Source organism: Quercus suber, unplaced genomic scaffold, assembly GCF_002906115.3.
Source record: "Quercus suber isolate HL8 unplaced genomic scaffold, Cork oak 2.0 scaffold_325, whole genome shotgun sequence".
In the NCBI taxonomy this organism is placed as follows: domain Eukaryota; kingdom Viridiplantae; phylum Streptophyta; class Magnoliopsida; order Fagales; family Fagaceae; genus Quercus; species Quercus suber.
Genome location: NW_027069778.1, coordinates 128,776 through 200,864, shown reverse-complemented (window position 1 = coordinate 200,864; position 72,089 = coordinate 128,776). Strand labels below are relative to the sequence as shown.

Below are 72,089 nucleotides of genomic sequence, written 5' to 3'. Positions count from 1 at the left end.
TTCTGTCATGACACATTTGTATAGTTCTTTGTGTGAATCTTACATTTTGCATATCCAGTTAGGAGAAATGTTAATTTCTTGTGTTATGTTGAAGATATCAATTGGTAAATTTTATACTTGCATTGCTAATCCATTATTTCTTCTTGCAAACTACTTGTGTAAGAATGTGTTTGTATGTCATAGTTTACTGGATATATATGCACACTCTATCCATCTCATATAGATGCAGTAGAAGTTGCCATGTTTTTACCTCATCTGTACAACTTTATGTATGCAACTGAATTTCATGAACAGGGGAAAAGGTGAATACCAAATGGATTATGTACCAGCTCCACGGATCACCGAAGCTGACAAAAAGAATGATAAGAAGTATGAAGCAGATTTTTCTCCCCTTGTTAATACCAGATGAATTTCTTTGTTTTCAATTTCTGTTGTTGGCTTTTTATAATGATTAGGCCCGTACATTTGCAATATGTAACATCTATGAAATTTTATATAGAAGTCATTGATCTGGTGAGGATGTTACATACAGTGATTTTAATTTAAACCTAAATCTCTAATAGCTTCTGTAATTTGGTTAAAAACTTAAAAAAAAATGTAGTTTACATAATTGATATGAGTCAATATATGCGCAAGTGTGTAACCCTAGTCCCAATATTACATAATTGCTTTCACCTTTTCCTTTCCTTGAAGCAACATCATCTCTTAGTGTGATTAGCATAAGGCCTTCCGAAATAGATTCATGTCTTGATATGATTGATGGAAAGTGTTGTGATAGGCATAGTAAAAGGACTGTCATAATTTTCCTTTATATAGCCAAGTTATTTAATAAAAGCAATAATTCATAAACTTGTTTATAATGTCTGTATGTGCATGTATGCATGTTTAAAGATCAAATCACTTGAGGCATGAGGGTGGTAATGAGGGAGCCTATATCCTTCTTGCTGATTGTTAAGCTAGCGCGTTATATCCCCAGCACTGTCTTCTACTAAAATAATTTCTGGAGGCCATATGTTGTTAAAGTTATAAGAGTAGTGAAATTCAATGATGGCTAATGGAAACTTGTTTTAATATTTTCATATGGATCGCTACAGTTTGATTCGCAAATTTATGAGCTTTTTTTTTTTTTTTTTTTTTCTTTTTCACCTTAGGTCACTACAGAGAGCACTTGACAGAAGACTTTATCTTCTTCTCTATGGCAAAGCAAGTGGAGCTCCTAGTGATAAGCCTGTCTGGCATTTTCCAGAAAAAGTTTATGAAACTGAGGAGACATTGCGTAAGGTGAGAGTTGCTATTTTTTTAGCTGCCTCTTCTTCCTTCTCTGTCTCTCCCTCTTTTCTTTTCTTTTCATATTAACTCTTACTGTTTGCAGTGTGCGGAGACTGCATTGGAATCTGTGATTGGAGACCTTTCCCACACATATTTTGTTGGAAATGCTCCGATGGGTCATATGGTTATACAGCCAACAGAGAATGAGTCAAACTCTCCATCTTTTAAGGTATATTTTTTGATATTGGTTCTACTTTGCTCTGGCTTTTGCCAAAATGTATATGGCAGCATTATGGATGCAATTCATGTAACTTATTGACTACTGATAATTGTTGCATCAATTTTAATCTTAAGCCCTGGATTGTTCTCTTGATTTGACAGCGATTCTTCTTCAAGTCCCAAGTGATTGCAACCAACAAGTTCAAAATTGGGAAGTGTGAGGATTTTGCTTGGGTGACCAAGGATGAAATTTTGGAATATTTTCCTGAGCAAGCTGAATTTCTTAACAAAATGATCATCAGCTGATTCAGCAACCAAATTTAATTTCCAATCCACACAGGTGGTTTTAAAATGATATTACTGATGAAATATGTATCTGTTATGGCATCATTTTTTGCAATACAAGCTGACATAGGATTAGGTTGCAGGATGCAGTTGAGGTTTCCTAAGGCAACAAATGGTTCAGCAATTAGGATCGTTTATTGATTCAAGTCCGATGCATGAACTAAGTTGCTTCTTTCTGCTGTTTTTGTATGTGCTTTCATCTCCCCCACTACTGCAATAAGAAGATTACTCAAAAAAATTCAACTTATTGTAATTTATGCAATTTTTGTAGCCTGTCTGGGAGCCTCATTCTGCAAATCAAATGTGTATCATTTGTTGAATTGGTTTTTAATAACACAAGTTGTGTCAGATTTCCATCGCTAGATTGTCCATAATCCCTAGTGGAGTTCGAGGGTCAACTCTGATGGTAGGCTAGAATGCCTTGCAGGTGAACTAATCAGGAACGAATCTCCCCAATAGTAAATTGTGCACAGGAGCAGGCTCATTATCATGGATAAGGAATGAAAGCTTTTGGATTTTGTTTATTTTTTCTTTTTATTATTCTTTAAATTTTTGATGGAACACAAATTATGATTTGTGGCGCACTTTCATCGGCACACAAGCAAATGAATTAAGATGGAACATGCATTCCTCGGTACACCAACAATGTTGTGATATACAGGGTGGGACATGCTTTCCCTGGTACACAAACAATGCTGAGATATACTGAGTTCAGATGTATTAAATTCAAGTGCTATCCATTTTGCAATTTTGGATCCCAAACACGCTTGTTCCTTACACCAGTTCACGGTGTAGGCTTCTGTCCTGGCACATGAATACAAGATGGGTTATGGGATTGAATTGACAAAGTATTGGAGGAAGGCCAACCACCGGTCTACTCTAACCTAAAAATGAAAAAAAAGAAATAATAATAATAAATCTCTCAATGTTCAATTGACTGTTGGTTTAAGCGGCTGGGCTCTGATCCTGTGATCCATGTTTCTTCCTTTTCATGGCTCAATGGTGGTTTTACCCAAAGCAACATAGTGTGCTTTTGAGAATTGTTGAAAAAACTTTTGCCTTTTCACTTTTTTTTTAGCAAATAATTTAGCTTTTTAGTTTTTTTTTTTTTAAATAAATAATCTTTTAGCATTTTGTAACACAATTAACATAAAAGTTACCAAAAACTATATATTATGATAAACACTATGCAAATAAGTTATAAAAAAAAAAAAAAAGAAGCAATTTTCAATCGAACACTGGCCTTTTTCATGGGTGCCTACCCTTGAGAAAATGCATGGAAGAATTGTATTAGTAATGTTTAAAATTTAAAAATGAACTATCTATCAAAATAGAATACCTTGAAATAATCCTAGAAGGGCTTTAAGTGATAATTTAGTGGTAATGACATCATTTATGAATTATGATACTCTATGTATGTAGTTTGAAACCCATCACTCTAGTTCTTACTGTCTATCTAACTAAAAAAAATGAAGGCAAATGTTAACAAGCACTGTGCGGTGCTTGTTAAGATTGGACTAATGTGGATTCTACTTAATAAAAAAATTGAATAAATAGAAGAAAAATATATAAATCTAATCCTACCGTTGATATTTCTTTCTCCTTATGAAGCTGGCTCCACAACCTATAAAGCTGCTAAAACAATGACATAAAACTCCTGTGTTAACGTAACCCAAAAAAGAATAGAAAAAGAACCAGTCAAATCTAACTGCCGGATAAATCAAAAAGTAATAACTTGATTAACTTCAACTTTGATACGTCATTGGCGTGAATTTTTTATTTTTCAAACCTAGCTAGAGTTGCAAAATTTAATGCTGAAGTTTGCTGTATCAACTCCTTCGATGATTTTAGCTGTTTGCTTCAACTTATGAATCTTACTAACCTTGTCATGATCTTGTAAAAAATTCTTCAATTAACTGGAGGACCTTACCAGATTGCGTGCAATAAACTTAATAAACAATTTTAAGAGATATGGCTATATGAGTCCTCATATAGTAAAAGAGGTATCATGCTCCTTTAAAACTACAGATTAAGAGGCGCAAATCATGTTTGAAGTAAGCTTCTAAAGAATCTAAACTCTAAACACAATCAAGCTTATAGATTTTATATATGGATAAGTTAGGAGGTCCCTGCTCCTATTATTAGTAATCAATCCAGTTTTTATTTCACACACATTTTTTTTCTTCATAAAAGATACTGGAGAAAAGAGGGGATAGGATGAGTATTGAAATATGTTATTTCACAAACTAATGGCGTATTTGGAAGTTTAGAGAGGGAGGAGAGCAGAGGGGAGTAAAGGAGAATGGTTATCCTCCACTTTGTTTGGATGTTTTTAAAATTAGTAGGGAGAAATGGAATAATTAGTCCTTCCTCTTATTTGGATGTTTTAAAAATTAGGATGGAAATGATTTAAATAGACAAATTTACCCCTATTTGAAAATAGACTTGTAACATTGGTCTATGATTAATTTGTTAGATTAAATAATTATGACTATAACATGCAATATTTTTTTGATAATTTTTTTCTGATGTGAATTAAATAATAAAAATTGGTCTATGATTAGATATTTTTTTGCTGTTGCTCAAAGAAACCAACACAGAGAGAGAGAGAGAGAGAGAGAGAGAGAGAGAGAGAGAGAGAGAGAGAGAGAGAGAGAGAGAGAGAGAGAGAGAGAGAGTTTTTTTTTTTTTTTTTTCTTCTACTGTGTGAGCTCTCGATTGCTACGCATGGTGTGAAAATGGTGGCGGTGGCTTTGGATTAGTACGGGTTGGGAGCGATCGTCATCTCGATTTTTGCGCTTGTCGTTGCGATTTATAGCTTTGTCGCGGCAAAGAAAAAGGTCGCTGGAGATTCTTCTACAAACACGCGAACTGAGGCAGTGAACTGCGAATCGACGACGACGTTATCATCATCAGTGCTAGTGTCGTCAGCTCCGCTCTCGCTCACACTCTCGGTAAGGTCTGTCAAAATTTTCTATCCTATCTTTCTCGACAACCAAACAGTGCATTAAATGTTACGTTCTCTATTTTTTTGAATTTTGAATTACAAAAAAATCTGCTAAAGTTTATGGATGTGCTTCAACTTTATAGAAAATTCAACATGTTAATTATTGGTTGATGATCTTTCGTAATATGTAACTTTTCAAAAAAAAAAAAATTCATAATTTGAGACTAATGAGAGAAATAATGGGAATTTCCTTTATATAATCGGTTTGTAATTTTGTTAATTTAGAAATGGTAAATTGGAGAATTCATTTGGTCAATAATTTATCTACTCTACTCTCCCTCTAAATCTCTCCAATTTGGGGGAATTAAAAATGAGGGGTTAGAGGTAGTTGAAAGTTGAAACCCCTCCAAACCCCTTCCTTAAAAAACTTGCAAACAAAGTAATTGAATTACTCTCTCTCCCTTTACTCTACTCCCCCTCCTTTTTAAACATCCAAACAGAGCATAAGTCATTGCTGAGTTTAGAGGACAATCTACAAAATAATTTGGTTGACTTCCATTCTTCTTTTTATTTTTTAACTCTATTAACCTCGCGATGTATACTTAATCTGGCACTGAGGAAGAATTTTTTTTTTGGGGGGGTGGGGGTGTTGTTTGTGTTGGTTTGGGAGGGATTGCCATTGCAATGTAATGCAATACACGTGATCAGATCAGCCTCTTCTTTAATCAATGCAAGAGTGAGAGAAGCTATCTAGGATGATGCATTTGGGCTTTTCTATATTCAATTATTTTAACTAATCTCTCGTTTTCTACAAAAGTAATCACTAGTTGTTAGCATTGACTTTGGGCTTGTGCTTACAATCCTAATAAGAGTGTTGGATGATAAAACACATTGAAGCCTTAATATCATATGAGCACAACTAAATTTAAAAATTTAAGTTTATGAGTTTGGATTCAATTATTTCAAATTAAAATTTTAACTTTTTTGCTTTTTCCTAACATGAAAGTGTACTCAACAAAGCCTCGAAGACAATACTACTAAATTGGGAATCCTAGGCAGAGCAGGTGATGGAGGAATCATCCGAGACCATAATGGAGTGTGGGTCTTTGGGCCTTGCAAAATGGTCCAAAAAATTTGTTGTTCACTAAACCTGCCAGCAGTGGAAATTGAGGTTGATGCTGAAGTAGTGGTGAAATGGATATCGGGTAGAATGTGAAATAACTATGCTCACTCTACCCTCATTTTGTATTGCAGGCAACTGATGAGACAGATTTCAAGCGTGAAGATTAAACATAAGACAATACTACTAAATTGGGAATCCTAGGCAGAGCAGGTGATGGAGGAATCATCCGAGACCATAATGGAGTGTGGGTCTTTGGGCCTTGCAAAATGGTCCAAAAAATTTGTTGTTCACTAAACCTGCCAGCAGTGGAAATTGAGGTTGATGCTGAAGTAGTGGTGAAATGGATATCGGGTAGAATGTGAAATAACTATGCTCACTCTACCCTCATTTTGTATTGCAGGCAACTGATGAGACAGATTTCAAGCGTGAAGATTAAACACTCTTTATTAGAACTGAGCAAGGGACCTGGCCCACCCAAAAACCCAACCCGACCCTACCCAATAGGTTTTGGGCGGGTCTAAGAATATTCGAGTAGGGTTTGGGGTGTTAATTTCAAGTAATTTTTGGGTTTGGGTTAGTGTTGGGTCAAAGTTGGGTCATATAAATTATTTTCCATGTGTCAGTAGCACCATTGAAGCATATTCTATTATTCTTATGAGCTTTGTCTATTTTTGGCACATTGTGATGAGTTGCATTCACAAAAATAAATGAAAGTTACACGGGGATATGAAGATTTTTTCTGTGTAAGAGTATAAAATAAAGATCATAACATTTGATATGGATACGCATTTCAGATTTTTATTGATGATTATTACCGGGAATCTTTTCAATCAAAAGAAAACACTTTTTCTTGCAAGTAATGCATGATTCGGGTCATTTATTCAAATGTAAAGTAATGATTTTTTTTTTTTTTTTTTAAAAGATTGAAATGAAGTAATGATGTGGGTTAAGAAACACGATACGGTATGTGATATTGTGATCTTAAAATAGGCAAAGGCAACAACATCAAAATGCAATATGGCTCGTTTAATTTTGGCTTGGTGGCAAGGAATGCCTCAAGATTTTTATTACCTAACAAAATGAACTCCTTGAACTAATCATGCTTTTTTTTTTTTGGGGGGAGAATCAATCATGCTCTTTGTTAGGTAACGAGTCTAATGACCCATGCATGCAGTTTGAGGGATCGGAATTTCAGCCCCCATCTTCATCAACCATTCCATATTTATGGAGAGAAAGTGGTGTTTGGCGCCGGCCCAAAGCCATTGGCACCTTGGTATCTGTTTTGTAAATAGTTTTAATTTTTTACTTTTTCCTTTTTGAAAACTTTTTTTTAACACAACTATTTTTTTTTTAAAAGGAGTTAATTTTTTTTTTTTTTTTTTTATGCGTTTGAGATGGGATGATAGGCAGCTTTTAGCCCTTTTATTTTTCCCTACTATTAGTAGGTAAGTAATAGAGGAGAGTATAAGAAAAAAATGTAATATAATGGTGAATTTGTAAAAATTCACTTCCAATAAAAAGTTATTAAGTAAGGTTATAGTTTTAAGTTACAACTAATTTTATAGCTAAATTTTGTCCATATAAAATTGCTTAGCTTATTGAAGAGTGTGACGTATATGGCTTAGACTTACACTCTTTCAATATTCATGCCTTTTTATTTCCTGAGATAATTGCCTATGTCATTCACAAGTCATCTTAGGGTAAATTTCTATAAGATAGATTTTCATATGTTATGTATTCAAATGTCATCCTAAAATAGACTCATTTATGTCATACATTCACATGTCATCCTATGATAGATTCACATGCCAACATATACAATAACTCTTTTTCAAAACCCAAATGTCAAATTCTTTATTATTTAAATGGTGAAATTTATGGTTAATTTCAAAACAATGTATTTTCCTTTGGGATAGGCATCATAGGATGCCTAACATTTTCCTCAAGCGTAACTGAGCTGGGGGTGGGGTGTGTTTGTGTTGTTTTGGGAGGGATTGCCATTGCAATGTAATGCAATACACGTGATCAGATCAGCCTCTTCTTTAATCAATGCAAGAGTGAGAGAAGCTATCTAGGATGATGCATTTGGGTTTTTCTATTTTCAATTATTTTAACTAATCTCTCGTTTTCTGCAAAAGTAACCACTAGTTGTTAGCATTAACTTTGGGCTTGTGCTTACAATCCTAATAAGAGCGTTGGATGATATAACACATTGAAGCCTTAATATCATATGAGCACAACTAAATTTAAAAATTTAAGTTTATGAGTTTGGATTCAATTATTTCAAATTAAAATTTTAACTTTTTTACTTTTTCCTAACATGAAAGTGTACTCAACAAAGCCTCGAAGACAATACTACTAAATTGGGAATCCTAGGCAGAGCAGGTGATGGAGGAATCATCCGAGACCATAATGGAGTGTGGGTCTTTGGGCCTTGCAAAATGGTCCAAAAAATTTGTTGTTCACTAAACCTGCCAGCAGTGGAAATTGAGGTTCATGCTGAAGTAGTGGTGAAATGGATATCGGGTAGAATGTGTAATAACTATGCTCACCCTACCCTCATTTTGTATTGCAGGCAACTAATGAGACAGATCTCAATTGTGAAGATTAAACACTGTTTACTAGGACTGAGCAAGGGACCTGGCCCACCCAAAAACCCGACCCTTGGGCGGGTCTAAGAATATTCGAGTAGGGTTTCGGGTGTTAATTTCAAGTTATTTTTGGGTTTGGGTTAGTGTCAGGTCAAAGTTGGGTCATATAAATTATTTTCCATGTGTCAGTAGCACCATTGAAGCATATTCTATTATTCTTATGAGCTTTGTCTATTTTTGGCACGTTGTGATGAGTTGCATTCACAAAAATAAATGAAAGTTACACGGGAATATGAAGATTTTTTCTGTGTAAGAGTATAAAATAAAGATCATAACATTTGATATGGATACGCATTTTAGATTTTTATTGATGATTATTACCAGGAATCTTTTCAGCCAAAAGAAAACACTTTTTCTTGCAAGTAATGCATGATTCGGGTCATTTATTCAAATGTAAAGTAATGATTTTTTTTTTTTTTCAAGATTGAAATGAAGTAATGATGTGGGTTAAGAAACACGATACAGTATGTGATGTTGTGATCTTAAAATAGGCAAAGGCAACAACATCAAAATGCAATATGGCTCGTTTAATTTTAGCTTGGTGGCAAGGAATGCCTCAAGATTTTTATTACCTAACAAAATGAACTCCTTGAACTAATCATGCTTTTTTTTTTTTTTTTTTTGGGAGAATCAATCATGCTCTTTGTTAGGTAACGAGTCTAATGACCCATGCAGTTTGAGGGGTCGGAATTTCAGCCCCCATCTTCATCAACCATTCCATATTTATGGAGAGAAAGTGGTGTTTAGCGCCGGCCCAAAGCCATTGGCACCTTGGTATCTGTTTTGTAAATAGTTTTAATTTTTTACTTTTTCCTTTTTGAAAACTTTTTTTTAACACAACTATTTTTTTTTTAAAAGGAGTTAATTTTTTTTTTTTTTATGCGTTTGAGATGGGATGATAGGCAGCTTTTAGCCCTTTTATTTTTCCCTACTATTAGTAGGTAAGTAATAGAGGAGAGTATAAGAAAAAAATGTAATCTAATGGTGAATTTGTAAAAATTCACTTCCAATAAAAAGTTATTAAGTAAGGTTATAATTTTAGGTTACAACTAATTTTGTAGCTAAATTTTGTCCATATAAAATTTCTTAGCTTATTGAAGAGTGTGACGTATATGGCTTAGACTTACACTCTTTCAATATTCATGCCTTTTTATTTCTTGAGATAATTGCCTATGTCATTCACAAGTCATCTTAGGGTAAATTTCTATAAGATAGATTTTCATATGTTATGTATTCAAATGTCATCCTAAAATAGATTTATTTATGTCATACATTCACATGTCATCCTATGATAGATTCACATGCCAACATATACAATAACTCTTTTTCAAAACCCAAATGTCAAATTCTTTATTATTTAAATGGTGAAATTTATGGTTAATTTCAAAACAATGTATTTTCCTTTGGGATAGGCATCATAGGATGCCTAACATTTTCCTCAAGCGTAACTGAGCTTCTAAATCCATTTCTTATGATTCAAGACATTTTTTTTTCTTTCTATTTTAGCTTAGGGGCCTTTAGCTTTTATTAGTTAATTTATAAATTATATAAAGTCAATTAGTAAACAGTGTTTACTAAGAGGCAAACCAGCGTGCAGACAGACTACTTAAGAATGGAGCAAACCAATCGCAGAATTTTATTGTTTTTGCCAATCCGCCTAGGGATATCATTTTATTGATGTATTCTATACGATTAAGTGGATTTGTATTATGAGAGGCTTTGTCTTAACTCTTTTATTTTAATTTAATGCAATGCAATCATTTTCTACCCAAAAAAAAAGAAAAATGAAAAGAAAAGAAAGCAGACAATAGTCACAATACTACTAGCTAAGGGTTTCTCCAAAAAAAAAAAAAAACTACAAGATTAGGGTCAACTATAATTATCTCGTGAGTCAAAACCTGCCGTCCATGGCTCCTTACCTCAGTTTTTTGTTTTGTAATACGTACGTAAGATGCAGCCGTGATATATTACATGCAGACAATAAAAAAATGATTGACGAAGAACGAAAAATATTTTACTTTAATTTGGCATACGGAAATTTTTTTTATAATATGATTGATAAACTAACATTTTTTTTTTTTGGGTGACATGATAAGCTAACTTAGTTTGATTAATGTATGCATGTAAATAACATAACTTATCAAACTCACCAAAAAAATAGGAGAAGAAAATACTTTTCAAAGTTGAAGTGAGGAAAGCATTAGTAATGTATCCAAGAAAATTGAAAAAGGTGAGAGTTGGTACATGATTTAACAGGATGGGCTTGGCTAAAATTTCTACGTAAAGATTTTTCAATTCTTTTTCCAAGGCATATTCCGTTCGATCAGCACGCAATAGCTCCTTGGTATATTCTTTCTTACCTACTATGAATGTTGAAAATAGTGCTCTCTTTTTTGGCTGAAAAAATGATACTCTTGAAAATGAGACAGATAGTGGACGAATCGAAAGCCATATCGATCGATCATCCAATATTTGCTTTTGCTTTTGCTTTTGTGTTTGTGTTTGTGTGGAACATAAGCTAAACACGTTCTAAACACAGCCAAATGAGTCAAAATTCTAGTGCACATTTGATCCACGTGTCATTTATGTTCATAATGGATGGTGTTAGCTATTGTGGAATTTACAAATTGTGAGAGGGATGTTTCGAGAAATTTTCTTATGTCCTTTACTCTCGGGGACCCACCATTGAGAAAATGGTGGAATTGTATTACTAATACTTTAGACTTTATACATGAGCCGTCCATATTGATATTGGTTAGGGAGCAATAAGATGTGAAAAACACGTTCAGAGTAGCCTTTATTGCTTAAAATCAATGCCTTAAATGTGTACATAGAATGTGGATCACATGTGCTCTCTAAGGTGCGTTCAATCATAACTTAACATCACTTTCATCAAAATTAACTATTATCCTAGGAAAAATTATTAAGTATTCTCGGAGTACTATAAATGTGTAATTTTTCTTCTCACATGAATAGTGAGTCCCCCCATAAATTTAATTAGTGGGACTTACTATTCATGTAAGATGAGGAAATACGTATTTATGATACTTCAGAATTACACAGTAATTTCCTATTAATCTAGACAAGTCAATCTCAATGTCTATCTTCTCAAAAAGAAAATCTCAATGTCAAGGAAAGTTAGAGTAAAGAGTCTATCCCTCACCAAACCACATGGGATTAACCGTTTATCGTTGAACCACTTGGCCATAGCATAGCAGTATCACCATATTATTGGATTCACCATGTCCAATGTAATGCATTTACAATTAAAGCAAATTCTCTTGAAGCAAGGATTTATTGTAAATTAAGTTGCAGCAACTCCTGCAAAATGCACACATNATCAAAGCCATATCGATCGACCATCCAATATTTGCTTTTGTGTTGTGTTTGTGTGGAACATAAGCTAAACACGTTCTAAACACAGCCAAATGAGTCAAAATTCTAGTGCACATTTGATCCACGTGTCATTTATGTTCATAATGGATGGTGTTAGCTATTTGGAATTTACTGAGGGATGTTTCGTGAAATTTTCTTATGTCCTATTACTCTCGGGACCCACCATTGAGAAAATGGTGGAATTGTATTACTAATACTTTAGACTTTATGCATGAGTCATCCATATTGATATTGGTTAGGGAGCAATAAGATGTGAAAAACACGTTCAGAGTAGCCTTTATTGCTTAAAATCAATGCCTTAAAGTGTACATAGAACGTGGATCACATGTGCTCTCTAAGGTGTGTTCAATCATAACTTAACATCACTTTCATCAAAATTAACTATTATTTTAGGAAAAATTATTAAGTATTCTCGGAGTACTATAAATGTGTAATTTTTCTTCTCACATGAATGATGAGTCCCCCCATAAATTTAATTAGTGGGACTACCATTCATGTAAGAGGAGGAAATACGCATTTATGATACTCAGAATTACACAATAATTTCCCATTATTCTAGACAAATCAATCTCAATGTCTATCTTCTCAAAAAGAAAATCTCAATGTCAGGAAAGTTAGAGTAAAGAGTCTATCCCTCACCAAACCACATGGGATTAACCGTTTATCATGAACCACTTGGCCATAGCATAGCAGTATCACCATATTATTGGATTCACCATGTCCAATGTAATGCATTTACAATTAAAGCAAATTCTCTTGAAGCAAGGATTTATTGTAAATTAAGTTCAGCAACTCCTGCAAAATGCACACATGTCAAGTGACTATTTGGTAAAAAATTCAATCTTAAGAAGAAGTTTTCATTTAAATATAAGCCTAGACAAGTGTCTATTTAAGTCATTGACATGTGTGTATTTTTGCAGGAGTGGCTAGTTGCAACTTAGTTTACAGCAAATCTTTTTCTATTATCTTGGCTCAAGTAGTAATTTACAAAGAAGTGAACATGGATGATAATGTTGAATTGGTGTATTTAAATATTTCAAACCAAGATCTATTAAAAAAAATAATTCATCATATTTATCATCTTACCTAATTAACTTCATCTAAGTGGTAGGTTTCAGTTAGCTTAACTACTATTAAAGTCTCTTGTCGTTGAATGAGAGATTTGGATTACATCCTCGCTTATACCAAAAACCAACTGGTGTCTCAGTCTAATGCTGAAAGACAATGCATCACGATTCACGAGCGAATGTCATATATTCAAACTCTACATTTCAAAAACTTCATCTAAGTTAGTTGTATCATTATATTTATCATCTTGAAAATTTATTTCTTCGTCAAAATTTCTTCTAAACTCTACACACAATCAATCTAATGGGTTTTGGATTTAGTTAGACTAGTCGCTAACCCGTGTGATGCACGGGAAAACTTTGCATAAATGTATAATGTATCATGCATAAGATTCAATGCTGAAATTATTAAAGCATAGAGAAAATATTTGATCACACAATAGAGAAATATAAGAGAAAGATGTGGCTACACTCAAAAGACTAATCCATGGCTATATAGTTGAAAATTCAGTTATTGCAAAAAATGAACCCAAAAATTCAAATGTTAAAACTTTCAAAAGGCCAAAAAAAATTAAAGAATCTAAATATTCTGAGCCAAAAAATTATTGAAACAAAACAATATATATGTCTATGTAATTACATAGGGAAAGATTTACCTTTAAAAGAATAATTTGTCGATATAGTTATTAAAATCTATTAGACAATTTCAGATCTTGCAAAAAAAAAAAAATGTGAGAAATCGAAGAATCAGATGTTAAAATTTCCAAAAGTCCAAAAATAATAACAATAAATTAGATGATTCAAAGCCTAGAAATCATTGAATCAAACAAAAGAATATATAACTTCACAATATAGAAATATAAAAAAAGATTGGTTACCCCTAGTGAAAATAGCCATAGCAGTAGTGGAGACATTGGTATTGTGGCAGCGAGAGAACAACATCGAAGATGTGTTTGTTTTCTTGGTTTTTTAGAGACTTTTGCTTCATGTAGGATTTGAAGTCTAAGAAAAAGAACACTATTATGATAGAAATTTTTTTCTCCCAAAGCCTTATCAACAAAAATCAATGAAACCCTACTATAATATAAAAATACAGATGTGCGCACAAAAAAATCACATAATAATCTAGTATCAGCTACAAAACTTTTTTTCTTCAAATCTTTAATTCACAAATGCCAAAAAGAGGAACAAACATAAGTTAAATCATCAAACTAAGCTAGCCCAAAGCATACATACATACATACATTCAAATATACTTATCATCAATTGCAATGTAACCCTAGCCAAACAATGTGAGAAACTATACTTCTACAATAGATTAAACCCTAAAAAGAACTTCGTTTTTTCAAATACAGTAAAAATTTCAAGTGAATTGCAATAGCAATAACCCAAAATTCAGGGGGGGGGGGGGTTGTGTGTTGTGTTGGTTTGGGAGGGATTGCCATTTTAATGTAATGCAATACACGTGATCAGATCAGCCTCTTCTTTAATCAATGCAAGAGTGAGAGAAGCTATCTAGGATGATGCATTTGGGCTTTTCTATATTCAATTATTTTAACTAATCTCTCCTTTTCTCCAAAAGTAACCACTAGTTGTTAGCATTGACTTTGGGCTTGTGCTTTTTTTTTTTTTTTTGAAGAACTTTGGGCTTGTGCTTACAATCCTAATGAGAGCGTTGGATGATATAACACATTGAAGCCTTAATATCATATGAGCACAACTAAATTTAAAAATTTAAGTTTATGAGTTTGGATTCAATTATTTCATATTAAAATTTTAACTTTTTTACTTTTTCCTAACATGAAAGTGTACTCAACAAAGCCTCGAAGACAATACTACTAAATTGGGAATCCTAGGCAGAGCAGGTGATGGAGGAATCATCGGAGACCATAATGGAGTGTAGGTCTTTGGGCCTTGCAAAATGGTCCAAAAAATTTGTTGTTCACTAAACCTGCCAGCAGTGGAAATTGAGGTTGATGCTGAAGTAGTGGTGAAATGGATATCGGGTAGAATGTGAAATAACTATGCTCACTCTACCCTCATTTTGTATTGCAGGCAACTGATGAGACAGATTTCAAGCGTGAAGATTAAACACTCTTTATTAGAACTGAGCAAGGGACCTGGCCCACCCAAAAACCCGACCCGACCTTACCCGATAGGTTTTGGGTGGGTCTAAGAATATTTGAGTAGGGTTTCGGGTGTTAATTTCAAGTTATTTTTGGGTTTGGGTTGGTGTCGGGTCAAAGTTGGGTCATATAAATTATTTTCCATGTGTCAGTAGCACCATTGAAGCATATTCTATTATTCTTATGATCTTTGTCTATTTTTGGCACGTTGTGATGAGTTGCATTCACAAAAATAAATGAAAGTTACACGGGAATATGAAGATTTTTTCTGTGTAGGAGTATAAAATAAAGATCATAACATTTGATATGGATACTCATTTCAGATTTTTATTGATGATTATTACCGGGAATCTTTTCAGCCAAAAGAAAACACTTTTTCTTGCAAAGAATGATTCGGGTCATTTATTCAAATGTAAAGTAATGATTTTTTTTTTTTCAAGATTGAAATGAAGTTGATGAAGCTGAGAAGTTCACCAATGAGTCACACAATGCCTTCACGCTCGTATGTTAACCTACACAAGACAAAGGAGAAAACCTATCAAAGGGCACCGGTGTGGTGCTGGCCAAATACCCTCCGAAGGTCAAGTCAGAAAGTATTCTCACAACTCTAGAGTGCTAGAGAGGGTAAAATAATGCATACCTTGGTTGGCGAGGGTATTGGGGCTTTTATAGTAGTAGAGGGTTGACATCTCTTCCTTGGCGCGGAAGTCTTTTCCTTATAGGACTCTTCTTGTAGAATCCTAAACGTGATGGACAGATCTTCTCTTTATAGGGAAGATCTTTACCAAATATATGAGATTTCTAGAGTCCAAGTAGCCCAAGGACTCTGTTTAGGACCTTATGAGAATGGGCCAAAATATTCCCACTAAGGGGTCCAACAGGCCCATGGTCAACCAGCCCATCTTTCTTCGCTCCGTCCGTATCAGGTCCGTCCACATGAGATCCGTCCACTTAAGGCCCCGTACAAATGATGGGCTCGTCCATCCTGACGTCTGCGGACTATAGCTGGCCCGTACAATCACAATAGGCATCCTAGCGTGTATTTTCTCCCTTTCAGAAGTAATGATGTGAGTTAAGAAACACGATACAATATGTGATATTGTGATCTTAAAATAGGCAAAGGCAACAACATCAAAATGCAATATGGCTCGTTTAATTTTGGCTTGGTGGCGAGGAATGCCTCAAGGTTTTTATTACCTAACAAAATGAACTCCTTGAACTAATCATGCTTCTTTTTTTTTTTTTTTTTTTTTTTTTTTTTTTTGAAGTTTCAGAAACTTCGGTTATATATATATATATATATAATTTACCCTCTTTTTTTTTTCTTCCACAATCGATACTAGAGAAAGAAGGAGAGGGGGGAGGGGGGGATAGGCAGATGAGTAGTGAAATATGTTATTTCATGCATGGCTCAGTTTAGAAGAAAATCTACAAAATAATTAGGTTGACTTATATTATATATTCGTCGTCTTCAATTAATTCATATAATTAATCTCGTGGTGTATACTTAATTTGACCCTGAGGGAAGAAGTACTATCTAGGGGGAGTTGCAACCTAACATAATACGTACACGTGATTATCATCAACCCAAGTTTCTTTAATTAATCAATTAAAAGAGTGAGGCTGGAATGCATTTGGGCTTTCTATATTCTATTATTTTTAGTAACATCTCCTTTTCTCCATAAAAGTGCAGTAGTTGATACTTTTTTTGAGAAGGCAGTAGTTGATACTTGATAGCATTGACTTTACATTTGTGCTTATGAGACCGCTAAGATTTCTGAGTTTTGTCATAATTCACTTCTTTATTTATTTATTTTTTTCTCACTGTGAGACTTGCACTCACATGTATACTCAACAAAGAGTCTAGACAATATTATTACTTTAAAAATATTAAAGATATTATAAATTTTTATACTATATAATCTTGATAAACTGATATAACAAAAAACGTGATTATTATTATTATTATTATTATTATTATAAAAGAATTAATTAGTAGATTTTAAAAACATAATAAATGAATGTTTAAATAAATTTTTTTTTTGATTGATAATATAATGGTTTATTAGTATAATGTTACTTATGTAGTATTTACCTAGCACCACTCTATTGACTCAGGGTCGGCTTCATTCTAATTAAAAAAACAAATCAACTTATAATTAGAGTCAGCTTATCTCAAGAGACAATACCAGCCGTCCATTGCTCCTTCATGCTCTTATAACACAGCTTTTTTTATTGACGCCTTCGCGGGTGGTCTAAAAGCCAAATTCTACACGTAAGGCACGATATATGCAGACAAAAGAACAAATGATCTGACAAGGAGAAATATTTGTATTTACCATGTGGACATTTTTTTATAAGATGATTGATAAGCTACCTTTTTGTTTTTATGGGTGAAATGATAAGATAATTAGCTAGTTCCTAGTGTGACTTGTGAGACAAATGCATGCGACTAACATAACTTATCAAAAAAAAAAAAAAAAAAAAGATGACTCTATAAGACTTTTTATTTATTTATTTTATAAGTTTTAATCTATGATATTTGCTTTTGATGATTATGTTCTTCATCATCAGACAAAAACACCAATCAGTTTCTAGTATAGACAGGAATTGAATCTCAAATTTTTTATTAAACTATAAAAATTTTTACTAGTTGAGCTAACTGAAACTCATATATATTTTAAGACTTTTTAAATGTGTGGAAAAATGTACAATAAGTGTGACCAAATAAATGTGTAGTGTGTGCTCCATCTTCTCACGTAAAAATGAGCTATTGTATCAAGAAATTATATGATCTTCATGGTGGACTACATCACTTATCTACAATTTCACTAAAAACTTCTACATATTTAAATTGTTGAGTGGAAGTCACTTTCTGTTAATTTTTTTTATATCATAAATTGACTTAACAATTTTAAATAAGTGAGAGTCTTGTAGTGAAATGGTGGACAAGTAATGTATTTTTATTATAAATTAACTCAACAATTTTAAATAGGTAAGAGTCTTGTAGTAGAATAGTGGATAAGCGACGTAGTCTATCATTAGTATCGTATAATTTCTTCTAATTTCATTAATTAAATTGACTTATTTACGTGAGAGGAATAATGTGAATGTGTATTTATTGAACTATGAATTATTCTATAATTTTCTAATTTGTTTTGGTACGTAGATTGTATAAACCTGTCACTATCTTTTTTGATGAATGTATAAACCTATCACTATCAGGGTTTCTTTTCATGGAATAAGAAACAGAAAAATTATTTTCATCCAAGAAAATTAATATATTTTTAATGAATTTTTATATTTGGTAGCCACAGAAAGAAAAGTAAGAAGTTGAGTTGCTACATTTAACAGGATGCATTTGGCTAACTAAATTTCTACACTTTCTTCAGGGCATATTCGCGAATATCCCGTTCCATCAAGCACCCTCCATTGACTGCAGGCTATGGGTCCTTGGTATATGCTTTCTTACCAACTATGACCCTTGAAAAGGATGCTCTTGAACATGAAACAAAATAAATATAGTGGGCGAATCAAAAGTCATATTTATTATTTAAATATTCCATATTTGTTTAAATTTATAATATTAAATTGGTCAAACAAACAAACCCAACAAGTTATCACTTAAATAAACTTTCACTCTTTTGACTCTGAGAGCCGCCAGTAGAAGTGTTGGTTTTGTATACTAGTTAAAGTAATTATATTTAGTCAAGAAAAAAAGAGTTAATATAATAATTAAGTGATATTTTATCACATTTTAATAACTTATTTTTTGGAACAATCAATAATTTATCAAAATGATACAAGTGTGATTTCGGTATGAATTCTTCTGTAGTGTTAGGCATCTTTATTTATGTGTTAGTTGTTTTTTGAAAGTTTTAAACAAACCCATTTGGTAATCTTCAGGTTACCTAACATGCCATGTAACTCAGAATTCTCAAATTCTGCATCAATTGTGAATAACAAGAAGAAAAATAATATAGTATCTATACAAACAGAAATTGTAGTATGCATAATTAATTTCTTTATAATTTACAATACAAATCATGTTAAGAGTCACGTTGCTCAATAACATTACTTGGTCCTCTCTTTGAGGATTACGTGGTTTGAATTACTCACTTGTCAAGAAAAAAAAAATTTACAGTACAACCATGTATATATACACTATTCCGGTGAAATGATGAGATTGATCTTATTAGTACATATAACATATTACATAACATCTTTCTATAAAAACAAGTATTCAAAAGAAAAAGAAAAAACCAATCCTATCCCACCCCTTCTTTTTCCAAGCAAGAGAAGAACTCAAGCTCCACAAATACTGTATACATATAAACGCCAAATAAAGCTCAATTTGCCGAACGAAATTGATCTTCCACATAGATCATTTTTTTCATGCCTTAGGCTCTTCTGGGGTCCTTAGTAACCAAGAAAGAGGCTGATTTATGTGTCAAAGTTAAAGGGGTAACCTTCTTAACAGGGTTATTTTGAACCAAAGTTTTGGACACTTCAATATCATTGATAACGTCTCTGATGGGGTCTTGTTGGAGAGGAAGAACAGCTTTGGGAGTGGTGGTGTCTATGGCCACAGACTTTGGACGAGGGTAGAAGAAATCAGTGGGGAAGAAGTTGTATTGAAGGCCAGCCATGAAAGCTCTCAACTCTTTGTAGAAGACTAAAAAAACTGAAATCTTTATATTTATGACTTTGTCTTATTGGTCTGGCTCTTAACGTTCACAGCTATTTATAGAGAGAGGAAGAGAAGGTAGGCTTTGATTATTAAGCATGTGATATCTGTCTCTTCCATAACAACAAAAGCATGACATGGCCTTAAGGTGCCCCTTCCTAATTTGCAATTTTGCATCACATGGCCTTAAGTCCTTTTAAAGTTTTGTTATTTTAAAGAATTAATTAAAATAAGTCTAGATACACAATTTATTTCATTTTTTTATATAATTATTATCATATATTGAAATATTAAGCTGTGATCGTTGTACAATTATTATTATTATTATTATTATGAGATAAAAATTCTATTATAACCTAATTTAAATATTTATGTGTGTGAAGTTTCTTTCTGAAGACCTAAACTCCAAATCTTGTCCCTTTACCTTACAAGAATTTTGTACTTGTAGAATGACTATTATGCTAATGATGCGCCGTAATAGTGTACAATTATTTCAATTGTTATTCTATGTGAAGATAATTTAGTGTTCCACTAATCAAAATTTGTAAAAGAAATTCTGAAATTTATTATGTCTTTATCATGGTTGTAAAAATGAAAAATTAACCAAAAAAAAAAAGGGTATTCCATGGGATATTCCATTTGTTACCTTTTTTTTTTCTTTTTTATTCCATTTGACTTCCTGGTATGAAGTCATCTGGATCCCGTTCCTACCACCAAACAAAATTTGTGCCATAATTTAAATGTATGAAACTTATTACTAGAGTACTACCTACAAATATAAAGTTATAAAGAAACTAGGTAAAGAAATGACACATGGTATTATTTTTAAAAATAATTTTATATTGGATTTATATAACTTTATGTTTCCCTTCCAACTTCTTAATGAGACAACTCTTTACTTTGGTCCAAATTTAACCAGATGTGAGGGGAATTAGAATAAATTCAGTAACTTGTCATATGTGAAATATAGATGCAAAAATTTGGTAACTGAAGTGATATCAACCAAAAAAAAAAAGGTGATATTTCTTCTCTTTTTTGAAAGTGAAGGCTCGGTGTTTAAATACACTACAGAATTGGAAAGAAAATTTGATTAAGAGAATGTAGTCTATATGGTTCATGCATCTGAAAAGAAGCTAGCCGTCCTTCCTTCTTTGACCAAAACATTTAAATTTTATAACTTTGCTAAAACATAGAGTAAAAGAAAAGGCCAAAATTGGAGGTGAAATAATTAAGATTTGAGATATTTTGATTAAACCAGACAATTAGTTTAACCAAACAACCACAACATGGAATCTCCCATAAAAAGAAAATGTTTCTCTGCACATGCTAGTTGGTAACCCGTAGAGTATAGTTTTCTCTCTGTTTCCATTTTTTTTTTTTTTCATCATTTTGTTTTGTTTTTTTCTAAATATGAAATTGATAATTATGATAGTTACAATTAGGTATATATTATTATTGTGTGTTATATTTTTTTGAAAAAAATATATACACACGAAAGAAAGGAAATGAGATTTTAACACAAAGGCGGCACACCAAAAAATACTAGTTGGTTATTTCAATATATCCAATTAATATGGAAAATTCAAAATGAATAGAAATTTTATATGTTTGATTATTCCATTTAAACTTTAATTACTTTATAAGGAAACAACAATGAACGTACAATAGGTTGTGATAGGTAAAATATAAGACTGCATATTCAAAATGGGACATAAGATTTTTATTCGCAAGAAACCGAGCGCTCCCTTATCAACCTGCCAGAACCAATTCAAGGCAACTGCAAGCTGTAGGTCCAAACATTTTAGGATTCATTACAACATGTTGTTTCCACTACCAACCAGTCGTATAGCTAGGCTGCCAACACATGCAGCCATCTCCAAACCGAAACTCAAAGCTCCAATTATATGATCGATCTTTCTTAATTAATACTGTTCAAAACCCAGTCTTTACTCTTTTGCACTAATTTCCTTTGACTCTTAAGTTAGAATCTACCCGAATTTCTGTACATTAACAGCATCATATTATCATGTCCCATCTACCACCTAATTCCAAATAACAATAAAAAAAGCATCTTTGATATAACAACGATGAACCGGTGATTACGACAATAAAAGAAATATATAAATTTGAGAAAATGCAAAAATTACACATTTTGACATAAAAATAGTGTTTTCAACTCGACTCGATTAAAACTACTCAATATTATGTTTTACTCATTGAAAAATGATGATTTTCATAACATTATTTGTTCTTGTTGTTTTAGCTATATCAATACCGGCCTAAATATACAAAAATATATAGTTAGCCTTCATTTTCTTTAGTTTAGTAATTTTTATTCTTATATCTAAAAATCAATAAATTAACTAGAAAAGATAAAAGAACAAGGAATGAAAGAATATTTATTCCCCACAGTTAGCTTATCATAATAATTTATGACCAAGATCTACCCATAAAATACTCGATGTGAGAGTCACAAGCTCACACAACACACCCTTATTTTCGAGAGCCACATTTACGCTACCTAGAATACTAATAAAGCCTCATAATCAATTATATTGCCACGATTTTTCCAATAAACACTTAATGTAGAACTCAACACATGCCCACACGATATACATTCATACTATCCTATCCAATCAAAATCACATAATTAACCCGGGCAGTTACGAAGCCAAAAAATGTTCCTTGGAGTGTTGTAGTTGACCTAAATCTTATTAATATTATATATCTACAAGATACATCTCATGTATGTATTTATCCAATAGGAATGAAATCGAATTACTTTACATCTAAAATGAATAAATATTACAAAATTGTTAGATAAGTACGTTCTCAAAATAAAGTTCATTTTAAAACATATCATATTGAATTATAATATATTGCTTTGTTAAAAATGTTTTTGATGTATATTTTTACTCCTAGAAAACAATCTCTTTGTATAGTATTTAAATGGTTATAATAAATTATGTTTATTCTTCCGACTTTGACTATTTTCTAATAATATCACACAGATTTTAATTTGTTTTAATCAGAATTATTTGATTTAGGATCCTTTGAGCACACCTTTTGTACATTACTCTTGGAATATTATCATTAGAATTTATTGTACTTGTTAACCAAAGTACGTTATGTATACTTTGAAAAAAGAAATTAACATCATTATATTTTATATTTTTAAGAATTTAAATAATTTATTCCATAATTAATTTTCTTATCTTGAGATCTTTTATATGTTAAATAAAATTATATAAGCAAATATATATATATATATATATATATAGATAAAGCATTGTAGGGATAAAGGCCCAAAATCACATGTTGGGCCTTGGGCTTGATTCGAGGACTTTTATATGTTAAATAAAATTATATAAGCAAATATATATATATATATATATATATAGATAAAGCATTGTAGGGATAAAGGCCCAAAATCACATGTTGGGCCTTGGGCTTGATTCGAGGACATAGGATGGTCTGAGAAGGGAAAAATAATCCTGGGGGACTCTAATTTGAAAGTTTCACAGGTCAAGAATAAATGGAAGGTGATCCGAGGAGTAGCCCCTCCTCGGATGTGACGAACGTGACCCAAATCAGCATCCCTATGATCAAGGTAATCTTCTGGGAAGCTCCAACAATAAAGATGGACATCATACGCCTACAAAGAACGACGGGAATTTAGGAATATCTGAAAAAAAAGCTACCACCACTGCACTAAATGCACTGCAGCTACCTTTTTGGTTGCATTTATGTAGAGAGGACTCTTGAATAGAGTCACCTTGATCACCGCAACTCACAAAGAACTAGAAATGGTGTTTGATGGGACGGGTACTCAAGTAGTGAGTTGGATGATTGACAAGTGGAGGGCCAAGATCACCAGGAATGAGGTATATAATGTGAAAAATCCCTGAAAGTAGGAAGGATCAGAAAAAATAGAGAAAGAGCATTGTAGCAACTAAAACTACACTTGTAATCAGTTTCATTGATCTATACAAACATTTGCCTCCTCGAAAATACATTCACTCAATCTTACGTATTTGGTTCTTGCATGATTGTCATTCAAACACTTCCTAGCCGTTGTTAGATTTACTAGGGCCTAGTTCTTGGACCTACTCTTTATAAAGTTATTGTGCTGGGCTCATTAACCCACCATCCAATACATATTGGGCTTGGGTTGCAAACTGTGCCCATACAAGCATAAAAAATTATAGGCTATTTATTAAAGCAATTAAGCATTAAGTGACTAGAAAATCATATTATTGGTTGCCACTCATTACCCTTAAACCATGTATTTTCGTCAAGAAATTGGTTCAAAAAGCCCCCACTCAAATATTTGTACATAATTAATTAATTTTTTTTTAAATAGAAAGCAAAATCCTAGAAAAGAAAATTAATATAAGTTTATATGTATGATGTTTTAATTTTTATAAGATTTTATTTTATTAATTTTAACGAACCATCACTTCGAATCAGTTATAATCAACGTTAAAAAAGACTTGATTTAAGAAAAATCGGCTTCTGCTCAAATAAACATATAATTAATAAACTACTTTATATCTCATGCATATGCATGAGTGCAACTAAAAATAACCACACACACACATATAAAGGTCCCCTTAAGCAAGGCATTTCTAAACCCCTTCACTAATCTACAAAGTTAGATTCAACTTCTAACCACAACTTCATTTTGAACCATCACTTCAAATCATTGTAATCAACATTAAAAGAGAATTTATTTAAGAAAAATCAGTCTTCTAGACTTTAAATGATCATTACGTATCCATATTCAAAATGTTAAATGATATGTAACAAATGCCATGTCAACTTCTAGATCTAGAGTTAAAATACTATTTAAGAATCCTAGATCTATAATCGTATTTTGTATCAAAAAGGTTTAATAAGATTGCTTGATGAAATGTTTAGATCAGAGTTTCCATGGTGAATGTTGGGTTAAAATAAATTGACTCATTGCAAATTAATTAATTAATTATCCAAGTTAATTAATTAGATCAAATTTCATGCAATACTGTCGTAGCACAAACAAATCACCAAAATATCTAAATGCAGCGGAAAATAAATTTGACATAGGTGATTTGTTTACGAATGGGAAAAACCACCGAGATAAAAACCCACTGGGTGATTTCCAAGTCACCACTCCCAAGAATCTACTATTATCAATGACAAACGGTTACAAGTATAAGGGATCTTACCAAACCCTTTGGTCTATCCCAAAATACCAACCTAGAGCACTTTCTGCATATGTTCTATTTGTATAACGGCCTTTTAAAATAAGTCTTATATATGTCTAGGGTTGTGAGAAAAGAAACCCTACACATACATGTTAGCTAGGGCCAAAAATCAAATCTGGAAATTTTGACTTTGTAGATCTTGACAGATTCAGCTTCTGTTGAGATTACTGTCGAGTTTTAATGAATAACTCTTCTTCGCTCATTTCTTGGTCATATCTTCATGGCTTTAACACTTGACTTGAACAACATGTTTCTTGAAGTCTAAAACCCATCATAAATTTATCAAATTACAAGTAAAGTGCATTTTGTCAAAAGATTAGCCAATTACATAAAATATGTCCCTAACAATGAAAAAGAATGAATTTTTAATAAAAATTCAAATCTATGGTGTGTTTGGATACTGCTTATTTTCTTGAAACTGAAAAATTATTGCTGAAAGTACTGTAGATAAAGATAAAAGTTAGTTGAAATAATACAGTGAAGCCCATGAATAATAGCAAAAATAAGTTGAATAGTGAAGTAATTTTAATTTATAATTCATTCCCAAATGCACACCTAGTTATATATATGTGTGTGTGCGCGTGTGTGTTTGTGCACGCGCAAACTACATATCATGTGCTCATTTCTTTGACATTTTTCTAACAACATATTAGAAAAGGTTGTAATTAAATTGCTGAATAGTAGAGACATGATCTAAACAATTAAAAATTAAATGACATAATAGAAAGGAATAAATTTTGGAGAGATATTTTTATAATTTACACAAAAGAATTTTATACTAAATTTTATAATCTACTATATTTTTCTATATCTTTATATACATATATTGTCACTGACATATATTTTGATACGATTATGACTTAATTTGTATAGGTATTTTCTATAAATATATTTAAACTAGCAGATATATAAATATTGAAAAAATTTTTAGGGTATCCAGTGCTATTTTTCTTATAACCCTTTATCCTTCAAAGTTATGAATTTGTATCTCTAAAATATTGTGCTTTATACCGCATAACTTAAACCCATGGGCCATGGGGTGTTCCCCCCAAACTATTGAAGTAAAAAAGAAAAAGCCCATGGGGGTGTTACCCCATATCTATAGGAAAAAGACCAAGAGTATCCAAGTCCAACCACAGAAATCTGGGCAATTAAAATTGGGCCTTCTATCTGAAAAAGAAATGCGGGCCTTGCATGCTTCAAAGTTCTTTGTTATCTTTCTAAAAAAAGTGCTTCGTTATCTAAAACTCAAGCCCATGGGGTTGTTATTGGGCCTTACTTTTTTCTAATGAAATTCCTTAAGAAAAAGAAAACAAATTAATAAAAAAAGAAATCCTATTTGTAAAATTGTAGAGAAATAGGATTTTTTTTTTTTTTTTTTGGTGTTATATGTTCATCACAAAAACCTTAGAACAATGATTTTCAACCTTACGGTTTGCTTTATTTGAAAAATCAATAGCATTTTTATATTAGCTTTATTTGAGTTTAAAGTACAGGGATTAGTTTTGGAAAGTTATATATTTTTTAGGATTTAAAATAAAAATCACCGTGAGTTTCAATTTGTTCTTAGGACTATATAATTTTATCAAATAATCTCCTGCATATTAAGCTTGTTTGTATTTTCTGTTAAACCTTGATGAATTTAATTACCCGATATGTGCATGATAATAATGATATTTCAAAATTATTAATGTTTGATAGAAAGTTAGAAACTATGTGCACATCATGCAATTGAATTTGTGTCACTGTAACGAAAAATAATAATAGAAAATTTGATTTGTCACAAACCTAATGTGAAAGGGTTGATTGTTCAAATACAAAGTTTGAGAAACTTATTTCTCTATAATGATTGATCTTTATCATTTGAATAAGACATTAATTGGTTTTGGTGTAGGCGGGATTTCTTAGATCCTATTTTCTAGGGCAAAAGACTTTACTAATTCATCTATCTAGCACTCACAAGGAACAATTGGTACTCAATTTAAAGAATGTGCCTTTTTGGTATGATTTACAATTGTACATTTGATTTAGAATTTTGCAATCGGTTCAGTTGGTTAGAATTTGAAGGAAAGAAAAAGAAAGAAGAACCACTACTGTCGGCACAATGGAGATCTGGTTTTAGGGCTGCACGGTGCGTAATATATCTTTTAAAATAAAGGGTTTAAAATTGGGTTTTCAAGAAAAAACTATGGGCAATTTGGGAAATGAATGCACCTTCCAATGGTAATATTATTTTGCATTTGTTGCGTTTTGCAACTGCAGCTCCCCAACTGCCACACAATAAGGCATGTCTCCTTCATATTTGGATAGGTCACTTTTTCATAATGTGCGTTTGCAATAATTTACCAAACATATGGTTTGGGTTTTGGGCTGAAAAAAGTGTGTTTTGGCTCCTTAAAGTGGAACCAAACGGGCACTTAGTCTATGTTGTCCTAGAGCTGTTCATCTAGTTGGTTTGATTCTGCAATCAGTTCCCAAGTCCTGTTAGCTCCTGAATATTACCTTTTTGTTTTTTTAATGTTCACTTCATACAAAACTACAGATAAGTGTTTACTTTTGGATTATGATATTAAGATATGTATTTACATGTGACTGTAAGTGAGTTACTGGATGAGGTTTCTGCTTTGAAAAGAGAGGATGAGTAGATAAATTGCATAACACGTAGATATAAATGCTCATGTGCTTCCATTTCATAGTGCAAAACCAGATATTAATTTGAGGAAGTTGTTCAATCTATGGCTAATCCATTAGCCTCAGAGTTGGGAAAGAAGCGTTTACACAAGGATGAAATGGTATTGGCTATAAACTATCTGTGCTTGTTCGATTCTCTTGAGTCATTACTGCATTACAATGTTCATTATAAAACAGTTTTTGATACACTACAAAATTGCAACTCCCAAGTACAAATTTTATCATTGTATTTCTATTTATTCTTCACAATATATGCAGATTTCAATAAGACTAAAAAATCACAAAGGAAAAAAAGAGGGCATGCAGCTTACAATCTCCATTGACTCACAACTTTCATCTATGGGGTATACTTCTGTGTTCTAAATGACAGAATAAATAACAGTTCAGTGGTTCAGCTGAGAGGTTACCATCTCTATTGACTCACAACTTGCATCTATGTGTTATCCTTTGTGTCCTACATGACAGAATGATTAACTTTCAGAGATTATTACTTTGGAACATTTCCCCTCAGACTGATACTACAGGGCAATGTCCACTGATCGCCACCAAGTAGCTGCTTTTTGTGCTTACCTGCACATTATCGAAAAGAAGAATGAGACTCCACGTGAGAAATATACATTATGAATTTAAGATGTCGCTTGTGAGAGCACATCAATTAGGAATTTCTTTAGTTTATGATTGAACTAATGTATGGATGGTCTGATACTTTTTAGCATAAGTAGAAACTTCTATGCAATCTAATAGATAATTGTTTTAGATCAGAACAAGGGCATTAAGTGGCTAATGTGTCCCTATTATTATGAGTTTCTTCTCTTTAGCTTACTTTAATGAAACTTTGTGATCTACATTTTACTAATATCATACTTCTCTTTGTACACTATGGGACTTCTTGCACTGCCTTATGTAAATGAAAAGGAAAGTCGAGGCTCTTTGTATTTACCTTGACTGTATGCAGTTTTGCATGATATGAAGCTGCACCGTCTTGCCTTTCAACTTCCAATAGTTGGAGTGACTGTTTCAAATGCTTTTACAAGAAGTTCCACTTTTCTTTTCCGTTCTGGAGTCAGTTTTGCAACCACCTGTTGAAGTGCATAATCAAGCATCCATTCCTCAGCTTTCTTTTTCTGATCCATGTCTTGATGCCTTAAATGAACCTTTTCTGCTTCAGGGTCCAGCTCCAAAGGCAAATACCGTGGCTTCCGTGGATTAAATCTCCGTACTTTTTCTACTGCCTTGATGAATCTTTTAAGTAGGATCAACTTTTTCACATTGCTCCAGCTCCTTGTTATTTGCTGGTTAGATTTCTTTCCCACCTTCATTTCTGTTTTCTCTTCTTCTTGGGTACTGACACTATCAGATATGAGCCTTTTTTCTTCTGAATCTGTATTTTCAGACTCCACGAAGCTGTCTTTATCCAAAATTTTGCACTTCAAGATGAATGGTTCCCCTCCTTCACCACGTTTCTCTTCTGAGAGCTCTTTATCTTGATTTATGCCACTAGTGATTTGTTGATCATCAGTTGAGTGGTCTTGCATTTCTGGAAGAAGGATTTCATCAATTGCTTCCTCTACAAGCTTAATGGCCTCAATACGTTGGAGTTCTACCTTCTGGTCATCTGGCTTGTCATCCATTTCCATGTCTTGATTTATTTCTGAGAAATTTTGACAAGAATTGGAGAAGCTTGTTACAGGCAATGAGTTGGCATTGCTCGCTTGTTCTTCTTTACCTGCTTCATCAAGATGTGGCTTGGTTTCATCATTTTCTGCAAGAGCTGATGCCATGTGCTTATATACTAAGCCCCACAGCCCCATGTTTTTCTGTTTTTCAAATTGTGTATCATTTACTACCTCAGCGGTGGAACAATGCTTAGATTCTTCAATTGGAGAAAATCCTGGAAGGGACTGAGATTCTGGCATAGCTCCTCCTTTTTCTTCCTGGGTTGCCGTTGATTCAGAACCACTGTTGCAAGGTCCTGAACTTGAAGTAAATTCTCTGGAGACATCTCCATTCTCTTGAACTTCTTCATGACAGGTGCTCACAATGTCCTCTGGCTTCAAGGAGAATTCATCACATGAGCTGGGGACTTTGACCTCCGGTGAACAACTGTTGATGGAACCTCGCTGATCATCAGCAAGAATGAATTTGTTGTCCACCTTATCAAGATTGATGGCAACAATTTGCTTTTCCTTCCAGTCTTCTTCGGTTGCTTGAGAAGCAAGAATGTCATGTTCTGTTTTAATGCAGCAACTCTCCAAATTTGCTCCAAGCTCAGAAAATTTCACTGGAGTTTGCTGTTTGTCTGTAAGAAAATCACCGACTTGGTCAGGATAGTCTTTGAATTCTTTCTCTAGATATGATGTTTTTCTTGGCAAGTTCTCAGCAGACTCTTCATAACTTCTTTCTTGACGTGTTTCTTCTCCACTTTGAATTGAAAAACCATTACAGGATTGAATGGAATTTGCTCGAGTGCAAACTGCTGCATTGGACCTCTGGCTAGTTTCAATTTCTTGAAGTGGAAGTACTTTCTCAAAAGCTTCTACAAGCAGTGCTACTTTTTGTTTTTGAGCTGGAGCTAATTTAGAAATGACCTGTTGAAGTGCATGATCGAGCATCCATTCCTCAGTGTTTTTTCTCTTGTCTGTTGTTTGGTGCCTCAGATTAACTTTTTCTGCGTCTGGATCAGGCTTCAAAGATAGATATCGTGGTCCTCGGGGTTTGAAATTCCTCACCTTCTCCACTGCCTTGACAAATCTCTTGAGGAGGATTATCTTTTTCAAATTGCTCCAGCCCTTGAGCATTTTCTTGTCGGATTTGTTTCCCACCTCAGATGCTGTTTTCTCGTCTTTGGGAGTACTAATAGTATCGATGTTGAGCCATATTGCTTTTGTATCTTGTATCATACTGTCTTTAGCAGGCTCGCTGGAATCTGACATGCTCCGATCCCCACCCTCACCATGACTCTTTCCTAAGAGTTCCTGGTCTGAACTTGTGCTACTAGTAATTGATTGATCATCAGTTGAGTTATCTTCAAAGTCTTGGAGAAGGATATTATCGACTGCATCTTGTACCAGCTTAATGGCATCAATCTGGCTGAGCTCATTCCTTTGTTGGTATGCATCGTGACTTTCCTTAACGGTGTCTTCAGTTGTTTCAGAAAAATCCTCAGAAGAACTAGAGTTGTTCATTCCAATCAAGTTGTTGCCATCTTCCACTTGTTCTTCACTGTCCACTCCGTCTAGATGATGCTGGTTTTCAACTTTTCCATCAATCCCTATTACTGCATGCTTATATAGCAAGCGCCACATTCTGATATATTTCTGATTTTTAAACTGCATCTTGCCTTCTACATCGTTTGAACATCCTTTCTTTTCTTCACCGCCTGTAATTTCTTCCTCCATTGGCTCATGATCAATATCAGAAGAGACCACACTGTTACTTCCTATTGATTCCACAAATCTATCAAGGATTGGTCTTCTATATCCATCAGGTGGTTCAACAATTAAACAATTGCCCTTAAAATTTTCGCCAAATGATTCTGAATCACCATTGTACATGTCATCAGTGAGAATGGAATTAGCCTCTTCATCTTTTCCACCTGAAGCGCCAACTGCATTTGATGTGGCTTCTGGTTCAGCATATATATTGACAGTGAAGTCCCTGCCAGCTTTTTCTTCAATGGGAGAGATAGCTCTGCGGGATTTACGAGCTGCAGGATCTCCATTGTGGACCATTTTTTTTGTTTGAATTCCTTTCTTCATATTTCCAGACCGGCTGCCTTTAAGAAATTGACTGTCCCGTTTCATGCTCTTCTGGGTCTTCAATAAACGCCGCTTAGTAGATATGAAGCGCTTCAATGGAGGTGAATCATCATGGTGATGGCCATGAAGAGAGCAGTAAGTATATCGACAAACCTTCATGATTGAAGTTCTTTCAGATTCATGCCCTCCAGGATAAAGCTCCAAGGAGACAGGGAATTTGGAGTTCTTGAGAGTTGAAGAACAGGTAGCTTTACGCATGCTTGAGTCCGAGAATTGACATGTGTTAGAACATCTCCCCATGGAATTTTTCCTTGATTTGAAAGTACCCATTTTTGTTAACACTTTCATGGATTTCAAACTTGATGTTCTTGTTATAATTCTCACAGATTTGTTACCAGAAAAGATTGGTTTTGGATTTGGAGCTCTTGATTTTTTCCTAATTTGGCCAATGCTACTAAAACTGGATTCAGAAGTATGGGCACTTGCCTGATAGCCAGATTCCATGCTTCTTGTGGATAGACTTGACCCCTCAAAACTTGCCTTCTTAATTGATCTTGACTTCTTCAGTTTCCTCTGCAACTCTGTCCCTCCAGAGCTTTTACTCATCAAAGGCCTCCTGAACCTCAAACTAGACATTCTTGTTAAACTCTTCCCAGGCTTAAAACTTGATCTCCTTATCAACCTTGTCACTGAATTCTGCCCAGAAGAAAAACAATATATGGAATCAAACAATTTGAACACCCTTTAATTGCCAAGAACCTTGTAGCTTAATGACATTTCCTGATTCTTCCAATGAGGAGAACCCGGGTTTGAATCCCCCTCCCCCACTTATTGAAAGAAAAAGGAAAAGAATGCCCTTTACTTGAATCATTGCTTACCAAAACAAGATACAGAAATACAAATGCTTACCTGCGAAGTTTCCTTCTTTGCATCTGCACTGCTTGTGGCCTTCACAAAATTTGGAGATCCATCTGACATTTCAAATGGAGTTGACTGCCCTGAGCTTGATACATTAGCAGAGAAGACAATGGGAAGGTGATTGGATCGGGGTTTAGCCCTCCTTGTGGATGATCTTAAGCTTGGCAATCTTGAAAGCTTGACTGACCTCAATTTCTTCAGCTTCTTCTTTGGCTCTGTTCCTCCCATGTCACTACTTTCTTGATTCTGATAAAAAGATGATTCATTGGTTATTGACAACATCTCAGATTCTGCAGAACTATAATTACCATGAAAATCAGCTCCACTTTCAAGCTGGTTAGGAATCATTTCTTCTGAATTTGTAGTTGGATAGGGAAAGCAATAGAGTTTTCAATATGGTAATGTTATGGAGGCTGATTATTATTTATAATTTTTTTTACTCTATGGTTTAGAATTCATTTTTTTTTTTTTTTTTGGTTGAAGAAAAGCAAGGTGCTAGTCTGGCTGTCTGGTTAATGAAAATTATTGCAAGGAAAGTTTTTGTAATGGCTCAAAAAATCAGAGATTCTAAAGTTTGTGCTTGCCTGTGGTGACTAGTCTTCCTCTTCCTCTTCCTCTTGGAACTTCATCTTAAATTTCAGCTCTGACTTGGCAAGTCAAAAGTTTGAATATGGTTGTGAAAGAGACACGAGATTCCTTGGCTTGTACCATGAATGAGAGTTATTGACTTGGCCTTCCTGATTGACTCTTTTTGTTTTATTTTTAAAGCTTCTTCTTGGCCTTACCTCATTTTGGTGGATATTGGATGGGAGGGACTGAATTTATTGTAGAGAAATCCTTATCCCTTTCCTTGTACAACTATCATGCTTATAGAAAATTCGAACTCCAATAAATAATTAATACTCCCATCTCAGTTTGTTTGTTTTCTATTCTATTTTAGAATATCTCAAAATATTGTCATGTTTCTAAAAATAAAAGTCATCAATTTAATAATGTTACTGTTATACCCTTACTTTATTTTCAAAACTATTTGAAAAGAAAACTAACAAATTTTTTTAAAAAAAATCAATCTAATTAGGGAACCTTTTTAGTTACCTCATTAAGAATAACTCTTTTAAAAATAAAAAAAAACTGATAAATTTATTTAAGGGTAGTTTTTGAAAACTTATACATTTTTATAAGACAACCAAGATAATAAATGATATTTTCTTAAAAAGTTTGACTTTTCAAACAAAATAAACAAATTGGGACAGACAAAATATTAACTCAGAATTTTGAATGAGATACCCATGAGATTATCAGATCATTCTTGTCCACAAATATTGTCGAGAAAGAGATTAAAAAAGTCCTCACTACTCAGCTTTGTTGACCCAAAAAAGACATGTTGGCATGAATATTTTCAATTAAAAAAGGCGGTTTAATATTTTAGAATTTTAGAATTTGAAATAAATGATTGAATTACAATTTGCAAATCTTTTTTCTTATAAAAGATCCATAAATTGTGGATTTTTTTTTTCCCTCATAGATTGTTCACACTTTAACTAATTAAGCAAGCTCTAAACCAAATATAAATACATTAATGTACAATAAACAAAACCCTTTTATAAAATATGTATGACATTTAAAATGAAATGTCCATTAGAGCATTAGGGCTGTAATCTGGATCAAACGACTAAACGGTAGGTGGACTCAAGAGTCAACAGTCAAGACCATACGATCAAGATTAGACAATTCCAGCTCGAACATTTAGACCTATTTCATATATATTTTTTTTATAATCATAAACTTTTTGCCAAAGCAAAACACTTAAAAAAGAGGAGAGAAAAAAAAAATCGTTAATTTTGATGGTTGAGATTTGAGAATAATTGTTCGCACTGACCAATTCATCACAGAAGGGAAGCTCTAAAAAGTAGTCAGAAAACGCGTTGCTAAAATGCTCATCAATGAGTGTGGGACCAAAAACATTTTGCTGGCTGTGGGACCCAAAATAATTCCAAGCGTAATTGCCGGGGATCAAAGGGCCCTGGCTGGATCAATCATCTTTTTTTTTTTTTTTTTCCTTCTTCTTTTAGATTTTCAAATCTGCTTTGAACAAGTGTCTAAAGTGGGACCCAAATCCAGAGCAGTTTCTGATCTCCTTTTATATATATATATGATTGTCATAAAATAGAAAGATTTTTTAATATAAATTTAAAATTTAATAATTATGATAATTATTTATTAATAGATATTTATTTTGATTATGTTTATTTATGAAATATTAAAAATTTAATTTAATTATCATAGTAATTATTAATAAATATTTATTATAATTTATGGAACTATTTATTCTATCATTTAAAGATAATGTGATGTTGTAAGATTCTAAAAAAGAGTTTAAATATAAAATAAAATTTAAATTCAATTAAAAGTATGTGTTAGAATATAAATGCCTAAAATTGCCGCAAATAGAACTTGGATCTTTGGATCTATGGCACGTGGTTTAAGTTCTTTAAATCTACCATCCAAGTCTCTTTGCAAGGGCTCTTTTTATTTATTTATTTTAAATCCTTGTTCACGTAATTATAAAATAGATAACTGAAAGATACTATTCTTATCGTATGTTATTCAAATGTGGAGTTCTCTTGCGCTTTATTTTAGTTATATATCCCTTTTTATGATTAGTTTTGCAAGTTGTTTTCATAATTTCAGTGGAATTTGATTATGTGTAAGTGTTAGCATCATCTATCAAGAATTTTTTTTATGTAAAAAAGATTGTTCTATGCTACAATTTCGGTTCTCTTATGCTATTCGAATATGAAATTATCATGTGCTTTAGTTTTGTGATACTTACCTTTTTGTTATTAGTTTAATAGAGTTTTTGATAATTTTAATGGAATTAGTATTGTGCCTGTGCAATGCACGACTTGATTAAAAAGTTACATGTAAATATATTGAAATTATATCAATAATTAATGGGCCACTTGAAACTTTTTTTTTTTTTTGAGAGGGGGGCACTTGAAACCTTAATTGCGTTTAACCTAAAGTAACTTAATGAATCATATGGAAAAAAAAAAACACATTAACTTTATGAGATGTAATACATACACATATCAAGCCATTTTGCATAATTGTAATGTGTCTGGTGAGTAAATTTATAATCAAAATAATGGAAAAAAGTGTTAAATTTAATAAACTATCTTAGTAGTTAATGAAAGTGGGGAACACTTGTCCCAAATAGAAAATAGTTACTTACAGAACAAAGATTTCTAGGACCCAAAGCAAACGTGGTTGACTAAGCATTGTTTAGGTTGGTCTAATAGACATTTGGACCCTTCTTAGAAGAACCAAAATTGATTTTGAGATTGTCCAATACATATGCATACATTTCCTTTTAAATTGCATGGCTTAATTCTACTCGGCTCACACTTGCTCTGAACACCTCAGTCGTGCTTCTCATCTTCAACGGGCTTCAGCTTTAATGCTATGTACGGTCGTGCTTGGGATTATGCATGGCTGAGTGGCTAAGTTAGCTTAGCCACAGGAACGAAAAATTGATCCAGTGAAACTAGGCTTGAGTTGCTCTTAAAAGGGTCACTAGTATTGTGTTTGAGGAACTAGAACGACCAACCACGGCCCATGATTTGTTAAGGGCTAAGCTCAATCTACTTATGACAATAGTTATTGGGTGCCTTCAGCTACCCTATCCACCAGTTACAAGTAGACCTTGTTCAGCTGAATCTCATGGTTAAGTCCACAAGAATAGTTGTGAGGGTAGTTGCTGTCGTAACTTTAATTTTCATATCAATTGAGGTGTTAGCCTCTAAGCTCATGCGCATGTTCTCATGTTCTACTATTTTTTTAAAGTAAATGTTAATAATTTGTATTTATTATAATTTAAAAATATTTTTTTTTTAAACAAATAAAAATGATAAACTTTAGAGATAAATAATAACTGTAATTTCTTTTTTGACCGTGAAGGGAAAAAAATCTTAAATTTTAGGAGTTCTCTTTTTGAATTCAAAATAAAATTTGTTATTTGACATTTATAATTTTATTTCTAAATGAAATTACCCTTCATTAATGAATCTATTTTTGAACTACAAAAAAGTCTAGTTGAAAAAGAAAAATCCTCTTATATATGGTCTAGATTATACTAGAATCCACCACAATGAAAGTAAGAGTCTTGTGAAAATGTTAACATTTTGTTATGTTCCTAAACTTTCTCATTGTTAGGCTTCTTAAGATAGATGACAAAGTTGACTATTGGTCAACATGTGACACTTCTAGTTACCTTTGTGCAATTGCTTAAGGTACAATTGTTGCATCACTTTAGAATCATATGTGGCATAGTGCACACTAGCACATATATGAAAAAGACAGAACCTCTTCTTTGACTCTTGAATAGGACTGTCCAACAAAACAGTAGACCCGACTCACTCAGCTTAACCAACCGGATCCGAACCGTCCGCCGCCTGACCTGACTACCTGGTAATCAATGGCAGGTCCTTGCCTTCCTAACCTGATTCTGTTGTGTCGAGTGGCGGGTCTTCCCTTCCAAAACTCGATCCACCTAACTCGACCGTGATATATAACCCTTACACTCCTCAGTCATTACTATTTGTTTCTCAGTCCTTTTTTTCTCTCTCAGTCTCTAGGATCTCTCTCACTCTTGATCTCTTAACACTCAATAGCTAAAACCTCCAGCCCATCACTGATTTGCAGATCTCCATCACCCATCGTTGAACTGCAAATCTCCTCCATCACCCATCATTGATAAGTAAATACCTGGCTTAGGTTTGATTTTTAGTCATTTTCTCTCTTCATTTGAGTCACTTGAAAGTGCAAATCTGCTATCATCTCTCTCTATTTCTGTTTTTGTTTTGTATTTGTGGGCTACTGGTGTTTGGTTTTGTAAATGTGTTCATCAATAGAGATTTATTCTTTCAAATTTGTGAAATTTGTACAAAGTTTGGTTCTTGATTTGTGTTTTCTGGACGAAGTCGGAGCTGGCCATTGTCTACTTGAGCCCGATTCAACTCGACCTGCGGTTTTTCACAGTCGGCGGCAGGTCGTCTATCCTGCAACCCGACATGATAAGGTTGGTTCTGAGTCGAGCCCAAACTCAAACCAACCAGACCAATGGACATCCCTCCTACTCTAGAACTTGATTTATTACTTCGTTTAACTATTATATATGACATCCCTCTCACTTTTATGTGATAGGGATATTACATGCAACTGTTAGTCTACTATACATTTTACCCTTTCTTAATTTTAGCTATCTATCCATAAATTAATGGTCCACAATGGTTTTTTTTTTTTTTTTTTTTTTTGAGAGAGTTTCAACTTATGGCGTCCGCTCCTGATGATAGCTCTTTATCATCAGACCAAGACATCAATCAATTTTTGGTGTAGGCAGAGATTGAACCCTAAATCTTTTATACAACTATCAGAGACTTTACTAGTTGAACTAACTAGAACCCACGATCCAAAATGGTTTCTCATTGGATTTTATTTTATAATAATATTATTACTTTTTAAATACTAGTCCCATGAGGTCATAGTCACCTAGATGGCTTTTCCTACACTCAAATGTCTAACATAAATCATTAATTTCTTTTCCATTTATATTTCTAACTCCAACCATAAGATAAGTGATTCATGTGACATGAGTCATGACTATAGATGGTTTCATTTCTACTTTCTAATTTCTATTACTTGTGAGCCATATACTCAAAAGAATAGAATAAGTTTTTAAGAGATGCGAGGATTCTAAACCAAAGTTAAATAGTTTATTTTGATCGAAAAAAAAAGGGTTAAATAGTTTATATGCATTACTATAAGGAATGCATACAGTATATACTATAAATCAGTAATCTATATATTACTAAAAGCTGAAGCGTAGAGTTTAATGTCACTGCGCTCACGTTGTGCCATGTCAGCGGCCATGTCATCCCAATCCTTTTTTTTTTTTTTTAACCTACAATTTTAAAACAATTTTTACAAATTTCAGAATAATAAATCCCAGCCCTATAATAAATCTGCACAATAAATCCCAGCCCACTCTTTATGTATTTACTTCCACCATAAAGCCCAGCCCAAGCCTTTTCAACTTAATGGAAAGATTTGAAACCGTGGAAACCTAAAGGGTTGTGTGTGAGAAGCACAGCGTGAGGACAACTAGAGAGTTCAGTGCTACTCTTCAGCTCTACGGTTTCACAGTAACAGTTTCAAGGACAACCAAAGAGTCTGAAAATCTCCCCACCTCCCTGCTCTATGGTTTCCCAGTAATGGCCGCTTATCTAAGTTCCTTCCTTGCTGTCTTCCTCTCCTCACAATATATAAATACTTACGGAATCTGGCTGATTCGGTTGAGGTATCTCTAAACCCCAGTTCTTTTTGTGCTCCATTATTTTGCTTGATGTTTTTGGTTTCCATTTTTACATTTTATTATGGCCTTTTTTGTGGTGTGGTGTGGATGATTGTTATGGTTGTTGTGGTTTTTAATTGGTGCACTGTCTGACAGAAGCTGTAGAAATACTGCCAGTGGTTTGTCTTTTGATTTATATGGATTGGTAGTAATGGTTTATTGCTTGGTTTTGAACACACAACTCGGTTTCTGAGATTATAAGGAAGAAAAACACACATTCAAAATTGAATCTTCATTATTGGCCCGATAATTTGGGTCGCTGTGGGTCGTCCAAGACCAATCAGTGCAGGCGGGTTGATTCAAGATCACGAGCAAATATGGACAAAACAATTGTCCAAAACCGCTTAAAGTTGAATTATGGAGAATTTGAGATGGAGTAAACCAAGCCCTTCAATTATGAATAAAGAACTTTGATTGTTGAGAGATCAAAGCTTACATTGTCCTTGACTTGCTTAACCAATGGAATTCACTCACTGTTTGCACTCACAAAGACAATAACTTTTTGTCTAATTGCATATACTGTTTAGCCAGTTGGGACTATTTTTGGTTTTTTTTTTTTTTCTTTTTGGTTAGCCATTGTCTTTTACATTGTATTTTCAGACTGACAGAACCTTAAGAAAAATGTCCAACACTGTGTTTATACTTTTGCATTTTCTTTTGCAAGTTGGCACAAAGCCATAGTAGGACTTTTCCTAGGTTCCTCTATTTTTATACTTTCCTTTTTACCATTTATCTCTTCTGTGTCTTATTTTTATGTTTAAGGGAGGTTTTAATTTATGAAATAGGTTATTGGTGGGATTAATACCCAATTAGTTGTGGTGAAATTGTACCTTCTGCCTTAGGCAACTATGCCCATTGACCGATTGGAAATAACTTGGAATGTAAATGTTCAAAGCCCTGTTGTTTTGCAACCTATCTTTGATTGGACTTGGAATAGCTTATCATTTATTGAAAATTTGCAATTGAAAATCCATTTTTATGGTTGGTTGATGCACTTATATCGGCTTCTTTCATTATTTTTCCCACAATAGTCCTACCAAATTGAGGTTTGCTGGACAGCAACTATAGAGCAGAATAGTGAGACTTTATAAGTTGCACTTTTGGTTTGGGAGTATCGAAGGCACCGGGGAAAAGTAAGAACACTGCTAGGGGGCCCGAAAACAACTTTCTGTTGCTCTTTGGGACCGCAATTTAACTTTCCCGTGCATAACACTTGGAAGATTCTTTGGATCTTTTGTGATATTTTTTTCCTAATAAGCACGTCCTAAACTATTGTAGGTGCAATATTTTCCTCAAATTGAGAAGTTTTAATTAACTGCAGACTTTTTTTAAAATTTATGCCTCTTATGTCATGTTACTACTATTTAAGCAGCTAAGGAAAAAGAAATCAACATTGAGATTAGTGTCTAAGACATTTTTCAGCAACCATCTTGATGCCTTAGAACATGGTTAATTAATTATTTCTTGGATGTAGCCTTATATACATCATTAAGTTCAATAATTTAGTTGATTCTCAAAAAAGTTCAGTAATTTAGTCTTTTTGTGAGGTCCATTCTGTGAAATAATTGTTACCAAAGGCCAAGCTTCAAAACATGGTTGTATACATAATACATTTCGAAGTACAAAAAAACAAAATTGGTATTATTTTTTGTCTATTGATCTCATTCAAAAGGAAGGTGTTAACTGCAATTATAGCAGTTAGAAAATCAATTGTAGAACAATAAGTTATTTAATGAATTTTTGACCGATATTCACATGCTTGGAAGTGGAAGGTTGTAACACAAAGTGAAAGAGTAAAAACAAAGGTAGATTAAAAGCAAAAAAGGAGGGAGATTAAAAAGGATGAGGTTGGTCTAAAAAACTATTATAGTTTAAGTTTTTGGGTTGGTCTTACCTTGTGATGTTTTAATTTTTAACGGAATTGCATAAAGATAGGAATCTCCAAATAGTCTTAGAAAAATGGTCTTCAATATACTTGTGTGAACTTACTTACCAAGCAAGAAGACACTATAGATAGATGACATAAAATATTATATTTTTTTTTTTTTAGTGTTTTGAGTGTGTATTTGCATGTGAGTGTTTGTGTTCATTTATCAAAAGGTTAAAAAAGAAAAGAAAAAGGTCTTGGTGTTCATTGACGTGGACACCTGTCACCGTTTTGATTACTATTTTACCCACCAGTTGCTCACAAGTTACCTGTTAATTTACATGTTTTTACAGTGGATTGTTTTTTCAAATATTTCTAACTTTTAATTATAAATAAAATGAAAAGGCTTTGCTAAAATATTCTTTATATTTTTATTTGGTTGTGTAGGTTGTTCATATTTTCTACCAGTTGATTACGGATTATCAATTAAATTTCAAGTTCGACAGCTAGATTGTTTCGTAAAGTATGTCCAACTCTCAATTAATGAAATGGCTATTATAACATTGAGATTATATTATCTTTTGTTGTGCTAAAATAATTTATATATTATCTTTTGGTTTCTACCAAATTATAATGGATTATCTATTAAATTGCAAGTTCACACAAGCTGGAATATTTCTTTAGGTCTCTCTAAAATGAAATGCTTTGCTAAAATAGTCCTTATATTATTGGTAGGGTGTTCATATTATCCACCAGTTATTTGAAATGATCTTTTGCTATAATGACGGTTAAATGATGGTTGGTAGGGCTTAAGTAGTGATACATTGAAAATTATTCAAAATAATTTGAATTTAAAATTATTTAAAATTCAATATCGGAGCCCAGCTGTTAAGAGGGCTTAAGTAGTAATACATTGAAAATTATTCAAAATAATAACACAATCATAAAAAAATCAAAAAATCAAAATCAAAATAAAAAATTTATCACGCGCAACGCGCGGGTCCGCGACTAGTATTAATAATAACAAATGACACTACAAGAAAAAGAGCCTATGGCCGCGGCTAAAAAACGCGGCCATAGGTCAAAAAAACGTGGCCATAGCCCCATTTGGCCTATAGCCGCGGTTTTTTAGGCCGCGTTTTTGAACATAGCCTAAAAGCCGTGACTATAGCCCTCAGATGGTCTGTGGCCGCGCTTTTAACCGTGGCCTAAGCTCTGATCCTTAGGCCACGGTTTAAGCGCCGCCTAAGCTCCAGCCCTTAGGCCGCGCTTTCACCGCGGCTGTAGAACGAGACGTACAGCCGCGGTTAAACCGCGACCTAAGGTCTCAAGCTTAGGCAGCGGGTTAAGCGCGGCCTAAAGGTCGTAGCTTAGGCCGCGTTTTAACCGCGGCTGTAGAACCCCAGGTATGGCCGCGTTTAAAACGCGGCTTAAGATCTAATCTTTAGGCCGCGTTTTAACTGCGGCCTAATATATAGTCTTTAGGCCGCGCTTAAAACGCGGCCTAGAGATTGGTCCTTAGGCCGCATTTGAAGGGCGGCCTAAGGCCCACCCTGACGTGTACAAACTATACTTCAGCCGCGTTTTTAAGCGCGGCTATAGGGTTTTTTTTTTTTTTTTTTTCTTCTCTTTTGTCTAGGCCAGATGACAAATTGCATTAATGCAATTACAAAAACGCAACTATAAGTTTGTCAAACGCTACTAAAAAAACCTGTCACATACACAATTCTAACTTGTTATTCTAGCAAAATTCAAAAAATTTCTCAAACCTGTCACAATTCCAATTATAATTTTGTAGTTCAATACAACAACAAAATAGGCATCAAGTTCAATACAACACATCACTATTTCTAACTTCCTATAGCTATCTTGAATGCTTCAAGGGTGCCTTTGTCTATATGTGGGGCACTGCATAAAACACAACAGTCAATTACAAAAAAGCACAAAGTTGGCAATTACCACTCTAACAATTGATAAATGAGCAATTACCACTCACCCTTGGCAATTACCACTGTGAACTCAACAAAAGCAATACGAGTTGAATGATGATAGTCTCCTGGGAGCCTCGGCATCAGAATTACAATAGATAGTTCTTGAGCACACCAGGAAGCCACAAAACATAAAAGAAATATATAATTAGAACTAGAAATGGCCAGTTTCTAAAACTAAGAATAATTCAAAAAATGAGCAAACTTGTATCCTACTTGGTTCCTGAGAAAATGTCTACAAAAGAAAAAATATTAAATTTCTTACAACTCTATGTGTTACACTAACACAGCACAACACCCTCAAACTTCCACTACCGCATAATTGAGTTTTTCCATAGTTCAGAAACCAAAACGTATGAAAATAAAAAAACACATACTTTTGGTAAAACAATAGTCAAAACGTTATTATCACTACTTATAATCCATTTTCTCAGCAACCAAATAGCCTCTAAAACGACAATAAAAACAAAACTACATACCCCACCATTGTAAGCATATCCAATCCCACCAGCACCAAAGTATCCATGATTGTTAGCAACAGAAGGAGGCACAAATATATTGAAGAACAGGTAGCTTTACGCATGCTTGAGTCCGAGAATTGACATGTGTTAGAACATCTCCCCATGGAATTTTTCTTTGATTTGAAAGAACCTATTTTTGTTAACACTTTCATGGGTTTCAAACTTGATGTTCTTGTTATAATTCTCACAGATTTGTTACCAGAAAAGACTGGTTTTGGATTTGGAGCTCTTGATTTTTTCCTAATTTGACCATTGCTACTAAAACTGGATTCAGAAGTATGGGGACTTGCCTGATAGCCAGATTCCATGCTTCTTGTGGATAGACTTGACCCCTCAAAACTTGCCTTCTTAATTGATCTTGACTTCTTCAGTTTCCTCTGCAACTCTGTCCCTCCAAAGTTAAATAGTTTATTTTGATAAAAAAAAAAAAGGTTAAATAGTTTATATGCATTAATATAAGGAATGCATACAGTATATACTATAAATCAGTAATATTAATAATAACAGATGACACTACAAGAAAAAGAGCCTATGGCCGCGGCTAAAAAACGCGGCCATAGGTCAAAAAAACATGGCCATAGCCCCATTTGGCCTATAGCCGCAGTTTTTTAGGCCGCGCTTTTGAACATAGCCTAAAAGTCGTGACTATAGCCCTCAGATGGTCTGTGGTCGCGCTTTTAACTGCGGCCTAAGCTCTGATCCTTAGGCCGCGGTTTAAGTGCGGCCTAAGCTCCGGCCCTTAGGCCGCGGGTTAAGCGCGGCCTAAGGATCGGAGCTTAGGCTGCATTTTAACCGCGGCTATAGAACCCCAGGTATGGCAGCGTTTAAAACGCGGCCTAAAGATTGGTCCTTAGGCCGCGCTTCAAGCGCGGCCTAAGGCCCACCTTAACGTGTACAAACAATACTTCAGTCGCGTTTTTAAGCGCGGCTATAGGGTTTTTTTTTTTTTTTTTTTTTTCTTTCTCTTTTGTCTGGGCCAGATGACAAATTGCATTAATGCAATTACAAAAACGCAACTATAAGTTTGTCAAACGCTACTAAAAAAACCTGTCACATACACAATTCTAACTTGTTATTCTAGCAAAATTCAAAAATTTTCTCAAACCTGTCACAATTCCAATTATGAATACAATTCCAATTATAATTTTGTAGTTCAATACAACAACAAAATAGGCATCAAGTTCAATACAACACATCACTATTTCTAACTTCCTATAGCTATCTTGAATGCTTCGAGGGTGCCTTTGTCTATATGTGGGGCACTGCATAAAACACAACAGTCAATTACAAAAAAGCACAAAGTTGGCAATTACCACTCTAACAATTGATAAATGAGCAATTACCACTCACCCTTGGCAATTACCATTGTGAACTCAACAAAAGCAATACGAGTTGAATGATGATAGTCTCTTGGGAGCCTTGGCATCAGAATTACAATAAATAGTTCTTGAGCACACCAGGAAGCCACAAAACATAAAAGAAATATATAATTAGAACTAGAAATGGCCAGTTTCTAAAACTAAGAATAATTCAAAAAATGAGCAAACTTGTATCCTACTTGGTTCCTGAGAAAATGTCTACAAAAGAAAAAATATTAAATTTCTTACAACTCTATGTGTTACACTAACACAGCACAACACCCTCAAACTTCCACTACCGCATAATTGAGTTTTTCCATAGTTCAAAAACCAAAACGTATGAAAATAAAAAAACACATACTTTTGGTAAAACAATAGTCAAAACGTTATTATCACTACTTATAATCCATTTTCTCAACAACCAAATAGCCTCTAAAACGACAATAAAAACAAAACTACATACCCCACCATTGTAAGCATATCCAACCCCATCAGCACCAAAGTATCCATGATTTTTAGCAACAGAAGGAGGCACAAATTCCTCAACCAATGTATTTCAACTTGGACAACAATTCCTCCAAATCCCTCATATCACTCATACCCACCAACCCATTAGCCATCACATACCCACCATCAGAACCAACACCAATGATACTACATTAGTAGTATTCTCAAAATTTTGACTAGCATTCTCAGCAACCGCCATGATCATCCCCCACACTTTGTATGAAAATCTGTTCTTCTTATCTTTTTCAAATTTCTCTATAATAATTATGTATATAACTGATTAGAGGACATAACCCAAAAAAAAAAAAAATATATATATATATATATATGTCAAAGACACAAATTTTTTATCAAAAACCATCAGAATATATAGCTCATGAAATAATACATACCTGGCTTCTCTACAGCATTTCCATTGTAATAAGACCAAACCCACCTCAGGATCGTTTAGCTCAACTTTTCTCCTTTTCTTTTTCTTCTTTATATATATTATATATACATATAAATCTTTGTTTTACTGAGGATGTTTCTACAGAGAGAGATGAAATGGGTTAAGTTAGCATGATTGCCATAAAACTACCTCAACAATGTTAACATCATATAAAATTTGAAAATTGAGTAGATGGGCTCTGTAGAGCCAGTTTAGCAATTGGGTACCAAAAAATACATTATAAGCTCATGGGAATTGATTTTGTCATATTCAATTAGTTGGTACATAGGGAGGCAAAACATTTCCTTGTAGACATACCTGTCAATACATATGTGGAAGAGTCATCTAATGAAGACATTGTGATTGTTTCGCTACCCTAAATATATTAAACACATCGTATTAGTAGTACATAATAATGAGGAGCAATTAACACACAATTTCATGCAATTTAATTACAACATTGAAAGTACCTGAGATTGTGAAAGAGTATTTAGAAATGACTGCAATTGGGCTAAGATGTTTCTCTGAGCGTCGGCTATTGCTTCAGTGACTTCCTCCTTATGCCACGCATGTAATTCGGCGATTTCTTCCTTATGCTTTGCATGCATGTCGGCTATTTGCTCCTGATGCCTCTGCTCTGCCTGGGCAAGTTCGTCCCTCAACGAATTTTCCAAGTCAGTCATCCGCTAGGCTATTTCACTGGACGATGGTGGAGTCGATATATAACAAGGAATGTTGGACCCACTTCTTCCTGATGGGGTTGGTCCAAAACCGACCCCTCGTACACGTCCACAACGTTCTTTCCCCCATCACTTGTGCAAACGCATCAGTTTTTGACCATAAAATTCCTTGGTGACGGTCTCCTTGTAGTGAGCCCCCATTGTTTAAAATTGCAGTCATTTTGTTCTGTTTTCATACAAGAAGCAAAATAACATATTACTCGCTACAAACAATTCACGCACAAAATATGAAAGAAATAGGGTACGATAAGGCTTACAATCTTATCTTCCACGTCAGTACTAATAGGAGTCTCATCTTTCTTTGAGTATACTTTCTTGAAAACAACTGCACGCTCTATTGCTTGCCCACTTTTTTTTGCCTACATCATACTCAACAGTCTCATTACAATAACGAAAATTTATGTTCGTGATATGAAGTGGCAATTGACAACCAAAACATAGCAAATGAAATTTGGGACATAACATGCAATATAATGTATAACAAATTTAAAGTCGTAGATTATTACGTTCAAAAAGACATGTGAGTTGTTTTCTTTATGTGAATGCTTAGTATCAACTGGTTTTTGGTCCCAAAGTTCTATATATTGGCTACCTACTACCCCAACCCAATTTCCTTCACACAACTTACAAACATTTCCTCTCTCTCACTTGTCTTTGCTATCACAACGTCAAAACTATGAATAAAAGAATGAAGAAAAATGAAATGTTCCTATCAATTAATGCATTTCTTACCATATTGTCTGAAACTTGGGCAAAACTTATAGGCCTTGACCTTGCTATGTCCTTCTGCAACGAACGACTTTTCTTGTTCTTATTAACTAATGTCTACAAACATATTCCCACCAACAAATTAAAACGAAGAAATTAGTTACATAAATTGTACTTGGTAAATTCAAATACCCCATCATATGTATATTATAAATAACATATAATAGAGTAAGAAAATAGTTGAACCTCCGTATCTGGATAAAACCAATAGTCAACTAAATCTGCATACTGCTGCTTTTCAGCCCATCCTGGTATTTTTGCAAGGACTTCTGCTTTGGACGCATCTTTTGGGTAGCATTTCTTTTTCAACTTGGTACGTCGGTTCCTCCTCAGTTCCCCTAGTAGGTGCATTGCCCACGGCATTTGATTAGCTGGGTGGAGAATTTCTGGGTTTATGATCCACTTTTTCTGAAATGCAAAAAATGAGTTAGCATAGTGCAATGGTCCACCCTACTGAACATGCCATTTAGCACACATTCGGTTGTACATAACAATTAAAAGTAGCGTAATATAGCTATAGATTGAACAAGTCTGAACTTGTAAGCAAAATGAATTGGATGGTTAACTTTCATTTAATTAAACAAAAACCTAAAGACTTTTCCTACTTCCTATTTCCTAATGATATCCACTAGAAGGTGCTCTGTGACATAAATCTCATTGGTATGAATTCTTTGTTCTTATATAAAGTTGAGTCTTATACTTCATAAATGATTTATGCTAAGTCAAAGAAGCCATCTTCTATTGCATGTGTCACCATCAGAGTAAGACCAACCATGCTTGTTTTTCACGTGGATTTCCCACATTGGCCCAAACTGTGAACATGCATGGCAATAAATGATGACAAGCACCTTTTTTTCACTGACAAAATAATCATCTATGTTCTTTCTCCTTCACTTTCACTTTTATGTCTCCGATGACATTTCACTCTAAAACAAATGATGGTTTTCCTTCCCAATATTTGCTCCTGTCTCTTCTCTTCATTCTTAAATTAGACGTAAAGAAAAGAAAAACAAAATGAATATGAACAAAAAAATTTCACATTGTAAGATAATTTTTTTTTTTCGAAAACATTGTACAAGAATCTTAATGGAACTGTTGCTAGGAAAAGTATATGATACCTTTAACGCTATGACAATTCAAAGGCCCACTTATCTTGGTGAATCATTCACCTTAAGTATAAATGAAGTATAAGGCTATGAAATGTATATATATCGGCATGTTTCATAGTGCATTGAGCATATTTGGGCATGTATATATATATGGATTAGCTAAGTCACAAATATTTCAATGATAAAGACAAACAAAGTATGCTAATACCTGAATCTCAACCCAGACATCTTTGTGGTGAGAAGGGACATGTGTCCAATTCAAAGGCATTAGTGGGCAGTAGGCGGGGCAGATGCAAAAAGTGCCCAACCACCTTATGAATGTTTGTCTGCTCTCCCCAAGCGGTTGGCCGGTTGCATTTAACGGCAACTCAATTTTCTTATCAGGTAGAAGCGTCCATATTTTTCGCATTAGCGTTTCGCCACGCTTTTTAGTCCCATTACTAGATTCGGAGGTTTCTTGACCCAACTCTTCTGCACGCACATTACTGGTTTGTTGGGTTTGTTGAACCAAATCTTCTGCATATAGTAAACCGCCATTAGGAATGAAATTTCAAAGTTCACAATTAAACAGAAGTTACTGTATATATCTCAAGTGCACACTCTTAACATAATAGTGATGTTTGTCAATCATGGCATTATTATACTTGCTTTTTAGCTTTACTTTTTCTCCCATTTGTTTTCTTTATTTACTTATTACTCAGGACAATAAGTGAATTAAGTCGTTCATATTTTCATGAATTTAAAAGAAGCAATGGGTAGCCTTGCATTGTTATGTCAAGAACATAATAAAAAGCATGTTTCAAAGCAGCTAAGTATACTGAGTTTAAAATCAGGCTAATAAGAGAAAGGGAGAATAGTATCTTTTTTTTTTTTTTTTTCCTTTTTTTTTCTTTTTCTGAGAATGCGGGAGAAAAGATTCGCTATAGTTAGTTAATAAAAATTGAAATTACTCACAAGTAATTTATAGATGCATCTATAAATTATTCAATGACGATGAAGTTTTTGACATAAACGAACAATGGTAATAATTGAGTAAAATTTCCTAACTAAAACTTCAAAATGTCCGTAGACACACATAAGTTATTTTAATATTTATTACTTTTTCATATTATTTCTAAAGTAGCCTAAGACTTCACACATAGACATCTTTTTCAGTTCTTATATGGCTACAACAACTCAAAACAATGTTATGAAATTATGGTTCTAAATTTGTCATACCGTACAAATTAAATGCATTACATGCTATCCTTAGCCCAAATTAAATGCATTACATGCTATCCTTATCCACATTTTCCACAGATGAAACTCTATTAAAGTTTCAAGTAGCTCACACAAAGCTATAATTTAAAGCCTACTTTCATTACATACAAGTGTTAGTTTAAATTACAAATTACATCATCTAAGTTTGTCATAAGTTCAATTCAGTCTTCTAATTTCTACGATCTTTTTAAGTTAATACGATAAATTTTACGTGTATTTTATGTAATGCTTTTATTCAGTTTGTCACAATCACATGGTATTATTAGGTGTCCTTCAAGAGTATTATTTTCAAAATGCAGAACTTCTAAATTTATATCATTTTCGAACACTTGACACCTAATTCTATGAAGAGAAATGGACGAAATGACCACACTTAAAAGATTGATTGAAAGCTCCATGTCATATTTATTCTCAAACGTTACATTTCAAGACATGTCAACTACCTGGAGAAGGGGGTTGGGTCTCATCATCACTTACATCCCCTAATGCTTGGTCAGTCGCAAGGGTAGCCCTTAGCTCCTCCTGCACGCTCTGTGGTGAACGTGATGATCCCCCACCAACATCAACAACCGTCAGTGGAAAGTCCCTTTGCATTCCTGCAGCCAACAACAGAAAAATTATGCATCCAGTAGTAAATATCAAACATTACATTAACAATGAACGTGTAAACTACCTGGGGGTGCTGTACCAACATCACAAGCATCCGCTCTTGCTTGCGGAGTAGTATAGGTAGCTTCCAAGTTCTCCTCATGCCTCTGTCGTGAATGTGAGGGTCCTTCGCCAACATGTACAAGCGGCAATCGACGTTTCTTCCCCATTCCTGCGTCCACAAACTTTACCACACAAAAAAAATGTTAATTATAGACAACATAAAAACTTGCATACAATGTAAGTGAAGAAGAGAAAGTAAAATAACTCATTTTACATCTAACACTATATACAAGCATATTTCCAAGTTTAAGAGCTTCTGTTAGCCAAACACCACAACAACGACAAACTGAAACCCTAACACCAAACAAACTTATATCCAAGTTGACAAGAAATGAATTTGAAATCCAATAGGTAGCAAAGTTTATAAGGAATTGAATGCATAATAAGTACAAATTATTTAGTAATAACAATATTAAGAGGAATTAACAAATTCATCAAATACTACACAAAGGCATTCCAACTAATTCATAAATGGATATATCAGTAAACGAGGACACTACTCCTCGTCGGTGTACTCATCCTCGTTGTCATCTTCATTGTCGGACTCATCGTCAATAAACTCACAATCGTATAAGTTGTGTACTTCATGAAGATCTCTTTCAGCAATAATAGAGGCATCAATTGTCATTCCCTCTACATCATCCCGAGTCCAACCGAGGTTCTCACTCACAACCTCATTAGTGCTTATATTGTACGGAACATTCTCAGAAAAACTATATATGTCATCCTCATCACGTTGGGGACCAATGCCAGCATCGAACACATCCCTAGCTTTAGTTTTAACAACAACATACCAATCCTTCTGCCTTTTATCTTCCACATAAAAAACTTGTGTAGCTTGAGATGCCAACACATATGGTTCATCCGAAATTTTATCCCTACCATGTATAAAGTGTGTAAAGTTCACCATAGGAAACCCAAATTCATCAATCCTATATCCTCTCCTATTTTGGTCATCGACCCATTTACACTTGAATAACACATGTTTGATATTGTCAGAATAGTTCAACTCGATTATATCACTTAAAACACCATAGAACGTAATGCCACCATCAGTAGTGACACTAACTCCACTATTCTGCGTTTTCCTGTTTAACTCATCATTTACACTCCTAAACTTTAAACCATTAATGACATAATGCTTGAACCGTTTTACATAAATATATGGCCATTTGGACAATGCAACAAGGGTATCACTAACTCCCTCCCTTTCCCTATCAGCAGTAGTCAACGACCTCACCTAACATATCCAAACATAATTATTCACATCAGTACAAATAATCATAGTTAGGATAATGTTACAAGTTTAAGAAGTTGAAAATGTCATACGTACATGACCCCTAAACCAACTACAAAACTTCTCCATGTGGTGCTCATATATAATGGCCTTGGAAACGTTACAATTGTGGTCTTTTCGGAGTTCATCCTCTATTAATCTTTTGTGCATCCTGTGCATGCAATTGTATTAGGGTTAATAGACCTAACGTACATTGAATTGACGTACAATCATATTTGTATACGTAGTACTTACTCACGAAAGTGGTTGATGTTTTCGGAATTGAATAGAATGTAGCGATGGGCTTGGGTCCGCTCTCTATTGTTTAGTGCCACGATCGAAAGCACCCCTGTTGAGTCCTCAATCAACCTAGGTCGATTGAATATAGTTTCAACTCTTTCCATATACCGTGAACAAAATGTTAAGCACTCTTCGACTATGTATCCTTCAGCAATAGACCCTTCTAGAGCAGCTCTATTTCGTACGTAAGACTTAAGGCGTGAGAGGTACCTATAGAGGAATGATAAGATTAATGATTGGCAATAGTAATTGAAACGTGCACATAAAGCTCATAGTTGAGCAATAATATTACACACGTCTTACCTCTCAATGGGATACATCCAACGATAGTGCACTGGACCACCAATCTTGGTTTCAGCAGCTAAGTGCATGACCAAATGTACCATCACTGTAAAAAAGGATGGCGGAAATATCTTTTCCAATTCACATAATGTAACTGCAATATCTGCCTCAACAGTTGCAATATCTGAAACCTTAAGTGTTTTGGAACAAATTTCTCTAAAGAAGTAAGCTAACTTTATCAAAGGCCTAGTAACATGAGAGGGCAAAGACCTGCGTAAGGCTATGGGAAAAAGTTGCTGCATCAAGATGTGATTATCATGACTCTTCAAACTAGAAATCTTGCGTTCTTTCATGTTCACTCGACGTGAGATATTGGAAGCGTACCCATCAGGCACTGTTACGTCCTTCAAAACTTGCAAGAAACCATCTTTCTCCGATGAAGTCATATGAAAACAAACGGGCGGTATGGTATACTTATCAGCACTTTTTCGTTGTAGGTGGAGTTCACTCCTTATCCCCATGTCCGCCAAGTCAAGGCACGCCTTGTAATTATCCTTTGTTTGGTCTTTTAAGTTCAGCACTGTGCTGAGTATATTATCCATCACATTCTTCTCTATATGCATCACATCAAGATTGTGTCGCAACTTGTGATCCTCCCAATAAGGCAAGGTGAAAAAGATGCTCCTCTTCCTCCAACCACTCTCGTATACCTCCCCTCTCTTTCTTTTATTGTAAGTAAGTTGACATTTCCTTCCCAGACAACGTCCAAGTAAATGTTCAATTTCCAGAATAATGGATGACGCGACCGGTGGTTCAGGAGCCGATCGTGTATCATTAGATCCATCAAATAACATACCTTCTTTCTGGAAATCGTGGTCAACATCCAACCACCGGCTATGTTCCATGTAACAGAATTTGCGGCCATTTTTCAAATATCGAGAATCAGTCTCCACAACACAAGAAGGACAAGCCAACCCACCTTTGGTACTCCAACCTGACAAATTTGCGTATGTAGGAAAATCATTTACGGTCCACATCAATGCTACACGCAATTGGAATATTTCTTTTGAAGATGCATCGTACGCTTGTACTCCAACATCCCATAACTCCCTTAGTTCGTCTACTAACGGTTGCAAGTACACATCTATAGCAATCCCTGGCGAGGTAGGACCAGGAATAACTAATGATAGAATCAAAGATGACTATTTCATACACAGCCAAGGGGGGAGATTGTAGGGGACCAACATGACAGGCCACGTACTGTGACTAGAACTCATAATTCTGAAAGGGTTGAAACCATCCGCAACTAATCCAAGTTTGACATTACAAGGGTCAGACGAGAACTCTAAACACTTACTGTCAAACGTTTTCCATGCATCTGAGTCAGCAGGATGTCACATAACCCCATCATCAGTACGACCATTAACATGCCATTTCATAGAAGTAGCCAGATTAGGTGAAAGAAATAATCGCTGCAATCTTGGCTTTAAAGGGAACCACCGTAAGATCTTTGCAGCTTTCTTCTTCCCCTTACTAGATGAAGCATTTTTACTAGTAACAGATGTCTCATTTGTTTTCCACATTGATTCTTTACAACAAGGACACGAGTCGAGGTTAACATTTTCCTTCCAAAACAGCATACAGTCATTGGGACAAGCATGGATCTTCTCATAACCCAAACCCAAATCCCGGACTATCTTCTTAGCCTCATAATGGTCCTTTGGCAACTTAGCATCTGAAGGAAGCATATCCATCAGGACTTGAAGCAACATAGTAAATGACTTGTTCGTCCAACCACACAAAGTCTTCAACTGGAACAACACAACAATGGCTGAAAAAATGCTAAATTTCATACAACCTTCATATAAAGGTTTGTCTACATCATCTATCAGCTTGTAAAACTTCTTTGCCTCATCATTCGGACCTTCAGCCGGATGTTGCGTAGTTGGACCTTCTTCCATTGGTTCGGGTGGCATTTCATGCGGGGGGCACAAATCGTGCAACATCCCACGAAAATCGCCATATAGATTTTCGGAATCTTGCACTTGAGAGCTCCCACAGTCGGTAGCCGTTGTAGCAGCCGCCGATTCCCCATGAAATTTCCAAATTTTGTAATTGTTCATCATCCCCGAAGCCCAACAATGGTCACGTACCACATTTATTGGTTGTAAAATCAAATTTACACATTTCATACAAGGACATAACATCTTCCCATTGCGCGCGGATAGAGAGGCAAATTCCACGAATTGGGTTACACCTTGAAAATATTCCCTTAAACCCCTCTTCTTGTCCATCCAACTTTTATCCATTGCGATAAAATATGTACGGAATTTGACCTACACCAAGATTTGTTAATACAAAGGTAATAATTATTATAATTACATTCATTTGTCATTTGTTAAGAACATACTACCCAAGTATGGTTAAATTTTCTTAGAACGTATAACACTTGTCCTACACCCGTCCTGCACCTAAACTTGGCTTGAGTTTGACTTGTTTGTTTAACAAACAAACATAAACAAGACTTTTCCTTTGTTGAGCTCAAGTTATTATTAGACAATTTGGTTAATTAACAACTTTAAACAAATAGTGTCTTCCTAAAAAACTTATTGTTTATAGCTTGTGGGAAGGGGAGCACTTTGAAAAATGCTTTTACGAAAATTAATTAAAATTTTATTCTTTTTGGCTTTGGTCCCCTAAAATTATGAACTCCTTAATCTTGAAATAATTTCATTTTTCTTTTAAATTTTAATATTGAGGAGGTTTAAACTTGTAATGGAGCAAAGTTGTGTCATAAATGAGAATAAAATAATAATTATTAATCATATTGAAGAGATATCTCTTATTTTCTTTATTTTTGAGAGGGAAAAGAAAAAAAACTCTTAAAGTTTTCATATTTTATCTGAAAATTTATTGTTGAGTTTTAAAAGCTATAATACTAAGAAGTTAATTATAAAAAAATTAAAAAAAAAAAAAACACGAATATTAAGTTAAGTTTAAAAAAGAAATTGAATCAATAATCTTCATATGGTGCTAGTTTACTTCTTTATCAAAAGCATGATACTTTTTACTAAATCCTTTTTAAGCAAATACATACATATAGCTGTATTGTTGTTATTAAAATCTCGCCCCCCATACTAAAATTCCTAGTCCACATGTATATAAGGGCTGGAAAATGTCTAGAGTTTATAAATAGGATAAAAAGGCTTGCTTGCAACAATGTATATTTTTTTTTATAGCACGTATATAGTAATCTTTCAAATTTTGATAACTAATATATGTAAATTCATATCACTTTAAAATTTAGGGTAGGATATATATGGTGTTCATACACAACATACGAAGTTAATGGAATGCTTTATATATCACAAAGAACTATAACTTACATGATTACATTTCTAAAATCTATAAGTTAACGTCCCTTATATAACAATGGTAAGAACATGTGTTAATCTAAAAATATATAATTGCAAATGCAATCCATACTTATGCTCAAAGAAGGACTGGACTTATTTCTAACCACGAAAAAAAAAATTGTTGAATTTCTATTTAGTATTGGAATATAAAGAGTAAACTACAATCTATACTCCTAAAATTTATGAGTCTTTAGATTTTATATTATGAAGTTTCACAATTTGTATTTTATTCCTTGAAATTATAATTTGTTTGCATTAACAGTCTATCCATTCATATTTTTCATTAAGTGCTACATGAGCTTACCAAGCATGTTTAATCCGCCCAATAAAAATGAGGTCACATCATTTTTGGAGCCTAAAATCTTTAAATAATTAAAAGAAAAATGATGTGCTATGATGAAAATGGTGTAACATTATTTTATTAAATGAATTAAACATGTGTGCCAACCTTATGTGACATTTAACGTAAAATAATGGTTGGAGGGGTTGTTAATACAAATGGAATACAGCTTTATGGAAGTAAAATTCAAATTCTAAAACTTTAATATGTAAAATCCAAATATCCAAAAACTAATGGAGTATAATTTGCACTTTAACTAAATATAAATATACCAAGATAATTAAGAATCCAAATTTCCATTTTAAAAAGAAAATAACCCAAACAAGCTATCAAGATAAATAGCTAAACAATTATCTTTGAATTAAAGGCTTTAATTGTTATAATTCCAATTAAGGGTATGTTTGGGATTTCCTTAAGAAGTAAGGGTTAAGAATTCGTTTTGCTCGCCTATGTTAAGGGAGACTTTTTTTTTTTTTATAGAAATGTTAAGGGAGACTTAAAAAGCTTTGAACGAGCTCTTTAGTAAGATTTGGTACTCAGTTTGACAAGTTTGCAAAAGATTTTTGTCCCACTTGAAGTTGAAAAGTAAGCTAAGAATTTTTACTCCTACAAGTTGACTTGATTAACAGTCATTCAACCCGAAATGACTACATTCATACAAATTTGATATGGATACCAATACCATTTCATATGGTATAGACATTATCTGGACAATAGAAGGAGAAACTGTACATTTTAGAGACTTAAAAGAATTAACAAGAAAGCACACCTTTTGTAACACAAAAGGTTGATGCAGCTCAAGTTCTAAAGTCTATAATGCCCCAATCTGCAATGAAATACTGATAAGTACAAAGCAAGAGTGAGAATTATCAATTTATAATTAGTTATTTCAATTTAGCATTGCATTTACCTTTACATGCTCATTCTCTAGAATGTTTTTCCCACGTATGTGCAAAACAGACCCTACTGACTCATAATCTGCAGCCTGAAAGAATATGAGAGGGGAAGAAAAGCATTTTATCCAAAATCATCTCAAGCAATTTACTAATTCGAAAATAAAGTAGCCATAAGTTGTGCCTTCTAATCTCAATGTCGAAATTCAAGTGCCATGCACAAAAAGAACGAAATTAATCTATAAGTGGGCAAACATTGGCGTCTTAAGATACAAGAATAACAAAAAAATTATTAAAAATGAAATATCAAATTACGGTTGCAAACATCATGTATGAGACATTACACAAGCTTAGCACATTGGCTTTCAAAATAAGAAAAAAGACTCTTAGTGAGACAATTTTGCATTAATATAATTAAATACTTCTTTTCCTATTTGTGTGTATCAGAGAGTACATGGGTTTTTGTACTCATTAAATCTTTGTAACAAAATACAGCTGTTTGTTATCATCATATTTAGATACAGTATTAAATCAATATACAAATTTTAAGAAATTTCCATCCATGATAATGTAGTGTATGACAGAAGCTTTTTTACATCACATCCCAAGTTTCCCACTGGTATGATTGCAGTAGTGCCAACATCAGACATAGATTATGATGGTTTAAAGTTTACTATGACTAGATTCATACAAGTAAATGTCATTTTGATCTAACATAAAGTCCAATTCCAATTTAATGAGACCATTAAATTAATATGGAATTCATATTTTTTGCTAATATCTAAAATCACGCTGTTTTTTATGGTTATAGGGGTGCACATATGCAAATCCACCATACATAGATGACCCAATAAAAGAGGCACCAGATCTAGCTTACCTTGTCGAGAACCAACTTGACTATTGGCTCTTTGAGCTGAAGTTCTGCTGTCTGAAGGTCTTTCAGCAACCCTGAAATGAATATGTGCACATAAGAACCATACCAGAACAACAAGAAGTTAAAAATAAAAAGACATAAATAACTGCAGAAACTGAAAGTACCATCATAATGCATTAACATTCAAATTTATTTCATTTATAATGAAGCCAAGGAAGTACTAAAAAAAACATGGTTTTACTTGAGAAACACATGATTTTAAAAAGGATGCTGCCTAAAACAGTCAACCACTCATATGAAGACTGGAAAAAAATAACTTAATTGCACAAATAGGCCTTTCAACACCATCAAAATTTCTACCATTCGTCTCTCACAAAACAGTCCACAACACACAAAAGGGAGTAGCATTCCAAACCCAAAAATCCACAATATTTTGAGTAAATTTCTAAAGATAAGGATTATCAGGGGGAAAAAAACAAATGACCAGAACTAGAGACGAAAGATAAGGAATCTAAAAATAAAAAACGAAGACAAAATAGGTGCACACTCAGCACAGAAAAACAGAAACTGAAAGGCACAGTCATAGACCATTATTGCAAAATAGCAAAATAGGTAGCCACCGGAGCCTAAAAAAAAAAAGTTCAAAAAGCCTAACCACAACACCGACCCATAGATTTGAGCCTAGGCATTAATAGTAGTAATCAAACTCTCAGATTTCCAACTGTTATTTCAAGGTCATCTTATCAAGCTCAATTTATCATAATGCAAAATTGTTTCAGTTTTGTGAGTTGAAAGCTAGTGGCAATCCTATGTTCTGTGAACTTGGGATCTCATTCTCTTCTAAAGTCTCATTTGCCATAGGCCTGTACCCACATAGTTTTTATTTTTATTTTTATACAAGATAGAAATTCTACTATAGCCTAAGTTAAGTGTACATGTGTGTGAAGCTTATTCCTGAAGACTTATACCTTGCTTTTACCCCCTACACTCTACAGGTACTTTATAGTTGTGAAGTGACCATCGCAATAAAGGTGTGCAGTGGTCCAAATAGTATTACCTAATTAGACGTTTTATAAGCAATATACAAATATTTAAAATTTATCGTATCTACATATTTATTAACGGTACACTTTAAAGTTAAAAGAATATCAAATATTTAAGGTAAAATTATAAATTACATCCTTTAACTTCACACACAATTTAATTCAATCTTGTAATTTTGATTTTTGATTTTGATTTTTTAATTTCAGTCCTCTAAGTTTCTTTCTTGTCAATTCATTCCTCCCATCTACTCTGTTAAATGGGTTGCCGACTTGCGTTAAGTGCCCTTAAAAGTCATCATTTTAGTATTTTTAAAATTAAAAAAATTAAAAAATCCAAAAAATAAGAGAAAAATTAATTTCCAGAAAAATCAATAGAATTATATTTTTATTTTTATTTTTATATTCAAATTAAGGAATGAAAGAGATGAGAAAACAATTTTTTTTATTGGAATTAGAATTTTTTTCATAGTGCCCACATTTTTAAAGATCTTTTCTTATAGAATTTATTTGTTCTTAATGTGAAATTGACAAAGCTTATATTTATGGTAAGTAAAATTATTTTTTTACATAAAAAAAAGAAAAAAAAAATCCTCCATTAACAAATATTTCTATCTGAAATACAACATTTTTTTAGTAAGACTCTTACCTACATTTTAAAAGATCTTTTCCTGTAGAAATGAATTCCTATTTTGAGATTGACAAAGCTCAAACTTAAGAGGGGGAAAAACCAAACTCCTCAATTTGAAAATTCTTCTTTTTTTTTTTTCAAAATTTTTTAATAAGTATTCTAGATTTTGTTTAATTTAAAAGATTACAATACCAAAACTACGACTATTTGGGGCATCAAGCGATGCAATTTGGACGAATGGTGACAAAAGGACTTCATTGAACACGAATAAAATGTATAAGACTAAAATGAGCAAAAAGATCAAATTGAATTTTGGACAATGTTAATTTACATATTTTCGAGGCACTTCTAAGTTCTAACCACAACAATTAATAATAATAAAAATATAAATATAAATAAAAATAGAAGAAGAAGATGTAGAGAGGGAGAGAGAAGAGATGTGGGTGTCTACAAAGTCTTTCCTAGCTTTTAAGAAACTTGTGACCATTTGAAAATTAATGATTATAAACTGATGAAATTGAATTACATGTAAATGGAAGTAGTAATAATTAAGCGCACACTTTTTAATCTACCATGCAATGAAATTATTGTCAATGGAATCCAAGTAGTTTCAAAATGTACGATTTCCAAGCCCAGGTACGCTAAAGGAGAAGAATTTTCTCAACTGGTGCATAGAAGTCCATGTTCACATCTAAACAGTGAATTTACAAGTTGTCTTGCTGATCTCAGGTTTCATTTCAACTTGCTATGCACGGTATTCTTTTTTTCCCTCTTGTGATTAAAGTCATTTTTTTAAAGTCATTTTTCTCTAAATCATATGATATTAAATTATTGATAAAAATAATTACAGATTACCCACTTGTGGTTAGATCTGATTTCACTATGTTTACTTGTGATTCGAAAGTCGACACTTTACGTACTTAAGGTAAACTTTGTTAAATTTTCATAACAATAACCCTAACATTTTTATTTGTTTTATGATATGTTTTTGTATTAAAATATGTTTTTCTAACGAAAAAGTTAGAGGTGGGTTATGTCAATCTAACAAAACTTACTTTAGAGGGATAAAGTGTGGGTAAAATGCCAACTTTTGAACCATGTGTAAATAAGGTGAAATCAAGCCTAACTATAAGTGGATAATCTGTAATTGTCTCGTACTAATAGAATAAAAGTTTGGTTTTAAAAGTTGTGATTGAGCTAAGTGGATGCATGCTGACTCATAGTTAACTAGTACAACATTTACTATGAACTTAATAATTTTTTTATAATATAATATTCACTGTTAATAAGTTTTTCTAACACTATTTGTTCATATAAACTTTTCTTTAATTAAATTATCCTTACCAACTTTTGAGAATAAAAACGTGATTCATTAAACATAAAATAAGTTTTTACTTCTTCATATGATTCTATATTTAGAAGAACTTTATTTATTTATTTAATTTATGAGTTATGACATATACATAAAACTTATAATATATATATATATTAATGTAAATATGGTTTTAGATTAAGTTGTGCGTCGCAATATAATACTAATAGTACAATGAAATTTAAGAATAATCTCAATAGAATTCTAATTAAATACACAAGAGTAAAAATTAAGTCACACGAGCCTTGACAAACAAATGACAAGTACAAATTATACAAGTAAAAACTGATTTTATGTGCTGAAAACGATTGCCAAATTCCACGTTTTTAATTTAATTTTTTCTTTTCGTTTACACAATATTTTAAATTTGTAATCACTTTTTTCCATGCTTGAGTACAGTCATCCAAATGTAGGCACCAACCGATGGCTATGTTTTTCATGGACTTCCATTCCGAAATGTTTCTTTTTGGGCTTCATTTATTATTTATTTATTGTAAATATGTGCAACTAGTTCTCTTACAGACTGGGCTTAGCTAAGTCTGTTGGAGTTAGAAACTTTGCCTGCAAAAAGCTCTCCCAGCTCCTACATCATGCTACTATTCCACCAGCAGTTAACCAGGTAAGCGAAAAATCCGGACAAAATTGGGAAATGCCCTGTTTGGGCAAAAATAGCAGCTTTCTGCCCTTTTTCCCAAACTATATAGGGAAATGCCCATGTTTTGTAACTCGACAAACCGGAAATCGAGTTATATTGAAAAACTCGATTATTAAATAAGCGAGTTATGTGTGAACTTGAACTTCCGTGGCGGCAATTTGTTTTTGAAAAACTCGATAATTCGAAAACCGAGTTATATAACCGACTATGCAGCTATCGATTTATGCGCTTGTTCAACATCTGTCTATCCTGTCTCGGTGTCAGGTGTACGGTACAAGTCTTGAACATAACTCGATATTGTATTAATCGAGTTATAAATTATACTCGAAAGCCTTAGAGTCGAGTTATTCTCATATATTATTTGCCCATCCCTCCCCATTGAGAGTGTCTTGCATTTCGGCTGAACTGGTTGCACTCTACAGCTCTGCTCCACAGTTGCGTCTGGACTCAAGTAAAATTTGTATCACTTCAGGTAAAAAACTCACATCATAATTTTATCGCAATGGTATTTTTATTTGATATTGTAATGAATTTTTATTTTTTTGGTTAAATTTTTAATTTTATGGCAATGATATTTTTTTGGTTAAATAAGTACATTGGTATGATTTTGGTTGTTTGTTGTAGTAAATGTTGGTTAGAAGTGTTATGATGGCATTGAAACTGAAATGAAAATGTTTTTAGGTGGAAATGAACGTGTCATGGCAGCAAGAAAAATTGCGACACTTCTGCAAAGAGAAAGGGATTCAGGTTAGCGCATGGTCTCCACTAGGAGCCAATGGTGCTATTTGGGGTACTCTTGCTGTGATTGAAAATCCAGTCCTCAAAGAGATTGCAATCACAAAAGAGAAGAGTGTGCCACAGGTGCTATACAAGATCACTTATTCAATTTTTTGTGTCTAGAGAGTTTTATTTTATTATTATTTCTTTTTAATGAAATGTGTTCTAGATTTCAGTATATTCTAAAACATTTTAAGATTTTTTTTATTAGAGAAGTTTAGCACAAACACAGACACACACACCACATGATACATGAATAATAATATGAAAATTCTTCTAATATTAGAACACAACACCATAGAGACACAAGATACATTAAGAAGGTAGGTGAGAAATAATAAATTATGGTTAAAGGGTATGAATAATCATAGATAAAATCCTGAAAAAAGAAGTTGAGGTTAGAAGGATAGGGGATAGAATTATATTAACGAAATTTGTCTTAGGAGAAAAAGAATGGAAGAATCGATTTTAAGCAAAAATTTTGGGTGAGCATTGATGAATTGATTCAAGGGTTACCAAAGGAAGAAAATACTTTTATTGGAGCGTGCCTAAATGTTCATGTTGGAAAAGATAATGTGTGGTTTTAAAAAATTCATGGAGGCCAAGAATATGGAGTAAGGAATAAATCAAAAGGTGCTATTATAGACTTTGCAATATCGTATGATTAGATATTATAGAACACCTGACATAATTACTTTCAAAAGTGGGACAAACGCTAGTTAAATAAATTTCATCATTTTTTGAAAAGTGTGTAATAGATGCTGTAACGATTATAAGGTGATTACTAGGACGAAGTGTAATCACTTAATACCAGTTAATGGTTGGTGGTACCAGATATGCGCATTAGAAGTGTGTATGTATATATATATATATATATACTATAAACAAATAAACCCAAGGATATGTGTCTAAAGATAAAATGATAAAATAACATGAAGTGGAATTCAGATGAAGATGCGGAATGAAATGGTTAATTGTACTGAAAGAGTGGCTAAAGAGGTACTTGGAGAAACTAAAGAATGTGGTTGATCAACTAAAGAGTAAAGAGACTTGGTGGTGGAATGAGAAGGTTTAAGTATAGAAGTCTACCTGAATGTAGAAACAATACTGCTTATGAAAATTAAAAAGTGGTAAAGAGGGAAGAAAAAAAATGGTTGTCCAAGAGGCTAAATGTAAGGCTTTATATAGCAATCTAGGGAAAAATGATGGAGAAAAGAGTATTTAAAAACTTTGTAAAACAAGGAAAATAAAAAGAAGAGACTTGAATAGTGTCTGTATTAAAGATGAAGATCATAGAGTGATTAAAGAGAGATGGAAAGTTACATTGTTAAACTTTTTGATGAAAGTGATACAATTGATTTGAGTAAATTTAGTAACCCAATTAATGATAGAAATTGTAGGTTTGTTTGAAAAATTGGGATGACCAAGGTAAAGGATGCATTAAGTAGAAATACACTAAAAGATAAGATTCAAAATGAGGAAATTTTCTTAAAGATAAGTAGCACTTTACTGATGAAAAAAAAATGAGAGAAAGTTGTTTAAAATAGTCTTGTAAGAAAAGTGACAGATGCACTAGTGAGGGAAAAAGTGAGTTGATTTAAGTTAAGAGAACAGAAAATGGTAGAGGAAAACCAAAAATAACACTAACAAATTTGAGTAAAAAATGGTCCATCAATTGAGAAAGTATCAGAGAATATGTCTTCAAATCATAGTTATTAAACCCGAACCAACCCAACTGGTCAGATTGAAAACCTAGTAACCTAGCACCTAGATCGATTTGAGCGTTTAAATGGACAATTTCTGCACAATATCTAGTCAAACCCGGCGGGTTTGTGGCAACATGTGTAACCTGGATGGGTTTTTATCACCCGGATATGTTTGTGAAATTTATAAAATTACATTTATAAGTCCACTTTATTGGCTTCTTTATAGTTTAATGTGTTATAATGTGGTAATTTAAAGAGGAGAAAACGTAGAGAATTCCCAAAAAATTATATATATATATTTTTTTACTCTGCGGTTCAACTAGTACTAATCCATTGGTTGAACTAGTGACCAAGCACATAGACCAAGTCAATACCCAAGTTAGGTTTAATAACTATGCTTCAAATAGCATAAAATAACTAAAAAGAATATATGTGGCCAACCTTATCTAATATGTTAAGGATCCATAGTCGGCGACAAAAAAAATTGTAACTAAAACTTAGTTGTTATTTGTTATTGTTAAGTATATTTGATATTTATTTTATATTTTAAAAAGAAGTGTAGACCATTAAAATTTTTGAAAATATAGTCACAATTAATTGAACACCAATGATAACGAGGGATTAAGAATAATTATGACATCTTTTTAATGTAGGTGAAACTTATCATCTTTTGCCCACTTGCATGGGCTACATTTGAAAGTTCTCTTCCTTAAAAATACTTCGGTAACAACTAAAAAGTGCATGTATCATTATTTCTAGCACCTTTCTCTACCCAACAATTTAAAGGAAAAGAAAATGCAGGTTGCATTGAGGTGGATACTTGAGCAGGGAGTGTGTGTCATTGTTAAGAGCTTCAACAAGGAGAGGATGAAGGAAAACCTTCAAATATTTGATTGGGAATTATGTGATGATGAATTAGAGAAAATCAAGAAAATTCCTCAATGCAGAGCATTCAAAGGTGAACAGTTTGTTCATGAAAATGGACCATATAAGTCTTTGGAAGAATTTTGGGATGGCGAAGTATGAAACTTTATCTTCCATTAATAAAATTGTTTTTTGCAAATGAAAAAATAATTCTCTTTAAACTGCATCTGGAAAGAAAAACAGAACCTTCTATATAGATGAGAGTTAGTTAAGAATTGAGCACATGTAGCTCATTTGATATATGGCTTAATTCTTAAAGCACATGTTCAATTAACTAGCCGATTGTGTTAGGCCATGTGGGCCAATGGCATTAAAGTTAATTTCCTATAAATACATGATGTAATTCAAGGTTATAGGAATGAAGAATAAACCAATTGTTTGGTGCATCTCTCTCTTAATATCTCTCTTTCTCTATGGAGGTCTAGGTCCCCTTGAAGTGGCCTACAACTACTATTCCAATTCATCATTCTTCCTTTCCACAATTCATATTCATATTCTAGCAAGTTCTTATCATTTGGTATCAAAGCCAACTACTATCTGGAGTAATTAGGTGTAGCTTATTGAGTATGGGTTTAAATGAGTTATGGCTTTGTGGTTGGATCCTGGAGGGGGGCGACCTAAAGGTTAGATTAAAATAACTGATAGGTGAGTGGAACTGCCAAAAGAAAGGGCTACCATTAGGTTATTGTCGATAGAGTGAGCTGTTGTGGACGTTGGCTGCAAAGCGTGGTGGTATGTTATGATCTTAGTGTCCCACATTGCTTGTGTAAGCTTATATAAACATGTGTATATAAGTTCTTGGGCACATTTCCCTTGCAAGCCGATTTTCAAGAGTGAATGCTATTTAATATGATGTTATTAAAATTTCATTGTGAAAATTAGAAGTCTCATGGACCTCACCCATTTGTAATTTATTTATGACCAAAATATTTTTTACTTTTCAAAAGTTTACATGATCATCCCTGGTTTTTCCCCATAAACCGTTGAAAATGTTATATTTTTTTCCTTAAATTTTAAAAAATTCTTTTGTCATTCATAAATTATTAAAAACATTTCTTAGGGTAGAAAAGTAAAATTTCCACTATAAATAAACAATACTATAAACGGTTTAGTGGCTTTACTCCCATATAAGGAGAGGAGAAAACTCCTAGTAGAACATGGAGTGAGTTTCTGCAAAGGGTAACTTGAGCATTTGTCCATTCTTGATTCAGAAAGCATCATTAGGTATAGTGGACTATGGGGTGATATTTCATAGTTAGAAAGACTTAGAAGAAATTTTGTTATTTGTGAGTGCTTTTTGAGTGTGTAAATGGTTTGTAATCTCTCTTTGATATGGTGAATCAGTATCTACTTTTTGTGAACATAGGCTGCTCTCAAACTACATAAATCCTTGGCATTCTTCTCTTGTGTGTGTTTGTATCTATGTTTTCTTCCTAAATTTGTACATTCCTATTATTTGTTTTTGAGATCTTTTTTAAGATCATAATAGTGTTCACAATCAATCTAGTATAGGAGTGCTATATGGATGTCCCTTTTTTGTTCAACAAACTAGTATAAGAGTTTTTGCAATCACACAAAATTTATACAGTCACAACTGAACTAGTTTTAGAGCCAAGGTCCTCAATACTTAGGTATTGGGAAGAAAGATGTCAAGTGAATCATCTACCAAATCATCACTAGTAGTTAGGACTATGGTCATCGTTGACAAATTTGAGGTAGAAAAATTTGATGGAAGGAACAACTTTGACAAGTGGGAATACGAAGTTATAAATGTCTTGCTCCAAAGAGAGATGGGTATTTCTTTAGAAGAAAAACCTACAAAGATGGAAAAAAAAAAAAAATTATTCAACACAAAAAAAAAGAAAAAAGAAAAAAAAAGCCTTGAAGTAGATCAATAGATAGAATTGTAGCGCCATCCATTTGTGTTTGGCCCAGTATCAAAAGTAATTTATTAGTGAGAGAGATTTCTTCGTAAAATTGTGATTGTTGATAATTCTACTGATATTCTTACAAAGGTAGTCATTGGGGTCAAGTTTCAACTCTACTTGGACTTGATCACTATGCATAGTATTTGAGCACCTTTAAGTGTATTTGGCACTTATGACTTATAGGCATATATGGGGGTAGCTTAGGGTGATTTGCACTTTTTTTTTTGGTTGGACTTTAATTTGCGTTTGATACTTAAGGCATTTGTGGATTGAGAGAAGAGTTGCCAAGGTTGAGATGAGTTAAATATTTTTATTGGGTGTATCGATTGGTGTTGAGGTGGGTAAAAGAGTTTCATGAACTTTGGCAGTCTACTAATCTCGCAAGGTGGAAAATCATTGTAGAATTTGGCTCAATTTTGTGAATCTTGCTCCTTGTTTTTCTTTTTCTTTTTCTTTTTTTTTTTTCTTTTTTTTTTGTTAGGACATATGTGTTTTCACTTATTAAGAACATATGTCACTTATTTATGTAAATTGGCTAATCCTTTGACAAAACGCACTCTACTTGTAATTGGGTAATTCTAGGTGTTTTTAATACTTTAAGAAACAAGGTTTCAAGGTCAAGTGTTGAAGTCATCAAGTCTGTCCAAGAAAAAGCAAGCTGAAGTGCAATTTCATTAAAACTCGACACCTGCTCAATAGCTACCTTGACACCTGCTATCTGTCGAGATTTAAAATTTCAAATTTTCTGTTCTGATTTTCTTGGGATCCGTGAATATGCTTTTGGGCATTCTTTTCTCCAAACCCTAAACATATAAAATGATTGTTTTAAGAGCCGTCAAGTGTGACGCAAGTTGCAAACTCAATGAGCAATCTCTGTTCAAGCAAATTGTGATCAAAAGACGAAGTTCTTGACCTAGTTCATCTTCTCTGAAGAAGTTGCTGTGTATTTGCACCATAGGGTTTTGTGACCAAGCATCTTCCTAATCTTTATCGTGTAGGATGAGCTGAAGAACTTTGCAGCCGACCTTTCTTCCTTAAGTTGGTGTTTTNATAGATAGAATTGTAGCGCCATCCATTTGTGTTTGGCCCGTATCAAAAGTAATTTATTAGTGAGAGAGATTTCTTCGTAAAATTGTGATTGTTGATAATTCTACTGATATTCTTACAAAGGTAGTCATTGGGGTCAAGTTTCAACTCTACTTGGACTTGATCACTATGCATAGTATTTGAGCACCTTTAAGTGTATTTGGCACTTATGACTTATAGGCATATATGGGGTAGCTTAGGGTGATTTGCACTTTTTTTTTGGTTGGACTTTAATTTGCGTTTGATACTTAAGGCATTTGTGGATTGAGAGAAGAGTTTGCAGGGGGGGGTGGGGGTGGGGTGGTGGAGTGGAAGATAAGTATAATTATTATTGAAGAAGCAAATTAATATTCTTGGTCCACCAAGGAATGTATTCCTTGTCCACCAAGAAATAGATATTGAAGTCTTATAAATAAACAATAACAGAAAGTATTTGTTCCTTTTTGCCCGAGGATCTTCCCACATGGAAATGGAATTTTTTTTTTTTTTGAGAAACAAACACACTCACACACACAAGGGAGAGGAAAAGGCATGGAAATGGATTTTGAATTAACTACAAAGATATTTTATTATTTGTGAGTGTTGGGTTAAAATAGCTTGACCTCGGTTAATTAATTTAATTACCTAAAGTTGATTAATTAGGTTCAATTGCATGCAAATCGTGGAGGCACCAATAAATCAATAAAAAACTAGATGCAGTGTAAGATAAATTTGACACAGTGATTTGTTGACAAATGGAGAAAATCTCACAAGGCAAAAACTCCACCAGGTGATTTTAAGGTCACCACTTCCAAAAATCCATTAATCAACAATCAAGATGTTACAAGTATAAGGAATCTTACCAACTACCCTGGCTTATCCCGAAATACCAACCTATAATTGAACCTTCGTTCCAATACTTAATTGGACTTGATCTTATAGAAGCCTTCTTTCCGTTGATGCATAAACCTCCAATTTGTGACTAAGGCTGCGTTTGTTTTGGGTGTAAATGATTTCCAAAAAATATTTTACACCCGGGTTCATGTTTGGCACAACTTGAAAATAAAGTCAAACTGAAAATGAATTAAGTTTGACCGTAAAATACCCTTACCAACCTGTAAAATCAGTTATGTTCCCATTTTACCTTCAAATGCTTTCCGGAGTTACTCACTCCTCTCATACATGCACCAACCTCATTTCAGCTCCAGCCTACGCACCAACCTCAACTCGACCCACAATTCGACGCCAAGCTTCGGCTACCCAGCCAAGCCAAGGCCAGCCCAGATTGTGCCACCCCCACCGCCGTCCCCTTCACCCAGATCACGCCGCCCCACTGCCCAAATCGTGTCTCTCCACCGCCCAAATCGCGCCGCCCCACCACCTTCCTCGTTTTTCTCTCTTCTTCCTTAACTCTTCTTCTCCCTCTTGCTCAACATCACCGATCTAGCCGCCACCGACCACCAACCTACTCCACTCCACCCCCAAACCCACCCGATCTGGCCACCGCTATCCTCCATCCACTCTGATCTCTCTCTTTCCCAATCTATCTCTCGCACTCTGATCTCTCACTTTTTCTTGCTCCTTCTCCCACAGATATATCATGTACATGTTGTGAATATGTTTTTATTTTGATTTTTGGTTGTGTTAAGTGTATATTTTGAAATTTTTTGATATAAAATTTTTTTGGAAGGTGAAAAAATGTGAAAAAATTGTAGAAAAATAGCATTTTCAAAATGTTACCAAACACTAGAAATTGTTTTCCAGACTATTTTTCATTGCAGAACCAAACGCCTAGATTTTAATTTCCTTATGGGAATTTATTTTCCCTTGCATTCATTTTACACTCGAAATTCGATTTACATCAAACCAAACACAGCCTAACCCTTTGTATAGATCCCAGTACGTAACTAACTCCAGCAACTAGAACAGATGTTGTTGGCTGCAAAGTTTTTCACTTCATCAACAATGAAGATTTGGAAGCACTTGATTACAAAACCCTATAGCATACAAACGCAGTAGCTTTTCAATGAGAAAATAAATCTCTTGGGTCTGTGTATCCGTCAATGACAGCTTTTAAAATAAGTCTTATATATGTCTAGGGTTATGAGAAAAGAAACCCTAAACAAATCCAAAAGCCTGGGTCAAAAATTAGATCTAGAATATTGAAAATCGTAGTTCTCGATAGATCGAGCTACTATCAAGCTTCTCATTAAGTCTTGATAGCGGGCATCTGTCGAGCTATTTATTGAGACTTAATGAACAGATTTTCTTCACTTATTTCTTAGATCAATCTTCATGTCTTTAATACTTGACTTAAACAACATGCTTCTTGAAGTACTAAACCCAACTTAGATCTACCTAATTACAAGTAAAATGTATTTTGTTAAAGGATTAGCTAATTACAAAAAGTATGACCCTAACAATCTCCCCCTTTGGCAATCCGTGACATAACCACAAGCAAAAATTATGAGAGAAGTCTAACACAACTTTCCCATAACTTACAAAAATACATAAGTGTAACCCTACTACGAACTCTTGAAAAACTTTGCAAGAAATGAGATCATGGCATGGTAGACTTGCAACCTGTCTTAACTAAAACACTTAAACAAGATTCATTAAGGCATTAAGTGTGAAACTTAGACAAGTTGTATAAAAGAAGAAACATGTGTATAAAGAGAGAAAAGAAACAACACATGCGAGATAAGGTGAAAAAACATACATCATATATATATATATATATATAAAAGAATACAATATATGTAAAAATGGTCACAAGACTGTGGTACAAGAAGTGAGAAAAAGATACACTAAAACCTCACTATATCCCTCAAAGTACTCTCCTCGTATCTAGTATATCCTATGCTAACTCTCTCCCTAACATAATGACTACTCTCATATACAAAACTACTCCCCCTTTTTGTCATAAGTGACAAAGATGCATCATTGAAAGGTTATTATCTCATCATCACTAGAAGAGCTAGAACCATCAGTGCCATCATCATTATCTCCACCAGAAGAAGACTCCTCTGCAGGCTCGGGTGAAGGTGAGGGCTTAAAACCACTAAGGCGAGACTGGCGGCAAGTAATGCAACTGATTGTGGTATACATCTGACACATTTAATCAAACATATGGTCAAGATGACTACTAAAATCTGCACGAATGTGTTGAAGCTGATCCATAATGTCAACGAGGGAGACATCTGCCCTAGAGGAGGAAGAAGGAGCAGATGTAGAAGAGGGTCGAGGGGTAAGGGTTGCATCCTTCTTCTCCATAGAGCCCGCTTCGTAGCCAGCTATGTTGCACTCCTCCGGATAGACTCCTTGCTAATGGCACCATGACATGGAAGAGGGGAAAAGGAGGAATGGTGATGTGCAAGTGTGTAAGGATGCATGTGATAGCTGAAGGAAAGATGAGCTTATCACGGGTAGCAATGTCTCAATAGCAATCTATAATAGATACTATCATGTGTGACGAAAAATCTATAGAGAGATCCTTCATGAGAGAAAGAAGGAAATGAGCATGAGGCTTAATGATAGTGTTATAGTGTGACCATGGAATGAGTACAAAGGTCATCACCATATTAAGGATTCGTGGCTTTTAGCAAACTTGGTTGTGGAGAAATTTAGGGTACCTCTCCACAACATGGCCTTCTCACAAAATAGTGAGTCCAACTCGTCTCTAGAGATAGAAGAGAGACACTCATGACTAGGGTAATCCGGATGATCCACCCTATGGACGCGTAGTATCTTGAAAATGAGTTCCGGGGTAACTACGATACAAGTACCTTGGAATACCATAGTAAACCTTGGTACAAAGGTATCAATGGCTTGCATGTTGGAGTAAAATTATTGAATGAACACGTTGAGACACCTTGAGGGTTTCTCACATATAAAAGCCCATTCCCGAGAGCTAAACGCACTAGGTAAAGGAGTGTTTGGAAAGTCAAACAAAATAACTTGTCATTCTGAATGAATCACCCGGTTAGAAAAGTTTTCAAAAAGTTATCTCGTGCCTTCTCATCATAGAACTCAATAGAATCAGGAAGGAAGGGAGTAGAAGAAAAAGGAAGAGGAACCACGACGTCTTATCAGGTTCTTAGAAGGGATAGACTTTTTAGGTGCCATGACAAGGAGACTAAACGCGAGAGAGAGAGAGAGAGAGAGAGAGAGAGAGAGAGAGAGAGAGAGCAGGAACATAAGGCACAGGTGTAAGGTTGAATTTAATCAACCATCTTGTTAGCTTTATTCCGTACCAATTTGCTTATATTTTAGCACTTAGAAACCCTGTATTTAGGTGGGATTCATGTAAGGGTAGTGAGTGAGAAAGTGTAAAGAAATGCTTAAGAAAGTGCAAGAAAGCAGAGCTTCGCGGCTAGGACTCGTGGGTGACTTGCGACTGGTAAGCCGCCAAATTCAACACACAAGTGAAGCGAGCGAGAAGGTGAACAGTCACGCTAGCTGGAGCACTACAGGACAAAAAGTCCAGCCTAGCCGTT

At 33.8% G+C, this 72,089-nt stretch overlaps 4 protein-coding genes and 2 long non-coding RNA genes across 6 annotated transcripts in view; 2 read left to right on the top strand and 4 right to left on the bottom strand.

Annotated features, from left to right (window-relative positions):
* The window catches only part of LOC112032339 (uncharacterized), a 3,342-nt gene extending 1,147 nt beyond the window's left edge, over nucleotides 1-2,195 (top strand). The window contains 4 exon segments of the mRNA XM_065782997.1: nucleotides 233-369; nucleotides 1,152-1,281; nucleotides 1,373-1,498; nucleotides 1,651-2,195. Of these exon segments, the coding sequence (XP_065639069.1) occupies nucleotides 233-369; nucleotides 1,152-1,281; nucleotides 1,373-1,498; nucleotides 1,651-1,794 (537 nt within the window). The 3' untranslated portion in view covers nucleotides 1,795-2,195.
* A 25,670-nt stretch (nucleotides 2,196-27,865) lies between these two features.
* Nucleotides 27,866-33,220, bottom strand: LOC112032317 (calmodulin binding protein PICBP). The gene is made up of 3 exons (XM_024065087.2): nucleotides 32,435-33,220; nucleotides 28,708-32,221; nucleotides 27,866-28,337 (listed from the first exon to the last, which is right to left on the bottom strand). Exons 1-2 carry the CDS (start codon nucleotides 32,789-32,791, stop codon nucleotides 28,757-28,759), a joined length of 3,822 nt encoding a protein of 1,273 aa, XP_023920855.2. The 5' UTR covers nucleotides 32,792-33,220; the 3' UTR covers nucleotides 27,866-28,337; nucleotides 28,708-28,756.
* A 9,282-nt stretch (nucleotides 33,221-42,502) lies between these two features.
* Nucleotides 42,503-45,890, bottom strand: LOC136071552 (uncharacterized). Its single transcript, XR_010632850.1, has 4 exons — nucleotides 45,845-45,890; nucleotides 45,489-45,625; nucleotides 42,719-42,814; nucleotides 42,503-42,630 (listed from the first exon to the last, which is right to left on the bottom strand). It is a non-coding gene; the product is annotated as an uncharacterized LOC136071552 (long non-coding RNA).
* Nucleotides 44,275-44,936, bottom strand: LOC136071553 (uncharacterized). Its single transcript, XR_010632851.1, has 2 exons — nucleotides 44,582-44,936; nucleotides 44,275-44,493 (listed from the first exon to the last, which is right to left on the bottom strand). It is a non-coding gene; the product is annotated as an uncharacterized LOC136071553 (long non-coding RNA).
* Nucleotides 45,891-53,366: 7,476 nt separating the features above from the next.
* Nucleotides 53,367-54,281, bottom strand: LOC136071558 (uncharacterized). Its single transcript, XM_065783012.1, has one exon. The coding sequence runs from the start codon at nucleotides 54,279-54,281 to the stop codon at nucleotides 53,367-53,369; it is 915 nt and encodes a 304-aa protein (XP_065639084.1).
* A 4,149-nt stretch (nucleotides 54,282-58,430) lies between these two features.
* LOC112010474 (methylecgonone reductase) lies at nucleotides 58,431-64,986 on the top strand. The gene is made up of 4 exons (XM_065783011.1): nucleotides 58,431-58,490; nucleotides 61,050-61,157; nucleotides 61,875-62,054; nucleotides 64,478-64,986. Exons 1-4 carry the CDS (start codon nucleotides 58,431-58,433, stop codon nucleotides 64,700-64,702), a joined length of 573 nt encoding a protein of 190 aa, XP_065639083.1. The 3' UTR covers nucleotides 64,703-64,986.
* The last annotated feature ends 7,103 nt before the right edge of the window (nucleotides 64,987-72,089 follow it).

What these genes read in the sequence shown, in the direction of transcription:
- LOC112032317 (XM_024065087.2), bottom strand. Translation starts at nt 32,791, where the DNA reads ATGATTCCTAACCAGCTTGAAAGTGGAGCTGATTTTCATGGTAATTAT. An exon ending in CAAAGAAGGAAACTTCGCAG is followed by an intron (nt 32,222 to 32,434) that starts GTAAGCATTTGT and finishes TCTTCTGGGCAG; the next exon opens with AATTCAGTGACAAGGTTGAT.
- LOC136071558 (XM_065783012.1), bottom strand. Translation starts at nt 54,281, where the DNA reads ATGGATAAAAGTTGGATGGACAAGAAGAGGGGTTTAAGGGAATATTTT.
- LOC112010474 (XM_065783011.1), top strand. Translation starts at nt 58,431, where the DNA reads ATGTGTGTGAAGCTTATTCCTGAAGACTTATACCTTGCTTTTACCCCC. An exon ending in TTACCCCCTACACTCTACAG is followed by an intron (nt 58,491 to 61,049) that starts GTACTTTATAGT and finishes ATGTGCAACTAG; the next exon opens with TTCTCTTACAGACTGGGCTT. An exon ending in TTCCACCAGCAGTTAACCAG is followed by an intron (nt 61,158 to 61,874) that starts GTAAGCGAAAAA and finishes AAATGTTTTTAG; the next exon opens with GTGGAAATGAACGTGTCATG.